The sequence below is a fragment of the Vanessa atalanta genome, chromosome 11 (genome assembly GCF_905147765.1).
Source record: "Vanessa atalanta chromosome 11, ilVanAtal1.2, whole genome shotgun sequence".
Lineage (NCBI taxonomy): Eukaryota > Metazoa > Arthropoda > Insecta > Lepidoptera > Nymphalidae > Vanessa > Vanessa atalanta.
Window position 1 is genome coordinate 12,640,229 of NC_061881.1, and position 72,089 is coordinate 12,712,317.

Sequence of the window (72,089 nt, forward strand, 5' to 3'; positions counted from 1 at the left end):
TTATAGCTTCAAAGATATTTATCTGATTGTCCGTGCCTTTGGTTTATTTTAAGCTTTATTTTGTATTTGTTATTTTAATGTTTGTTTAGTGTCCTCGCATATTTCCATTGTCAAGTGATTTAATTATTTAAATTCAATACATACCCAGAGTTAACACAATTTCCAAAATAATATCTTACGCACGACTAGAATCTAGTCCAGTAACGGAACTAATTTAAGAACATGGCAACACCGATTAAATCCCTGTTGTCTTGTTACTTTCGATGTAACCATTTGCATTTTTAATTAAATAAGATTGTGTCACGCGACTGCCGCGCTGCGTAGGCGCATGCTTTATTAGGAAGCCTATCTTTGATCCGCCTTTACTTAGCGAGGCTCTATGGCTCGACCTAGAAATCAATAGGACAAGATTTAAATAAAAGATCTTTATACTTAAAAAATACAAGTGTCTTCTTTGTGTTGAAATATATTTAATTGAGAATTTGTATGAACGTCTACAAGGCCTCTTTAAACTTTGTTCTGAATAATCCGTCGCATCCGTCGTTCGCCGTTTTAGATTTTTACTACGATATCTGCGTTATTATATGTCAGTGGATCAGCGATCTTGTTAGAATATCACATATATTTTTTGTTAATTTAATGTAGGAAAGCAGTCTGGCATTTGGGCCACCTGATGGTGGAAATGACGCTGTTAGAAATATTCCAACCCTTACATCGCCAATGCAAAAACGAGCTGTTATATCCCTTGTGCTAGTACACTGGTTTATGCATCCTTCAAATCGGAACAAAATAATACTAAGTATTGCTGTTTGGAAGTAGAACATATTGCAAGTCTCAACATATAAGGAGGTTTATTCTCTCTACAGACATCAATTAACTTCGTTTGGTCACTAAGTAGGAGTAGATCTAACACTATGATTGCTACTATGTAAATGTAACGGATATTTGTTAGGGATATTAACATTTATTTAAATCAATCGATACGACACAACAAAACATTTACTTACTAACCCAACAGATATTATCTTAATTAACGCCCGATGGTCAGAGGTTCATTGACATTTTGTAGCGGGCTGGTAATTAAAAGATCGTGTGCTCCTTGCCTAACGAGCACCGAGGAGATTGGGGACAAATGCACCTTATAAGTCATTGATAACATTATTATGTTAATGCCGAGACGACTTAATGTACAGAATATATAAATCTTATATCTTGGCTCTGAGTTCGAATCCGTGCAATGATCAAATTTTCTATTCGCTTAATTTGTGCGTAAATTTCATATATAATTGATAACGAATGATACGGATAATTTCATAAGGAAACCTACATGTGTCAAATGAAATTTAGGCACGCGCATCAACCCACCAACCTTACGCAATACCAACCGTAATGACATTACTTAGGTATGTATTTTTAGAAATTTTATAAGAACTCGCCGTACTTCACGTGATAGCTCCTTTAGCCATCTGCTATATCATTCTCCATAAGACCGATATAAGAAAGTATCAACTGTAACATAAGTCATTATTAAATTAAAGTATTAATTAAATAACTTCAGTATGGTTAGTGTGAGTTTTACGAAATGACTCATATAACTTCACCACCGCGTTAACGTAAATTGTCACTTTTAAAATTTTCAAAATTGGCCCCCTATCTCTCTTCTGAATACTAGTCGATGTTCGATGATCAGTAACGAAGTAAAAAACACAAACCCATAAATTGTTTTTCAAATTCTTGTCACTAGACGGAGCCGTTTTGATTCCATAGGAAAACAAAAATCAACGCTATCGAATAAGAAAAAAATATTCGCACTAGGAACATTGAAGGGTTAGTGAGCCAGTGCACACTACAGGCACAGGGGACATAAGGTCGTAGTTTTAAAGTTGGTGGCGCATTGGCGATTTAAGAAATGGTTAACATCTCTTACATTATCTATTAGCGTTGGTGATTACTTCCCACCAGGTGAGTCCGCCAAAAAAAGAAAACAATTAAATTACTATTTATCCTGCAAAAAAGCAAAGGATGCTACCTCCACGCTTTTAATCATCAATATAATTTATTATCATGAGTATAAAATTTATCGGCGAAGTTAAAATTGGAATAGCTTCAGTTAATAACCTCCAAGTAATATTTCTCCCACTATTGTTGCTCATAGCAATTTTCTTATTGAAAAATTCATATACTTATCTAATTTGCAATGAATTTAATATATTTTAAAGTAACCTTATATAATCAACAAGAAAAAATCAGTTTTGTAAAATTATTTCTTCTTGTAATTAGCTGAAAAAGGCAAAGCTTTCTTGAGAATAAGTGAAACAAATTTAACTAAGTAACGTGTGATCAGTGAACCCACTTCACAGCGACTTCTAAGGCACGCTCTCTATCTAATTAAAACATTCTGCCGCAGTCATTTTAATATTTAATTGCAATTGGATTGAATTAAACACATAAACGTTACATTCTCCCCACTCCCCTCCCAGGTCACTCGCATGAACAAAGCTAGGATTTTAAATAAACTCTTTAAGAAATACTCGGAGAACTAAATTGTGATAACATTTTAAACTTTTAATTAGTTATGGTTCTAAGTATCTTATAAAATATAAGTATCTTATCTATTAAAGTAAAAATAACTAAGGGATAGATGGCCCAGGGGTGAAGATGGCGGATTCAAACCTACCGAAACGTCATAGAATGTTACATTTGCTTGATTTTTCTTCATAACCTTCACATCTCGTTCTTGCATAAAGTGCATGTAACAAAAAAAACTAACGATACATTTTGTAGAAACTTAAACTAGTTTACTATTAGAAATGGGAATATTCATATTATTAATTTATAAACGGCTTCACTGACAAAATAACCTCATATAAATAATTATTTTAGGCAATTTCGAATTCATTAGAATATAAAATGTTATTTTATTGCGTCAAAGCAAAACGTTTCAAGTGAACCCTAGAATCGAATAACACACAAAGTGCATGACAATATTTCTCGCCTAAAGCCTTTATAGAGTACATTTTTCACGAGCGCTACAGACATAAGTAGCGATACATTTTGTGTTATATTAGCCTCGGCGCTCCCGGGTCTTTGGGGCCTAAGAGTTTCACTTAACTTAGCGCTGAGTAGAATAACTTTTCCGCTACATTACCTTAAATGGCACTATTTGACGAGAGCATCTCGATAACGCTGTCCCACTTTACGTTCCACACTAAAATCCGGAAAAATCCGGTCGTGTCCGACTCGGACCGTTCGGAACTAGTTATTTCCTGCTCTCAGATTAGAAATCGTCTATCTTATTTCAACTTGAAGTGTCACGTGGGTAAGAAAGAGATAGGAAAGGATTATTTCATGATAGATTTCGTTACGAAAAATGTTGGTTGCGGGTAGACCATCAACACTCAACTCTGATTAAATGGCGGTCTGGTCGTTAAGGCCCCACGGAAATTTGTTTCGCTCCGCCTTTTCCCGATCTGCAAGTAAATAGTGCCGGTAGCGGACTCGGGCTATCAAGGGCTAGCTCTGATACGTAGAAGATCTCGCTTTGTGTTTTGTGAAATCGACACATACTTTTTTTATTTGGCCGTAAATCGATTCTTTGTGATTGGGATTTCAAACGTTTTGACAATTTTGTGTTTTCTCTTCCTCGGCAAACTTGTAATGTTGTTAGTATTGCGCCTGAAAATTTTCCGATCGCTTCGCAATTGTCTTTCTATCAGATTATGAGAGTATACTAGGGAGTTCACTTGAGTTTACCCTGCGCAGTTTTTATTGTCACTTAAGAATGTCTTTTGTGGCTGTGAGTCCCCCAATATCATACTCATTTTCATTAGCTATTAAATTAAAAGGGGTATATATTTGTGACTTCTGATTACAAATTGATTCTGGCAAACAAATAAAAATTTCTAAATAAATCTTTCAAATAAGTTATGGATATGCACTTTAGTTAGTTAGGTCACATTATTGAATATAGATGTAACACAGACCATAATTATTTTAATAATAAGCTGATTTACTCAACAAGTCTATTAGGTCGGATCTAGAGCAGTTCAAGATATTAAATCACATCTGAAATACTAATAAACTAAATGTTCAGCTATCAACTTGATATCTTCGCTCAAATAAGAAATATAGTATTAAAAAAATGATTTCTTTTACAAATAATTAAACAGCTCCCATTGGTTACCTTAACAGACTTACACCCACGGACATTAAAATTTTATTACGTAGATAATCTTCACTTAAGCATTTATCGGGCTCAAATTTTATAGCATCAATAAAAATAACCTCAGTTTTAATCGTTGCTTTACCGAGACGAACCGTTTTTATTATCTTTGAGTAACATTAGATTATACGTATTAAATGTAATTACTCAAGTCAATATACGTTTGTTTTAAATATCCTAGTGGCATTATTGTGACATTTATTGGCGTGTACATAATCGTATATCGTATAGTAGATTTCTATTGTCGTCTTTATACATTTCAATTCAACGACCTTCGTGGTCGAATAGTGTGTCCACCGGTCTTTACGGGTACGCCAGAAAAAGTTTTCTATGTTGTCTTGGGTCTGGGTATTTGTGGTACCGTCGTTACTTCTGATTTTCCATAACACAAATGCTTTAGCTACTTACATTGGGATCAGAGTAATGTATGTGATATTGTCTAATATTTATTATTTATTTATACAATGTCTTGGAGTTCAAGAAAGATATATCTTCATCACTTAAAACTTGTCATGTTATATAAATATTTTCCAATAATTTAACCATATTAGCACGAAATTTAAAAACAAAAGAATCAGAGTTCTTTTATTAAGTTTCCAAACCTGCAAAAACAATCTCAACCTCATAATGTTGTCTTAGATTTTCGCGATTATTACACATTGAAATAAAACTAGTTTTTAACGGATTTAATCGCGTATATTAATTATTTTAACATCCCGACGTTTCGAGCACTTTGCAGTGTTCGTGGTCACGGGCAGACCAGTCTGCCCGTGACCACGTACACTGCAAAGTGTTCCGGGAGTGAACCGGGATGTTAAAATAATTAATATACGCGATTAAATCCGTTAAAAACTAGTTTTATTTCAATCTCAACCTCCTTTCCAGCAACAATAAATTGAGGCGAAAGAATTGCAGAAAGGCAAAATCATTTTTTTAATAAACAAATAAATGCAATACAAACGTCGTTTAGCGTTAAAATATCGTACAATTCCCGAGTGGTATGGCATTATACACGAATAAAATTGGTAAACACTGGCGTAATTTACACGTATTTATATTTAATAACGATTAAGGCATGTTTGTCGCCATAAATAAACGGCACGTGCACGCAAATTTGTATGTCCCTCTTGATTTATAAATTTGAACGCTGTCCTGCCGGACCGTCCGCCGTGCATGGGTGGCACGGGGTAACTGACAATATATTTTAATGACTATTTTTTTTTAAACAAACAATATAGATAAGTCACTTATCGTTGTTTAATTATATTTACAACTATGCACAAAACGCTACGACCAAGTAAAATATTAAGAATAACACCCATTTAATCCGTGACAAAATACTAAATATTATTTTTTACCGGTAGAATATGTGATGATAAGAATACCTTTTTTTTTTTTTTTGTTTAACGAGGAGGAAATGCATTTACGCATGCCGACCGGTCGGGGGACCGGGACGGGTATGTGGGACTCAACCGGGAACTAATGCCCCGTGCCAGGGCACGCTAGTGCTAATGCCCTGTCCTACCCACTAAAACCATCCTCGGGTTTCCACCATGCCGCCGAGTGGTGAGGCCACGGGATCGCCAAGGGCATGCAACCGCGACCCCACCAGCGGCAGCCGCCGTAAGGCGGCTGAATATACATGGAAAGCGCGCCTAGTGCGCGCCTTCCTCCTCATCCTCCACGCGGGAATGTGGCGAACTCCCCCGAGTCCGCCACTGGAGGCTGGGCGTCAACGAAGCTGACGCCCTGCGGCGGATAAGATGGTAGGCTCCGCCGCAAACCGCCGGTGTAAAACACCTGGGAGGCTCGAGCAGCGAGCCCTCCCACTCCCTCCTAGCCAACGAGGCCACTCACATGGTCCGCCCCGACGCCGATCAGGGACGCACCAGGAGCAGCCCCGCGGCATCCCTCCCGCCAGTCTTAGCCGTGGCCGACGAGCAAGCTCAAGCCGGCCCCGTTGCCCAGGGTACACCACGAGGAGGTGACTGACATGTACCCCATGATAAGAATACCTACCGTAAGTTAACCGTGGGATGTGTTGGCACAAATATCCACAGCCAAATGAAAATTTTGCAATTAGTAATGCCATTTCCATTCAAAACTATATAATATTGCTTTGAAATTAGATGAAATAATATCCCACTTTAATCGTTACCATTAGATGCGACTTAATCATTATTAATATTATAAAATATTCAAACGTAGTATTTATTTTACCTCTTACTCAGGTACCACTTACGCATTGATTATGAGTGATCCGGTTAGCCAGTTAACCAGAGTTATTTTATATTCTAGATTTAAAAATAATAAATTTCATGATTGGCAAAGCATTGACGACCAAATAACGAGTAGTTTTTTTTAGTGTCAATGTATATAAGAGAACAACACAATTGTTTTATTTCCATTAAAACAATAAAAAAAAAAATGTTACTATTATAATGGAAAATATTAAATGTCATTTACTCCGTTTTAAATACAGTCGGTCACCTGCGGCGCGAATCGGTCGCACGGCGGTTAAAAACATAATTTCGATAGAATCAATGAAACTCAGGGTCGAAGCCTGAAATTTGTATTTTATTATTCTTATTGAATAACAAAATCTAATTATCGATACAATTCATATCAAACGATATATGAAACACTTTTTTGTGTTCAATAATATTCATAGGTAAAAAGCGAATATGTCTTTTCTAGGACAGACCTAAAACTAGGCTTGGCTAAAACCCAGAAAATATTTTAAAAATTTTTACAACAATACTACACTACTATATAATATATTAAATGATATGCAACTGTCAAACAGGGCTAGAACTTGTTTAAGAAGATTTAAGAAGAAGGAAGAAGGAAGGAGGCTTTTATTTTACAATCTAAGTATAAACTAATTAAAGAGATTTATATTGTGTTAGTATAATAAAAAATAACTAATTCATTATTTAATACATCTAAATTTAAAAAAAAATAACCTTTGAGTTCCTTACTGGTTTTACTGAATAAATTTACATTTCGAATCAGTAGCATTTTTACATTTGTGAACATCACATGACAATTCAAAAGCGATCATAGACTAAGAAACTTATTGCATATATTATTACTTGGCAATCCTTTTAACAAATGTTTTCAAATATTTTCCTCCACATAATTCTTTTTATTTATTTTTTTAACGAATGTTTACGTAATGCTGCGGTATATAATCAATTATCTTTGCGACTGACAACCCTAACTCGATGTCAGTATCGACAATACCGGAATTACCGGAGCATCGTTTAGACGAGTGTTATTTATATTCGTATGTGTGCTTTTAATTTGAGTGTTGTCGGAATGTTTGATTGCGTTCGTTATAACACCTCGGTGGACGAATTTATGGAGAGATTTGTCACTGGAGCGCGAGAAAATGTTTTTCTTTTTTTTATGTCCGGTTCAATTGTAAACATTTTTGCACAACGTTTATTGCTTGCGGCCGTTTCTATTTTCGTTTAAAAACGAATGCAAAATGTTCGGTTTTTATGTCTAAATAAGGAAATGTTGTGACATATGATTGAATTCAACTAATATATTAAGGAAAGCCTATACTAAAATACCCGAGAAGAGAGAGAAATAAAGAGCCGAGATGGCCCAGTGACAGATGGCTCTGTGGCAGAGATTAAGGTTCATCATTATAATCATGACATCTGGTAGACATACATCCTTGAACAAATATGACAAATCCCATGACCCTTTACTAGTTAGTCGGTCCACCTTTTAGGGGGTCTGCTCACATTGAGTCTTCCGGGTCTTGGTCAACATTTGAGAATCTTTCAGCCTCACCTGTATAATTAATGTTTTTTTATGTACTCTATATTAACAATGAATTTTGGTTGTAGGCTTTTTACTAGCTATTCTTGGTAGGTACCACCCACTCATAAGAATCCCATATATCCTGGTTCTCCAATAGGGTACCTTTCTGAAGGTTGACACTACGTACAACAAAACAATAAAAGGTACAACCACTCATGAAATAATCTATCACCAATCATCATCCATCACTAATCAGTTAATATCTCTTACAGCTCTAAGGTCTACCTGTGATGGTGACCACTTACCATGAGATGGCCCATACGCCCACTTCCCTACCTATTTAGTACATAAAAATTCTAATTGTAGAATTAAATGAAATGAAAGGCCACCAGTTGGAAACTAGATTCTACTGAGATGAACTCGGCCGAGACCGCCTTTTATAGCAACTACAGTAATATAGTAAAATACTAATATTTTTTACGAATACATCGCTAAAAATATGATATAGAAACCAAATGTCGTCAAATGAAACTTCCGATCGAACTCCTTTAGGGGGTCGTTTAAGAAAATCAAGCGTAGTCTCTGGGGATGGTCCTAATTTGATGCCGTGGATCGGGTGCTCTTATGGCGGATTTATGGCGTGGAAGGGACGGGTATATACTGAATTACGCGCATCATTTGATTCAGTGCAATTAATTCTATGTCCATTTAAATTGGAAATAAGCCTCAATATAATACAGGAATCTTGTTTCAATATGCGAACATATTAAAAAAATAATTTAAATATGTACCAATTTGTGTGTGGGTTAGTATATTATTATACATATGCTTTTAAATAGATAAAATAAATCTGTAAATAGATTGATAATAAATGATTTGAATGAATGAATGAATGAATTAAATCAAAATAATATAATAAGGCATATGTCATAAACAGTTGTCTCGCTGTGTGTGCTTTTTATTTTGATAAAACACACCAAAATATGTGTTGTAACTTTTTTTTTAATTTTGTAACATAAATTAAATCCTCATACACACACACGTTCAGTAAACGTCTATAGTACAACCAACGTATCCACTAGGGATAATAAGGGTGGGGGTAACGTAATATTTTCGCATTACGGGCCCTCCGTAATCAGAATACTTTGGGGCCGACCCACTCGATACTAAGCGAAATTGCTAAAAATATATTAAGCTAGCTATCCGCCGTGACTTTGCACGGATACAATTAAGGCTCTTATATGGATTTGAACAAACAAATAAAGCTTATCTCTGTATAATTTAGATTAAAATATCAATTAAATTCAATCAGCGACATTAAACACGGTGCTTTGATAGTTAAAATGAAACTACTACTGGATTGGAAAACAAATTACCTACGAACATCTAGAACCTGAAATTTAGCGCTTTTTTTTATAATAAATCAGAATAACATTACCTTACTTAAATAAGAAATGGCTTTTGTTTACAACAATAAGTATAGCCTTGGATTGAATACTAAATAAATAATGTATGTATATAATGTGAGCTTTAGGAATGATGTATTTTTTCTTGTTTTATGAAAAAGAAAACATTTCGTACACTACTGGACTATATGGTCTACTGATGAAGGCGATGTTTAATACTTTAACACGCTGTCTCACTGTCTCTTTCATCAATGCACTGCCTTAACTATCAGATATGAAGATTTATTGAAATATAAAGTACACCTTTGTTGCGTAAAACCGTAGACGAGTAACGATATTTTATAAAATTTTAGCTCTGCACTATTCTTTAAGTACACTAAAACTAATAAATATAATTAAATACGTTTACAAGATTTAAATAAATCATTAAAATATTTTAACATTTTTTTTATTTTTTTTTAATCACGCCTGCAAAGCCACGACTGGTTTATGCCAGGATGACATATGAATTAATTTCAACCCACACTTCGTACTTACACTTCCTAAAACATTATTAAATGGAATAACAAATAAAATAAAAATTAATTTCATTGCGTTACGATAAATATAGACTTTTTAGAATTTCTCTCGACACGAGCAGGTTTAACAATATTTTCCTTCGCCTCCGAGTATGAGATGAATTGTTAACACGTATTGAATACTTTAAAAAGTCTTTCGATGGAATGTGGTTTCTACCGAGAATAACCGATAAGAAATTCAGCATTGTTCCAGCGTTGAGGTAGCATCATCAATATCGAGCGTCATTTAATTTTCTCGCGACACATTACTTGGCTAAATTAAGTATTTATAATAATTTTGGTTAAAAAATCATCGAACACAAGTTGGGTATATAAATGTAGTGTGATTAAGGGCCTTATTAAAGGAAGTAAGTCTTTAAGAATAGTATTGATGCTCACCCAGGGTATCAACGACGTTTATTTATTAAGAATAAAGATAACATTTGATGGTAGGGCTTTGTGCAAACCCCACTGGGTACAGCGGTACTCAGTATTGTTGTGTTCCGGTTCGAAGGGAAATGAGTCAGTGTAACAGGCACAAGGAACACTGCATAAAAGCACACAGGAATAATGCATAAACTACGCTACGGTACACTTACGTTACGATTCCAGCATTGAGCATCATACGCTGGAAGCTGCTGCCGAGAATTATAATGTATTAATGAGAGTCGAACTTATATATTTTGTATTCACACCATATATTGTTTTAAGAATTTTGACAAACGAAACTTTCGTGTAATCTTATTAGACTTTAAAATAACTAATTATGCAACGCAATTTATACACGCGTTGCGCACGAATTGAGTTTACGAGATTAAGGCAAAATGGTATAAGTCTAAAACATTACTCAGTTGTAATTAAATGCGAAGTACAAATTTGCTTATCTCTGCTATACCGCCATATTTCAAAGCGAGGGACAGATGTAGTCGTAGGTAGGGCACCGAAGCTTAGTGTTGATCGATATCAGTGACGTAAAGTATATTGAGTTTAGCCATTTTCGTGTACATTTTAATATGACTGTCGGCTAATGTGGTGAAATTTAATTATTTTAAATTAAATTTATTACAAATGGGTACGATTTCAACTTCTATGTAAATAAGGTAATGATCACCTAACATCGAACTATTCGCTGTATAAATCTACAGTTCATAGCTGTAGTTCACGCAATACCAATACTGATATATTTCATGCGACTTTACTCTGCGGAAACTACAAATTATATAATCATTATTTTTGACATGTACAGTCAGACACTGAATTAAATACATTTACAGCAATAAACAATAAAAAACCCTAGTATATATCTTGAATTTGTAACCACCCAAGTCACAATATTCGAGATTGACTGTACAAATCAATGACACCTCAATCAGCGTATTTATTACATCACTCGCAAGTCGTTAAACAAATCGCAATATCGATTCCACAGATATGAATAAACAAAATACTCGTAACTTATTCGGAATATAAAATTATTGGAGTTGTCCCCATTAATATTAACGACATTTCGCCTCAGGGCATAGGAAATATAGTGAAATTTGCTTGTTACAATTATTTCAACGTCAAGCTCCATTAGTTGTATTTGTTGGTGATTTTCTTAGTGCGGAATGTAAGGCCAATGTATTTAGAACGATATATAAATCAATTCGTATTGGACCTCTGTCGGCTCCGACGGTTGATTTATTTCCAGGATTATTAGTGAATGTTGATTACGTGGACAAAACTTTATTTCTATAAAAGGAATGTATGTACTTTATTTTATCGAGTCTTGCAATGATTGAGTTTTCTATATTCTTTTGTTGTTCTATATTATACTATAAAGTTCTCTCTAGTCATTATTTTACGTTTAATAAAGTAATTAGTAACACGAAAGTCGACTATAACTATAAAATACAATACACTTTCAATGTGTACATTTTAAAATGAATTTTATTTTCAAGTTGGTAATATATTGGAAAATTGGGTTAAGTCACTTTCGTTGACGACGCGAGTCGCAACACACGTACCGTCTCAAAGTAGTGAGACGATTTGCTCAAATAAATTAAAAGATCACATGGCACGGTGTTCTTGGAGACTATTCGCTTTGAATAACACATGAGGCAATTATTCGAGACCATCTCCAGACACTCGCATAAACAGAGCTACTGTGAACTTTACCAAGTTTTAAGCCCTATATTCGTAGATATCGTGCTCGGTATAAAATTATTTCCCGTTCCATATCCTATCAAAGTAATAGCGGTTGATACAATTATCTGAATGTTTATTTAAAACAAGTACACAGACGCCCATACATATTGGGACTGTAAGAAATATTAAGTGTACCGTACAGCGCCAATGCGCCACCAATCTTGGTACTAAGATGTTGTGTTCCTTGTGCCTGTAGTAACATTGGCTAACACACGTTAGGTGACGTAGAAGTGTATAAAACGTCCAGAAAGAGAAGGTATATAGATTTAATAAAAAAGTAGTTGAGATTTCATTTTTATTTATTTACATTAGCAGCCTGTAAATTTTCCCACTGCTGGGCTAAAGGCCTCCTCTCCCTTTGAGGAGAAGGTTTGGAGCATATTCCACCACGCTGCTCCAATGCGGGTTGGCGGAATACACATGTGGCAGAATTTCGTTGAAATTAGACACATGCAGGTTTCCTCACGATGTTTTCCTTCACCGCCGAGCACGAGATGAATTATAAACACAAATTAAGCACATGAAAATTCAGTGGTGCCTGCCTGGGTTTGAACCCGAAATCATCGGTTAAGATGCACGCATCCTCACCAAAATGGTCAAACAAATCAAACAAAAATAATGATTGAGTGAAACTGAATTCGCATACTCAGTGCTGGTCAAACAATCAATCAATTAAAAATAGTTTAATTTTATTTGGTTGTAGTATAGTAGAAATTAAATATAACCTTGATTTTTTTTACTCATCCAGATTTTCTAGGGGTAAAATCAATGTAAAATTTTAACTCCAATTTCCCCCTTAAATCCTTATCGAGGTAATGCTTATCTCATAAAATAAACCTTTGTTCTACATTTAGTAGTTTTAGTTGGGCTTTGTAATAAGTTAAGATTTTAAAAGGGTTTTACAAGCACTTTTGAATAGTCATTAAATGTAAAGCAGCGCCCCGGAATGTAGACCGATCCATCGATGAGAACTGACAAAGAACTAAGTAGCTAAATTCCAGCAATCATAACATACACGGATATATTATAGTCCATCAGCGCTCAGGAAATTACCTCGTATACTGCGACTTGGTTTTCTTAATTGTTCAAGTAGTAAGTAACGAATCGCCTCGAATCATTCAAGTACTACGTAAAGAATTACCGTGAATCATTCAAGTGTTGGAACTGGAGCAGCGGTCCTAATTGAGATGTAATGGTCTTGTTAACAAGTCATTATCTAGATATCAATACGGCTTGAAGATAAATGACTTGTGCAATGATTGATAAGCCGTTTCCTATACAATATCAGATCTAACACCAATTCCCACTGGTACATAGGTGTCTAGACGCCTAGGTTATTTATCATCTCTCAATGGCTGAATATTCTGTAGGTTTATCGCGAGATCATTTATCAGTCTCGCCTTTGTTTAGGAATCGTGGATGGCTGAGTTGAATCGTAAATATGGAAAGGCTAGCTAACCCTAACGATATCGTTAGTTCATTTAAATAATAGGCTCTAAAATTTCAGTTAAGTCTTCGTCTGTTGTGGGTTTTTGGGAGTTAGTTTAATAGTGTCTCTTATGGGGCACATATTTACTAGTATTATTCATTGTTGAAAAGGGATACTTAATATTTTTATGATTTAATTTTTAATGGGTACATATTTTGATATATACTAATATTATAAATGCAAGAGTAAATCTGACTGTTTGTTTGTCCATCTGTTACGCTTTCACGTTCAAACCACTACCCGAACCGAATCTGATGAAATTTAGTATAAGAATTGAAAGCCAATTATAGATTTTTTTTTAACTAAATATTGATGACTAACCTGTAAAAGATAAGCGAAGCCGCGGACGACAACTAGTTATTAAAAAGATCAATTCAATTCATTTACACATCCCTCCAATTTAAAAGCATGGGTCAGCACTAATAAACAACCAACAATCGATTGTTATTAAAACCGTAGCATGAAAATTGCTTATCAAAAAGTTGCCACTAGTTTGGAAATACATACAGACACTTGAGAAGAATCGTTAAAGAAAATGTTGAGATATTAATGTCATCAAATGTTTGCTCGTTCCATTGTTAATCGATCAAAGAATGAAAGCAAAAAGTTATGTGGCATTTGTATAAACAGAATTTGGCAGAGGGAACTTCCCAAGATTTCTATTCAGAACAATACGAGACAAGCGACGTTCGAAGTTCGTTAAGTGTGAGTTGTAAACTCGAAGAATTTTACCTGTCTTCTCGTTCAGCAGAGTGATCTCCACATATGCCACAATAGTTTAACTTCGCAAATGGAAACTTAAAATACTTCTTAACTTTTACGAACGAAGTTCACTAAAATTTCGCCGACAATATTGTGACGTATACGCATTTCATGCAGTTCGATTTCCGTTTGCTTAGTAAACGTTCGGGTACTGTAAAACCATAAACTATTTAAATAATACATCTCTGAATGAGGTCGATTTCCATAAAAAATAAATTATTATTAGTTATTAAATAAAAAAAAACACTGTAAATACAATTAAGTACTGTTTAGAGATAAATTCATCTTATTGGTAGGGATTTGTACAAGCCCGTCTGGTTAGGTGCCTCCTACTCATCAGATATTTGAAGAGTATCAGTAACGTAACATCAGCATTGAGGTGTTCCGGTTTGAAGAGTGAATGAACCAGTGTAACTAAAGGTAATTTAACATCTTAATTTCCAAGTATTACATTATATTATACTTTTACAGGCCCCTTTGCTTGCCGTCTATTTATAACAAAAAAATATATTGTAAGAGTTCCACTGTTTTCATTTCGTTCACTCCGTTTCAATTGTTTCTCTCCGAAGGATTTTTTTCTTTTAATTAAAAGAAAAAAAAAACTACGTTGAAATATCCGTATTTATTTTTTATTAACATATAAATAAAATATACAAATAAATTTAAAAAGGAGCTTACGAATTGTTCTTTGTAATACCACAGATGCTTTATTTGAGTTCATCATATTACCCGCATGTATGGATTGTAGCATAAATCTTCACTATGAGAGTATCATGGTGGTTCAAATTCGAACCTTCTTAATAGTCATACATATAATACAATTGGAGTGTCTGTTTGTAATATTAAAATAACCGCTTTGTACTAAATGCATATGTATGTATACAGGGTACATAAACCAAAATAGCATTTTTTATTAATTTTTGTCTGACTGTCTGTTTATTCCGGCTAATCTCTGAAACGGCTGGACCGATTTTCACAAGCCTTTACTTGCAGATAGCTGATGTTATGAAGAGTAACTTAGGCTACAATAATAACTTTTTATTAAATTCAAACGCGCTCGAAGTCGTGGGCACAGCTAGTTATAAAATATAATTATATCAGTTTAAGCAAACATTCCACCTATTACTACCATTTAGTAGAAGAATCTTAGCTTTAAATTTAATTCAACACTCTAACACGATGATTCAAAAGAGCTTTTATGAACCTACTTGAATTAAGAATGTTTCGATTTTGAATCCTGTGACAGAAGGAAGGACGACTTCCTGTGTCACATTTTTTTACAAATATAAATACGAATTTATTAATACGATTTTATCTATTATTATTTTCGATTTCTTTTAAGATTACATACAATACGCAACATTCAATGAAGTGAGGTGTGTGTGTGGGTGTGAGTCTGTATGTTTAAATAACCTATTAATTTTACTAAATGCGAGTATTATAACACTTTCCAAGATACCCTTGGATTTTTAATAGGTCCTTTAACCAGATAGATATGCTAGAATCAGCGACAAACATTGTTTAAATACGAGAAGTAAAGATATTTCTTAGTTTCTGACTCCGAGAAGTCGATACATCCTTGTTGGGACTCACAATTCAATTATATAATAAGATTCCGCTGACAATTTAAAGTTCCAAAATTAATACCATTTTAATATAATATAAAATTGATATAATGAGTCTAACTTCAAAAAATACAATATCGAAGATAAAAAAATGTGGAGTAAGTATGCGTCGATTTTCATGGCGGATAAATGAGTAGTATTTTGTTGTGTTTAATTAACGTACATAACTATAAAATTTAACTGGTGGAAAAGAGCAACTACTGAGTATCTTGTCAATACATATATAATTTGTATTCCGATGTGGTGCTGGCTTTACATTTAATTAAATTAGGTGGTGGTGTGGAGAAAATCCCGTCTGAGTAAGTACCACCTACTCATCTTATTTTCTAAATATAATTGGTATTATTGTATTTCGGTTTAAAATTTTATGAGTATAACTACAGACATAAAGGACATAAAAACTTTCTGGCCAAGGTTGGTGGCATATTGGCAATGCAAGGGATGTTTAATATCGCTTACAGTGCCAAATGTATAGGCAGTGGTGACGACTTACCATCAGGCAGTCTATTTGCCAAACCACTAACCAATTTAAAAATATCCTACAGCATGACGATTTGAAACTGCTTATAAGAGCCAACGTGAATATATAATAATTTGATTTCGATATTTTAAAATAAAATAGACAAAAAATTCGTAACAAAATAATAAAAAAATTTACGTTAAACACTTAATAGTATTTATTATTAAGTCAAGAGATAAAAGAGTAATGTCGTGAAAACAATTATACTGATGTATGGATGTAATTACAGTCATCAAAAAGCAATCTTGGGCGCGCTGCATGAAAGCAAACGAATTTGAATATAAATGGCGTCACGGGCTACGTGCTTGTAATGCATGAATATATTTTTATATATCTCGATGCGTATGAAATCGATATAATTTATATTCGAATAAAACGTGTCAATATTTTAAAGTAGATGGTTAAATATTGGTCGTAGATTTTTGAGAATATTTCGGGTGATATATATTTATGATATTTTCTGACCGATTTTAACCACAGCGACCATTCTAATAGAGAAATTTCTGAGTGATTACATTATGATAACCTTACTATAATCACAGCTTATAAAATTGTAACGTTTGGACTGGGCTGTCCTTCACACGCCGAAGAGATTTGATGTAGACATATATAATTGGAGCAGATTTTCAACCAATACATGCAGGTTTCCTCAACAAATCACCCTATTTTATTCAAGTAAGTTTAGCTTAAAGCATTTTTGAATCGCCAATATTTCAACTCTACCACCGTTTCAGTAAGCAGGCTCCAGCGAGAAGAAACGGCATTTAAAGCGCACAGTTACTGTTTCCAAATAACCAGATTTACAATGATGTTAGTATTCATAATTATTGTTCATAATAAATCTTGCGTTGGAATCCGAGCCTAATTCCAGGCTCGGATTCCATCATATAAACACAAATTAAGCATAATACGAAAAATCAGCCCCAAGCTCCGTTAAAAAATCACAAATGTCCCTCACTAACTCACTAACTCAAATATAATTTATATACTTCAAAGATACAATGAAGTATTTTTATAATACAAATTCCAACATCATCCCGGTGTCATTATTAATTATTATCCTGGAGCATTTTTTTATCTTAAAACTGTAATTGTAAAAAGTGCTTGGCGCCGGTGATATTAGGGAAGGAGGGGGGTTAAAGGGGGGTTTGCTAACAAAGGTAATTAAAGACGTTTATCTGCTGCAGGTGTTGTGAGCGCTAATTCCTGAGAGATATGGCCCGGCTCCAACGGAGATAAAAAATTAGTTTGCTAAAATGCTAACGCTTGAAAATTCGAATTACCTGAAAATTTTACGTTTTATTTTTCTAAAATATACAGGAGATATTTTATATCCGGAATCAACAGAAAATACGAGCTAAAAAACTGTACCTACGAAGCCACGGCCGTTATTAAAAAAAATCTATTTAAATACTTACAGGCAGGCCAAATTTAAACTAGCGATAGCATATGTGAGTGTCTAGAGTTAGTTCCTTTCAAAATTTCAATCGACGTAGTATAGGCAAAAACAAAGATAAAAATATGTATAAAATTAACCATAATAATGTAAGTGTGTGCACGCTTGTGTGAGTAAATTGTGTGTGTGAGTATATATTGTACGTGCCATATTGTATACGTCATTATTGAGGGATAGTACAATAAAATAAGATATACAACAATTATTATGAATCTTTATTTAACGTCTTAGTTATGTCATAACTAATGTACATGTAGTGGATAAAATATTGAATACCTATTGTATTCAATATTTTATCCATTTCGCGATTGCAGGGTAATAGCAGTTTGATTAAGGTTTTTGAGTATAAGTCAACCCAACTTTCAAATTTCAAACTTTATTCGATAATGTTCTGTTTAACGCTTATTGATTCCAAAAAAAGGTCGTTTAGAAATAGAAATTGAACGAGATCGCTTTAATCTAATTATACAATATGAACAAAAAAATATATTCCTGTTTGGATAACACGTAAAAAGTATTTTAGAATATTATGTGTTAAATTGAACTCTAAAATAAAATATCACGTTTTTGTGATTAATATTGACTGACTGCGCTTATCTGTGGAGGCTTGGATACATTCTTAATCCAAGTTTCCATTATTGTGGTATTCAGGGCATTCGGTATTTAGGAGAAACTACATATTCATAAGTCTTATCGAGAACTGTTTTAGGGCTTAGCTCAATGCAAGAACAGTGATACAGAAAGTCAGTAATTTCAAATTTAGAACACCACCTCGTCACGCCGCGTTCGAGGTGTACAATTATTGTGGCTCTTGTAGGGCTACTCTATACGATAATCGTAAAATGAGATCGTTAAATGTCAGAAAGTTATATATACACGTGGGATTTTATTAAATAAAATCATAATGATTATCTTCTACAATATTTCCTGAGCATTACGGTAGGAGTGAATAGGCACCTCCTAGACGAGCGCGATCCATCAAAGACGTCATCAGTTCTTACGATCAGTTATTATTGTGGAAAAGCGTAATCCCATTGTCAATAAAAAAAAAACTACAATATTATGAGATATATTATTTTCTAGTAAAATAAATATTTTTCAACATATTATTATTTTATCATTGTATTTATTCTACTACAGTGACCCTTTGTACTTCCGTATTTTAACTTTTACTTTTTAAGAGCGCGCGTTGAGGCGAAATAATTTTATTTACTATCTGGACAAAGTTGATAATAATAAACACAAAATTAATGAAAAACTAAATACAAAGAATTAAATTATAGTGACCGTACATCAAGTATTGACAAGGACAACTGCCGTCTGCGAAAACTTGCCTATGAAATATAATGTACTTTTAGCCGCCCGCTACTTTGCCCGCGTTTAAGGGGTCAGTTGACAGATGTTGTTATATAAAAGTAGCCTATGTCCCTGCTTGGGGATTAAGCTTGCTTTATACCAGATTTCATCAAATTCGGTTTAGTCGTTTGGCTGTGAAAGCACGACAGACAGACAGATAGCCAAACAGAGTTAGTTTCGCATAATAGTATATATTAAATACGAATCAGACTTAATATGCAAACGACGCGCCACCGTTTATTTAATTAAAATTTCAATACGAGTTTCTGCGTGGAAATTTTGATGTATCTATTCCATATTGACTCCGAACTAACTTTCTCCTAATAAAACATCGTTCAATAACGACTTTATCACATATTATACATAATATATAAGTCCTCCCGCCGCGTCACTACGTAATAAACTCAAAACTACCAAACGGATTTTATACGAGTTTCACTAATGGACAGATTTATGAAGATGGTACAAATGTTACATTGAGATATGTGAATAAAAAAAATTACTGACATATAGAGATATATATATCATAGTATATATGTTTTATATAGACCTTATTCTATCCGCACGAACCATACCCGGCTGGTTGGTAATTTTAAATAAAATTAAATAAAAGGGAATACATGTATATATCGATGAAAAGTGGTAACCACTGAATCATTTATAGAATCTATATACCAAAACCTGTGGTAGCTTCAAATCCATCAAATGATCAAGTCTCAATAGTGAATTTGAAAAAAATATAATTTTGATTTTTGCGATTATTTTAAATTCAAATTCAAAACAACACTCTCTAGAGATATCGCAAGGGGATAAGTTGCTGCAGTTCTGTATATATTGGAAAAGAAAAGCAATGGTTTTTTAAACTTCAGCAGTTTGAATTCTTAACTCGAAATTGTTTCGAGTCTGTTTGCTGTAAAAATGAAACGAGAATTACTTTGTGCTATATTTTATTCTTTGAATGGGGAATTAATGGTTCTTACTGTATTTGAATTTCAATAAAGAGCGGCTCATTGCTCACTTTGTCTTCGCCATTTATTTGATCACTAAATTAAAATTTTATTCATTGATATAAAACATTTTACATACTTAATGTAGAAGTAATAATTATAAATGGTTTAAAAAACTAAAAAAACACGCTTTTAGTACGCACTAAAAATTACAAAAGCAAACCCTTTCACTTAATACCCATATCATGGGGTGCATTTCAAATAGCCAATCCGCCATCTTGGATGTCCACCATGTTGGATTTAAGTTACAGCAAACACTTTCATTTGATATCCATATCATGGGGGTGGATTTGTAATGACGTTTCTTAGCTAGTCATGTATAATTGTCATCAGAACTCAGAGCGTGTGCAAAATTTCATCCTCATCGAAGACCGGGAAGTGAGTCAAATTAAGATTCCAAGATTTTCTTACATACATATTTACAAGTGAAGCTAATATAAGCGTGTTAATAAATAAGATTAATCCGTGTCTAGACTTATTTTTCAGTCAATCTTCTTTATAATGTTCCTGGACAAACATGGAAACATTTCTAGTGCAATTTTTGTACGGTCAAAGGTTACGTTCAATTAAATTCGCGTCTGGATAAAACTTCAGTACTTCCAAATAAGTATAAGCACCATATCTCAAGAACATGTTTATAGTTTTTAAAAGCAAATATTATTACCAATTATCACTAATCATCGATAAAACAAACTTGTCTTGTCTGCGAAACTTGAGAAAAAACAGGTTATTTTTATCGGTAGCCGTTTCACTCTAAGTGTCTATACTGGCATTGTTGTACATGGCGTATCTAGCACCACCTGGATAGATAAAAGACCTTAATTACGCCCCGGGGACGCTTCGTTAGCGCGGATAACGACAAAGATTGCATTACATTGGACTAAGAGCAGTTATAATGGAAGACTTTTGTAATAGAACTGTCTTGTACGTTTGTATTCGATTATCGCCGAAGAAAAAACTCAGGTATTTTTTCAACAAACATCATTTGAATTAAAAATTAAAACATATTGAATTACTAAAAAAATGCATATAATTGAAAAAAAAAAAAAAATTGGTAATCTTTGATTATTTTTTCCATTGACTTGTGCTCATAAATATTATTTCCGATGTTGCATTTATCAATCCGAAGAAACTCGCTACTAGGCAGCTCGTTCTGAGCACAATTTACCATCTAGCTACAAACTACTGTTCTATGTTTATCCGACTATCTCTGTAATAATTAGCAAGAAAGCTCGACCAATACACTGAACAAGGCAGTCTAGAAAACTACAAATTTTAGTTTAAATTCATTGGTGTCTATTATCAACACGATAAAGGTCATTTTTGTTTAAAAAAATCGTTACTAACTACCTTTAGCGTCTGCTACGGTGAAGTAACCTATGGCTTAATTAAATGTGTTTTTACTGTTTTGCTCCTAAACGTCTGTTACTACACTAGACGGTATTGTGAACAGCAATGTTATCAAAGAGCTGGAAATACCAACCAAGTTTAACCAGTTTAACCAAGTCTAAGTTTAAGCAAATATAATATAGATAGGTAGTTAAAATCTAAAACTAAATTTTCTTTATTCAAGCACGCTTATAAATACACTTTTAAGTCGTTATGTTACAGTATTGAATTAAATTTTAACCATCGATTTGGAATGTAGATTCCACTAAGAAGAATCACCAAGAATCTAAGTTAATATTTTAATTACAGATTTTAAAAACACTGACAATTAACTAAAATTTAATTTCCGATGCGTCAATAGCGCAATTTAGGTTTAAAGGCTGCCTAGCGATGTAAATAGTCGTGGAATTGATCCTGACCCCTCGCGCTAATGTCGTCCTCACGCCCAACACAAGTTTTAATTCCATATATTGGGGCACTGTTAATATTCTCTATAAAATAATTACATATACACTGTCTGGAAATCTACAAAAAATAATTTTACGCTTTTTAATAAGTATCAAGTAATATGCCTTATTTATCTTTTTTTTTATATGATATTTAAATTCATGAGCCAAGTTACATATTTGTATAATAACAGCCATTGTATAATAAAATTTCTACAGAAATGTGTAATGATAGATGATTGGTGGATTTTTTTATAGAATTGTTATCATATTAATTTGAATAAAATTATTGTAAAATAATTTTTATTTATCACGCATAACTAAACACAGTGAAAGCAATAGAATAGAATCGAATTTTATGTATGAGCAGACAGCAAAAGTAGATAGTACTAGTTAAGCTGTATTAAAAATCTTGCTCAAGTTCAGCGGTGAAGGAAAACATGTGTGTGTGTCTAATTTCAATGACTTTTGAAATGGTGGTTGATTAGCTCCAAAACCGTCTCCTCAAAGGAAGATGAGGCCTTATCCCGCGGGGCATTTACAGAATGTTACTCTATATTAAAAAAAAAACACCTTGACCTGTAATGAGGACGATGGAGCGTCGATGTATTTAACATATCTTCTGCCGATTTTAGTTACCATATTTATACTTACGTAAAAAATATCTTAGATTTTCACCGCCTTCTTTGGAAGAATACGTTTAAAAAAAATTAAAGAAACACGTCCGGGGAGAGTATTTGAGAGGACATTCGCTAAGAATTTTACAAAACTTCAACCCTAAGGGGGTAAAAAGGGAGTTGGAAGTTTGTGTTTTATAAATTTCGAGCGGTCTTTTTTCAAATGTTGTCTTAGGAAATCGTTACATTTTTATTTGCTTAACCCTAATATACTCATACGAAAATGTATATTCTTTTCAAATCCACCGAGCCGCACATTTACCGTGACTTCGTTAACCCTTCGACACAACCTGTATCTCTTACAGGTCATTAGATCCCGTTCGCGCGGTATCGCTGGAACGTATTTTTTGTGCAATTTTGTTCCTCATCATTTTACATTTAAAAATAATATCTGAATAACAAACTTATATTGTCAATTTGTGTTCAATAAATTGACAAGTAATAAATAATTTAGGCTGGAAGATACATAATCATCTAACTAAAAATTTTGTTTTTATTTTTTAATATTATGTAAATTGTATAAAGTCCAAAATTTCGTAATATTATGTCAATCAATTTAGAAGTTATCTTAAAAAAAAATTACAAAACTGTTATTATATTAATCACTAAGAACTAGATAAAAATGCGTACCAACGTAGATTGAATAGCAGGTTTTTCTTATTTATATTTCTAATAATTATTTTGAAACTTAATTACAAATAAATAATGTCACGTACACACCATATAATTATTGCGAAACACAAAACTCCTATTTAGGTAAGTTAATATTCTTACATAAATAATAATCCAACAAGGTTTATTTTTGAAACATATCAAAGGGAATAAAGCTTTTGTTTTAAATTTTATTATAAGGGATGAAACAGTTTTCCATTCTAATTTACGTAACGCCTGCGGCGAGCGCGTCGCGCGTCCTTATTGAATCTAGTTGAAATATTTATAACAAGTATTATACTGACTAATATTTTTAATGAGATGTACTTTATTTGAGTGAACTTATGTATATTATGATGTACACATGATGGTAAGTGGTCACGAGTGCCCAATATTAAGTGTACCTTACATTGGCGATGCGCTAGCAACATGAGAGCTAAGGTGTGGTATCCCTTGTGTCAGTAGTTAAACTGGATCCCTCAACCCTCAAAACCAATCTCTGATGACTGCGTGGTATATACCCAGACCCCGATCTAGGTCTAGGAGTATTTGTTTCGACAAGCTAACAGCAAAATATGAAATATTTCTTCTTGGTGGTAGGGTTTTGCCCGTCTGGGTAGGTCTGGCCAAGGGTATGTACTTATTTATGTTGTGTTCCGGTTGGAAGGATGAGTGAGCCGTTATTACTGCAGGCACAGTGGACATATCCTCTTATCTCCTGAGATTAATGTTTCTTACAGCGCTAATGTCTATGACAGTGGTGAGCAGTGACAGTCAGGTGGCCTATTTGCCAATCAGCCCACCTATACCATAAAAAAAATAACTTCTTAAACTAAATCCTATCTACATTACATAGATATGCTCATAAAAAATAATATTATTGACACTTATTAATATGATGAGGATTAATGTGCTATAAGTTTCTTCTTCAAACAAAAGACGTGTTTCATTGAACATGTCGAGTTTATGAAGTAGAGTATTCGGTCTCAAAGAAAGTAATATATTTTTCATTGAAGTAAATCTGCTAATAGAAGTCTTCTTGAATGATTTTACAGAAGATATTATAGGATACATACACAACACAACACAACGGCGACAAAGAAACAAACACAAACTCATTCAACAAACACAACGATACTAAGTATTGCTGTTAAGCGATAAAGTATTTGAAGTATGAACGGGCATAAATGCATTAAATCGTTTCTTTTCTTTCATATAAATAAGATTTTTTTTTTGTTTGTGGTAAGCATTTCATATTCATAAACAATTATCATTTTATCAATTAACAACGCAAGTTTATCATGATTTCATACAACAATATAGCAAATATATCATTCGCCAAAGATACTGTACATCCATCAACCTTGCTACAGCCATAAGCGAATATGTTTTGAATAAACACGTTTTACGGAAGGGTATCGGTATTTTCAGCCCATTGATTGTATTATTTTCCCGTTTACCCCGAAGAATTGTGGGGTTAACTCATAGGTACATTATTTAAAAATGAATATATTTATAAATATGTAGGTATTATTTAAAAAAAAAGGAATTAACACATTTGAAACTCACAAATCCAAAAAAATATATGTGTAAATGGCAACCAATTCCATTTGCAATTGTGTTGACTGTCGTAAGTAATTTCATATGATAACGTTTAACATTGTTCTCCTAGAAGTGTCTTGTTATCTTATTTTTAAAAGGGAATAAATTCAAATTCGAAAATCAATAAATTATAAAATAGCCTGGGCTAATGCCTCGTCTTCTTGAGAGAATGAAGAGCGTATTCCACGACGCTGTTCCAATGCGATTTGGTGGACAGGAGACAACGTTCTAAACAAATTTTAAATTTGAATTGGATATTTTATTTTTGTTTAGTAGAGCAAAATAATAAAAAATCTAACTCAAATATGTACTTGTTGTATCGTAAGAAATAACAAGCGATTGCTTACGGTTCAGAAACTTCCACTTTTCCAACTTTTTTCATATGTGGCAGTTCACCCTTCTATCCCTAATCATCGACATGGCCTCGGACCTCGCAAAGACATTTATCAAGACCTTTCCGGGGGTTATTTCGTTAGTTTCGATTCGATTTTCATTTTATGCAAAATACGATCCAATTTCGCGCGGGTAACGGGGACGAAGGCAAAGCCTGGCTACGGGACAGGGGCAGGGGGCAAAGCCAGAGTACAGAATAGGGGACAGGGGGCCATCAAATGGGATAATGCTATAGAAGAATGATCTAAATTGAATTCGTTGAACTTGGGCCTCTTCTATACTTCGGTCTACGGAATGCCTTCGCATAAGGAAAACTACACACGAAGGTTATATTTAAGCTCAAAAAAATATTACTTAATCTATAGAAATATAACATTGCTTGACGAACTCCGTGGTCGAGTAGTGTGTACACCGGTTTTCATGGGTACGCCACTCCGAGGTCCCGGGTTCGATTCCCGACTGAGTCGATGTAGAAAAAGTTGATTGTCTAAGTTGTCTTGGGTCTGGGTGTTTGTGGTACCGACGTTACTTCTGATTTTCCATAATAAAGTGCTTTAGCTACTTACATTTGGATCAGAGATCATAATGTATGTGATGTTGTCCAATTAATTATTTATTTATTTTATTGCTTTCCATTAAAAAAATACCCCAAAATTAAATATAAAATAGATACTCGTTATACAATTTCAACTCAAAATAATTTACAAACGCGAGCATAATAATAATAATTCTGTTTCGCAATTTAACCTGAGAGCCTTGAAAGCTATAATAAAATAATATTCCAGTACCTTTTACAATATTATCTCTATTGTATTGAATACGGTTTTAATTTTGTGTATATTTTACAATTAACTGAGCCACATTTAATTAAAGAACGTCTATATTTTGCATCAACTGTACGCACCAATGGGTCAATTAGTCCCTGACTCACTGAGTCAAAAGCAAGGAGATATATAAAACCTCGAGACCTGTACTCAGCTTGACCGAAGGCCAAGCTGGAAGAATTTCTCACTCTCTATCGAACTGGATAAGTTACAGAAATAGAGAAGGTTGAAATATATTCAGTCTATAATCCAATTCAGTCAAACATGTAGTGTTTAAAATATGATAATGTTCAACAACATAGAGAGTAAGTATAAGCCTGTATGTCCTAGTATTAACTCTTGAATATTTAGGCCTTAGGGCCTCCGTCCTGCTCCTCATCGGGCTTGGAGTTTCTCCACTACGCAGCAACAACGTGGGTTGGTGATTCACGTGGCAAATCCATATTCATCCACGATGTGAAGTTCTGTATACTGTTTTACAAATAAATACTTCTATTTATTCGAAAGTCCGCTGAATGTTATTTAAGTATTCACATACAAAGTATTTGGTTTGATACACTTCACCGAATACCGAATGCAGCTAATATGATAGCTAGTATAATAATTAAATATTAAGTCAGTCTTGTAGTTCGTGTGCGTTTGCCCTTAAAGGGCCGCGACTCGGCGAAATGATTGCCGCTTGGTTACGTTTTTTATTAAATTTTTCCGTGATATCCCGCGTGAGAGGACACAAACGATGCGTGGACACGCGTTTTTTATTTTTATTTTTACAACATTTTTAGTTTTTAATTAATTGTAGTGTTCAAGTCATAAAATGTTTTTCTATTAAACTGTTGAAGTTTCAGTCGCAAAAGATATCACAAAAAAACAAACATACTCGTATAATAGTGTTTTTTAGTAATTAAAAATACTCTTTTTTTATTCATCACTTATTAATCTGTGGCATTTGACATCTAAAGCAACATCTCGACATAAAAATGTTTTATTTCACCTATACGAAGTCGGGAAAGGCTTCTTGTAAAGAATGTTTTAGTTTCACATCTAAATGAACGCATAAATTCTCTTTACAAACTTTACTACGTGTATGTCAGCCTTCCGTCCTATCTTCAGTAGGTCTACCGACGGACATCAATGCTGATTTTTTATTGTACCATACTAGAGACATAACTTTGAAGATATCGCTGTCTGGGGTGCATTGTTTACGTTATGAATTAATTATTATTACAGAAGCAAACGATCACTATTTATTTTCTGATTCATGCAGTCTACCTTCCTCATATATATTAATAAAGAAATATTATCTTCCTGTTTAAGATTAACGGGAAATTTAAATGATTTAAAAACAAGATAGCGTGTTCCAATTTATTCACAGATAAGGAAAATAATGAGAGCCAAGATTGCCCAGTGTTTAGAACGCGTGCATCTTAACTGATGATTTCGTGTTCAAACCCCTGAATTTTCATGTGCTTAATTTGTATTTATAATTCATCTCGTGCTCGGTGGTGAAGGAAAACATCGTGAGGAAACCTGCATGTGTGCCTAATTTCAACGAAATTCTGCCACATGTGTATTCCACGAACCCGCATTGGAGCAGCGTGTTGGAATATGCTGCAAAGTCAAAGTCAAAAGTCAAAGTCAAAAATCTTTATTCAATATAGAAGTGTTTGCACTTGCTTATTGATTGTCAAAAATCTACCACCGGTTCGGAATTTAGCACCTCAGACCTGAGAAGAACCGGCGAAAGAAACTCAGCGGGATATATATTTTTTATTTTTTTTAACCATTTTCCATGTAGGTACAATGATAAGTATATTTTAGTTGTTTGAAACAGCCTGGAGGCGATCATTTCATTCCCAAGGTGTGCAGTCAACTAAAAAGTCATTAGTGTTGTAATATCCTTTAGCACACAAACGCTCTTTAACGACTCTTTTGAATTTTATAATTGAATAATTTTGAACGTTTTCTGGGATCCTGTTGTAAAAACGTATACATTGCCCCAAAAAAGAGTTACTAACCCTGTGTAATCGGGTACTTGGAGTAACAAGTTTATTCTTGTTCCTAGTGTTAATAGAATGTACGTCACAATTTCTGGGAAAATCATTTATGTTTTTGCGTACATACATAACATTATCAAAAACAAATTGAGAAGCGACAGTCATTATTTTAATTTCTTTAAATTTACCTCTTAACGAATCTTTTGGGACCAGGTTATAAATTGCACGAATAGCCCTCTTCTGCAGTACAAAAATAGTATTAATGTCAAACCTTGTCCTCAAAGGTAGAGGAGGCCTTAGCCCAGCAGTGGGAAATTTACAGGCTGCTAATGTTAATGTCAAAATGTCAAGAAAAATAATTACGAATTTTTATATACGACTCAAGTCACAATATTTTCTATATAAAATAAAATGAATCGCTTTTATACTTCGACGTTAATATGATTACGATTTTTTCTCATTACGGATTTGTGTCTTATGCGATCAGTAATCGTGAATTGGCAGTAAGCGTCTTACGCAGATAGCTCAAATCGCATTAATACGATTATGACTCCAAAGTCACCCGGGCTCTTGAGAAAATGACAAGTTGCGTTAAGTTAAGCTTATGTTATAAACATTATATTGAATTATAGCTAACTTCACTTGTACTTACTAATAATGCAAATCGTATTATTGAATATATTTTTCTAATTGCGGATATTTGTACTAATGTTATAAATTCGAAAGTAAGTCTGTCTGTTTCTCTACACGCTTAAACCGCTGAACCGATTTACATGAAACTTGGTATGAGGATAGTTTGTGTCACATATGCTACTTTTTTTAATGCACATCTCAGGGGATATTAGGTAGGTTTGTGTGCGTGCGTGAGTGTGTGTGTGTGTGTGTATGTGTGTGTGTGTGTGTGTATGTGTGTGTGTGTGTATGTGTTGTGTGTGTGTGTGTGAAATTTCGCGCAGGTTCAGCTAGTAGCTTTATAAAACAAATGAATCTGTCCATAATTATATGGACAGATTCATTTGTTTTATAAAGCTACTTCATAATTGAAGCTGAGTGAGTATTATATTCTAGGAAGGTAAACGAGAGCATGACTCACTTGTATTGTGGGGTATTTACCCAGGTCCATATATATTAGCACTGTTAAATATATAAATGATTTCTTAAGCTCGTGTGCCGTGAATGTTTACTCAGCCACGGGATTGTTACATACCCCTTGAGCCTATAATTACTCCGTCCCCTCGCCATTAAAACCGGGGCACATCAATTATACTATTTGGACGGTAGAATGATGACCGAGTGAAGTGAGTGCGCTATCTCACTGTGCAGTTTCATAACCCGATGAGTTGGCATTCAAACACGTTCGAATAGGGATTAGGTGCAGGACCAACGACTGAAAGCCCTTTCAGGGGTTAGATCTAAAACTCTGCGTCATCACAAGTTAGCCAGTAGAAAATGGAGACGGAAGGATAAAATAATGGCCTCACCATTTGGTTACATCAAGGAATAACACCTAAAAGCTGTGTCAGGTTATGTACTGTTATATCAAACTATCTGTATGTTTGCTTTGGGATTTCTCGGTCTTCATACTGTAAAAAAGAACTGTCCAGTCTATTTATAATATTGGAGATTGAGACTCCCTTTAGGACGTTTTTCATAAAGTGAATTAATTTGGTATACTTACAGTTGCTTCACAGTATGTTTACAATTTCTTAATATTTATTTAGATCTATTGTGTGGACACGAGAAGAAAAGGTAAACTAATAACACCTAGTTTCTTACTTTGCAAAGTTAGTATATCCTTCCTGGGGTACGGTATTCGTTTTTATATTAAGATTCCATTGTTATTTTTAACTTTAAAGATTGTGTCAAAAAAAAATAAACAAATAAGGCATACTAGTCAATACAAAATTATATTAAAGATAAAAAGCTTGAACTTAGTATTTATTGACTTCTAGGCAGAATAATAAAAATGGAATTGTATTTTAGATCGCGGATTCAAATTTCGGAAGAAAAGCTACCGACTTTTGAGTTTTGGGTAATCAGTCCGAAATTCATCCCATTATATTATGGTGTACATTTAGATTGATTTATTCTATAGATAGTAAAAGTAGGGAACAAATGAAACATAATCGTGATAGATGTTTTATATCGTCCGAGATCACTGACCGCGATGCATTAGCTAGGTAATCTGATCCATCTCCTGTCGCTGGCTATCTTTCTTCGTGTATTTACATTTGGACATCCATCGCTTTTCTAAAATCCAAAAATACAACGATCTAAACTAAGCTAGTTATCGTTTCATGCAATCACAATTATTAGCCTGTGAACGATTAGTTTTCGAATGCGATTTCGCTCGCGATTAAGGGGTTGGTTGTCAGGTATTATTCACACAATATCTTTTACGATATATTAATCATAACTCATTGATGATTTGGATACAGTTTGTATTCTATCAATGTTTTATTACAAGCGTACACTCGTCACATTCCTCGAACCAGCCATGGACACAACCTGCTAAAAGTAACCTTTAATAAAGACTTCAAAAGAATAATATGAAGTTTCGAGACTGTAAAAATGTGCTCAGAGTACCTACATAATTTCATCAAGATCAAAAATGATACACACCACTGCCATCTAGACCTTTTACAGATAAACATATATACCTATAATAAATAAACATAAACACTTATTTATACACACAAATGTAAAGTGAATAAAAAACTCGTAAAACTATTTTTTTTAAAGGGGCCTCATTCAGCTTTGCCACCCCGGGCCTCTGGCGGGCTTAGTCCGTCACTGGATTTCACTAATGTCTTATACTGATTTTTGATGTAATTTTTTTCAGGTATGTCCTTTTCTGCTGTGTCAATGAGTAAGTAGCAATGCATGGTTTATTTTACAATTTTAGCAGTAAAAATATATCATTCCTTTCGTTCAATGAATGTGACAACCTTTTCTTATTAAAAAAACAGCTTATGTAGAAAATATAAAGGTTTTACAAAAGCGATTTTTAAATTCAAAAATGTTTTTAATCTCCATGAAACTTTATTGGACAGATTTTTTTATGGCATTTTTGTGTCGGTATTATGTTTTAATATGATTTCGGGCACGTGGTCGCCGTAGCTTGCGTATACGTGGTGTAATCTGGAGCTCCTATTTTCAGGTAGGCCTTGTGTATTACACAATATACGATAATATGACAAAAGTATATTTTGATTTCCATAAATAAATATATTGAATTTCTTTATATTTTACAACTGACTATTTTGTCGGTTCTTCTCGGTGGAATATATATTCGGATAATGTAATTAAAAATAACCAATTTAAATAAAATAAGTAAACAAATACAGTATGTGCCTGTACTTACTTTGGTTTTTTTTTAATTATTTTTTTTTATTTTAAGTTTTGTGCAATATTTCGAGAATTATGAAATAATTAACCTTAAAAATTATATTCCGGTATACATTAAACTAATATCAGAAGATTCACTACGTTTTAGATTAGGTTTACACATTGTAATTATTATTAGAACGATAACTATCTGACTGAGTTTCATTCGTATTTCGTACTGTTTTATCAATAAGTCATAATATGTTTTCTTATTAAAGAACATAAAACAACGAATTATAAAATATATAAAAAAAAATCTTTAATTTTCTGAAATAAATTGTTGTAACGAAATTTTTAAACGCCTTTGAAGTTAAGCCGGGCGAATTTATTTATTTAAATTCCCGTCTCTTGTTTTGGGGCAATTTATCGTTTTACATTTTATCTCGACTCATTGAATATAAGAGGATAAATATAAAAAAATAGATACCGAAAATATTATTTCATGATACACAGAAGTCGCTTCACGAACAATTTAACTTGCTTTGATGTTCGATGCGATGTGAACGATCGAATAAGAAGTCTACGGCTTTTGTGTGGAACGGAACGTATTAGGTATATCCACAGCAGTAAGACAGCCTTACCAAATACGAGCGATCCGTATCAGCTTAGTAGCATATTTTTTCTGGTATTTTGTTAATCTTATTTACTGATGCAATTGTAGTATTGAATTAAAGGTTGGTGACGCAGTACTGATGTAAAAAATATTTCATTCAGTGCCAACTTAATGCCAAGTTATATTTATTACATGACAATCGATGGATGGTTGATGGTAATTGAAATCCTAAATTATATTATAAATCCGATTGTTTTAATTTGTTTTGGTTCTGTTTTGACGAGATATATTTTTAATAATAGTAATACAATGTAATACATACCTACCTTGGCAATGAAACGATCGCCTCCTGGCTGTTTCTACTCATATACAATTATGTATATAATTAATTTGACGTAAAAAAGAAAAAAAAAGTCCCGCTGAGTTTCTTTCGCCGGTTCTTCTCAGGTTAGGGTGTTTTCTTTTTCCGAACCGGTGGTAGTGTTTAATTTGACCATCAATAAGAAAGTGTAATACTTCTATATTGAATAAAGGAATTTGAGTTGATACATATATAACAATGTAGTTTATACTATACGCTTAAACACACAAAGGAGTAGTAAAGAGAAAGAGCGAAGAGGTGGTATCACGGCATAAGAGACTGCCATGCCGTTTATCGTCACGGCGTACGAGTCGGTTTTACCCCCAAGGGCGTCAATAGATGTTTAACATAAAAAATACAAGCACAATAAGCTACTTCATTCCCTGTAGTTGGCTACTAAGCTACAGAATGTATGGTAGAAATGATTAATACAACTTTTAATGACATAATTTATCAATGTATGTAGTTTAGCCCACGACTTGACACGACGACTTTTTCATTGGCTATGTTAACAGGGTTAAACATGATCGAGAGTTAAAAAGTATAAATCATCAGTGGAAAGGAAAATAAGATATAAAATTTGGACTTAAAATATCTTTTCCTAAACAAATCATTTCGGCGCTTTAGTTCTTCTTTCTTTCCACTAACGAAATGTATTTTTAATTTTTGAAATACGAGCCGAGTTAGTGTACGTGAATCTCAAACGATGAGTGATGATGATGAGTTTTAGTGCTATAATTCTCAAGAAAAATATAATAAGGAGACCTGCATGTCTCAAATAAAAATCTGCCAAATGTTATTACACCAACCCATTGAAACATCTTTGCGGTACAAGGTCCAAAACCTTCTCACACATTAGTGGTACAGTGGGACATTTACAGGCTTTTAATTTACTCGGTTTTAAATATCATATATAATATAAATTTTTTTTTTGATTATTTGTCTTTGTATATATTAAACTAGTTAATGATCTTTAAGGTCGGGTTAGTGAATTTATCTATATTAAGATCTACATGGCGTCGCCTGCGGCTTTCAAGCTTAGTCCATGTTAGTTTCCAAATCTAATTCAAATCTTAATTACGTGAACTAGGTATCTTATCTCGCTATTATCAAAATAATATTTATTTACAAAACAATACAATATTTATATTAAAAGATGGAAAAATATTTCTTTTTAGATTAAGCCTTATTGTATAACGATTAATAATTTAAAATCATTAGAATAATAAAACAATTATACGCTTAAAATTTCAGTAATATAATATTTCAAATAATATAATTACACGCATCATAAATTTTAATTTATAGAAACGCCAAATTTGAATTTAAATTCAAAATTTAATTTTAAATAAGCTTTCTCGTTGGCTGTACAAGTAATATCCTGGTCTTTGAACGCGACCGAGTTAAGTAAATATTATCTGTAATAATTTCCCGCCATCGTCGCCACAGATAATATTCGCCGGCTGTCAAAACACGCGCCATTACAAAACGTATTGCTTTGATGTAACGTTCAGAATCATATGAACGATAAATATCAATTCTTACATATTTGCTCAAAGCCGAGATTGCTTAGAAACGTGACAGTGATATTAATTAACCTAATCAAGGTCACTAGTAATTATAACAATTTCACGATAACTTACCGATAGTTACTGATATATGAATAATCAAAACATTTTTACACAATACTCTATTTGTATTACTTAATTATATAATACTTAATAATACAACAAAATTATACAATATATGTAATATTGTATAATTTTGTTATTATATTTTGCAACGGATCGCAAACGTCATTAGGAAAACTGTCTGATTCTAAATATATTTCTGGGTCTATTTTCGCCGATCTGGTAGTAAGGCTTTGTGCAAGTCCGTTTCGGTAGGTACCACCTACTCATCATAGATCCTACCTATTGTAAAGTCAAATATTTTCTCTTGCGGCACCAATGGTTACTGGTTATGGTATCTATCAGGTGGTACAGTTGCTCGTCTATTTATTTTAAAAAACAAAGTACTATAAACATCATGTAGGTAGCTATCATACGTGTTAAATATCAACTTTGTTTTGTTATGAAATTATGTGTCAGGTCTGATGTATGATCTATGTAGTAAAACTGGTTCCATTCGAGTAACCAAGTAGGTAGAGTAGTCGAAACATCACAAGCGTAGGTCTCATTCAGTCAAGATATTTTAAGTTATAACTGAAATAACGCTTCCCATTAGTGACACGACAAAGCGACTACTGGCGTCATGAGTCAGTAAATCACAGCACATTCATGGCTCATGAATGGCCACAATAGCGTCTTGCTGCGATTGTCCTCACATCAGCTTGATTTACGTTCAGCGCGGCTTAGTGCCTCTTCACACTACCCTTTTAATACTATTCATAATATTATACTAATAAAATCATTGAATTGTTCAGCTCATCATTTTTTTTGTTGCTTATCGTGATGCAAAAATAAATATTCCTGTTTTGAATATTTTAGCTGTATGTTTACACGACGCAAGCAGAATAAATATGAAGTTGTAAATATATTTTTGGTATTTTTATGCATATTAATCGTTTTATGTAAAGTCTCGTTGACAAATGTAATATTTTCCTATAACTAATATAGTCATAATATAGTTTTTTTTTTTTTTTATGAAATTTAATTTACATTTGATATACGTTTATTAAAATGTTGTAATAATAGTTTGAACATAAACTATGATTCATTACATAGTAAAAAAAGTCGCTTACCGCTGTCCCTATATATGATTAGATCTTTAAAATTACAAAACGGATTTTGATGCAGTTTTTTTTAAATAGATAGATTGATTCAAGAGGACGGTTTATTTGTTTAATACTAAAGCTGATAAAATTTTAGAGATTTTTGAAGTGATGTCGTAAATAAACACATTTTTTGCGCTTATATTGTAAACACTGGCCGAACCCTACGAGATAATATCAAAAAAAATGTAGTACAGTATTGTACACCTTAAAAAGGTGTTCAAAAAAGTCTCTTAGATCTTCAAAAACGTCCGCGATGGTATATGTCTTTCTCTTAGGGATAACCTACTATAACGATTTTTTTTCTTTTACTTTATACGAGAAATAATGGCTTATTGTCATTTTTATAATAATTACATTTAAATTATTTTTGAATTGTATTGATAACATTGATACTAAATAAGAGGGTACTTTGACTTTTCTGTTCAATTTAAGCACACTTTACTCTTTACACTTTCCTGGAGCAGCAAGGTGTTAACATTTAAGGTATGATATAATTTTGTTATAAATTATAATTGTTATTGCTTGTTAAATTATTGATGAATATATGAATTGTGTTTTTTTGCAATTATTAAGATACAAAGTTAGTATTAATGGTAAGAATAACGTAAATATTAATTAATACAATATTACGATTACTACAGCTATTATAATGGGTAAATAAATATTAGTGTTTCATAAAAAAAAATTAATACCCTAGTTCTCCTTATAAATTTTAACTTAAAATCTCCGTCCTCGCAATTTTCGTAAAAAGTAATCTCTCCAAGTATTAATATGTCAAGTATATAGATTTCGAAGATTAACATTGTTGTGTATGTATGCTTAAATAATATATAATTGTACATAATTTTGTTTTATCATTCTACACAAATCGCTCATTTAATACATTTAAAAACTCTTGTAAAATCGCTACGTGTTCCCTCAGCCTTCTCCAAAACAAGTAATAAAAAAATGCCCAGTGAACTAGACATTTTTAAAAGCGAAATCAGACAGCTCTGAAAATTTTCAATAATGTTTATCTAAACCTTGAAAAAAAATTAAACAAGATGTAAAGTAACAACAAATGAATAAGACTGAACCAGATAAGAAGTCCCTGCAATTTCCGATCACTCAGTCCCTCTTGACCGAGACTAGACAACCATGCAGGACACATTAACAAAGAAAATTATATTTTATAAATATAATTAATACATATAGCACTCATGAATAATGTTCTGACTCTTAATGACTCTGTTGTTTAGTTTCTGGAGTAACCTCTTACATGCAAACGAACACATTTGTAATTTTTAAAGGTTGGTATAGAATATTATTATTTTCTGGAAAATCTTTTTCTTACTTTCCGTACCAGGGTAGTGTATTATTCTTAACTCTTTAAAAAACAAACTCAATGATTTTCTCACTCCGTATTCGAAGCCGGTGCTTACCTCAGGATCCGTATAAGCTAGCTGCTAGACGAGGTAGTTTAAATGTGTGGTTCTATTTGCATATTGCAAATAAGAGCATCAAGGAACTTACTAGAATAACTGAATCGTGTCGTATTATTTTACCGAACGTTCGTAATATTCGCAGAGTTCGGAATAATCTTGCAAATTTATTCAAATTTGCAAAAGTTCTTAATTAAGTATAATATTCATAGTTCAAATATTATCATAGTGATTAATTTTAAAATTACCTACATTCATTATATATTCTTACTTAGTATAATATGTTATTATTATTGTGGAAATTTGTAAGCAAAAAAATTCAATTCTGAAGATGACTTCTGCAAATACGATGAGAGTTTAGATGAGACCAACTGCTTTACGTGCTTCCTGAGACACGGAATAGTCAACATCCAAAATCTACTGATCGCGAGAATTTTTTGACGAAAATATCCAATAACATTTTACTAACCAGACCTCTAGTACCTCGAGATTTTTCGACCTTAGAGCCACTAACTAACAAGGCAGTCAAATTTAAATTCTACAATGATATTATTAAAGCACCGATTAATAAAAATATATATATATATATACATTTTTCCGATTCATATTAATAATTTAAAGAATAACAATATGAATTCTTAAAATAGATCTTGTTCAAGACAAACTAGCAAGTGCAAAAATATTATGCAATATATAAAATACGCCGCAACAAATGGCGACGTGACCAAGTCGGTATAAAATACTCCGCTACAACGCGACCGGCAACTGCGCGGCGTTGCCAAACCGCTGTGTCGAGCAGCGCTTTACGTCACACTCGCTCAGCACCAGCCGCCATTTTGGCCACGCATCTATTTCCACAACCAGTCGGCCACCAGTCGCGATATTGGACGCGTTAAAACGTTTTATAATTCGCGAAACAAATATTTTTTTACTGAAATATGGATAATTTCGATACGGAAAGATTTATAGAAGAAATAGAAAACAGACCACCTCTATGGGATAATACTTTAGAAGAATATTCTAAGAGAGAACTGAAAAAGCAATGTTGGGATGACATTGTTGATATATTCGGCGGCAAGTCCTTGACAGCTACGGAGCGGAGAAATGCCGGTAAGTGACAATGACATTTTAATCGTTTTATTATAATGATAACAAACTTATTTTTATTTAAATTTTTTATTCATTACAATATTATTGTACTTTATGAACGTTTATTGAATTAGTTATCTATTGCGGTACATACTTAATGCAATGACAATTGTTTTGATAAATTATTTCATTTCATTATCGTGACGTAAAAACATAATTAACCGTATTAATTATATTATACGTATAGAAATGACCTCGATAATATTATTATTTTTTTATATTTTTCTAAAATATGCATACTCATCAAATCTATTTATAACTTGTAGAAATTATTATTTGTATAAGATAAGATATATTTGTCTAATTCAATGAAATATTCGATCAATTTGTAATTAACTAATTCCAGAAATAACGCTACAAAAAAAATGGAAAGGTATTCGAGGCTGTTTCACACGTGAGCTCAAAAGACAGGAGAAGCTAAAGGCTGGAGATTTTCCAGGGCCAAGGAAGTCTGAATACACGCATTTTCAACAACTACAATTTCTTCGTAAAGTCGTTATATCAAGAGACTCCGATGAAGCGCCAGACTATATTTACTACGAAGTCCCAGATTTTACAGACATTAAGAAAGAAGATGACGACGATGACCCTTTGCAAGAGGACAGGTACAGACGAGCAAAAAAAGCGAAGTACGAAGACGATGATGAAGACAAATTATTTCTCTTGTCGATGCTAAGTACGTTGCAGAGTATACCTGTGTCTAAGAAGATAACTACTAAAATCAAACTGTTGACTGTTCTAGAAGAAGCGACGAGAAACACAGACGATTAGGAATGTTTAGGACAACGCAACGAGTTCCGATTTCCTAATCCCGAGTTCCTTCAATTACAGTGGATGTTTTGAATACGGAACTGACGGGGACGTGGTCTCACTCGCACAACTGCATGGGATATTATGATGCCTCTGATGACGAGACGGACTGAAGTGGAATTACGATAACGTACGATTATGATGTGAAAAAAAAACATTCGTTCAAAGATAAAAGAAGTCATAGTTTTATAATAAATATCTGTTTATTTCAATTTCGTCGTGTTATCGTCTATTTTATATTAATAACATGCGTAATAATTGTTGTGATTAAGATAACGTATTGTTATTAATAAATTTGTTTATGTTTCGTTTAATTAATTTCATGATATACTATCTAAAGCCAGGAGTTACTTTGTTTGTATCTTTAAAAACTTTTTCTTGATGACGTTTATCCTATTAAACTCCTTCGCTACCCACTGATGATACTATGTCAGAAACAAGTGCCAACAATAAAGTACCAAGCTGCAAATCAATCTTATTTGTTGACACTATATATATAAACCAATATTTAATTGTACTATTTAATGAAAAAGAATAATAATAATTTCTTACCGGCTCTTTGCTTCATCTATCGTTTCGAATCAGAAGTAGCTTTAAATATAATGTATCTTGTATAATGACGATTTCATATTTTTGATTTTGAATCGGATGAACGATGATACAAATCATATATCACGAATTTAGTCATACTTGTTCTCTTTGGAGTGATGACCTTAGTTGAGAAGTTTAATTATTAAATTTTATATTTATTTGTCTTTATTAAATAAAAATATTTTTTTAAATAATTGATTTCATTTATTGATTTAAAGAGATCAATTATAATAGGCGCAATTTTTTATATTTTATTATATTCTTATAATAATAAATTAATGTATTAGGAAATGTAATAACGTAAGTTGAAAAGCTACTTTTTCATATTTGCCCAAGTATCTAATCAGTATGTAACGATATAAAAATAATTATTATTTATAATATTTCAGTTCACGGGCAACTGTGAGCCAAGGGATGTTGTAAAATTAAAAAATTAAAAAAATAGTTCCTCATTATCAACAAGTTTTTTTAAAGTATTCATTTCATTGGGAGTTTTCTTTTTATATGATATATATTGATAGCTTAGGTCTCTGCTAATGTCGGGCCACGGGAACGTGCGGCGCGATGGACGAAGTAGCAGTTCGTGAGACGTCTATTTATCGAAGTAGGCTAATAGCCAAATATAAAACACAATCGTCCTTAGTTCCTTACCTTAGTTAAGTATCTCTGTCTCTCTCTCTGTCTTTTTGACAGCCACAACCACCAAACCGAATTTGATGAAATTTGTTAAGCAATCTTAAGCCCCGATGAAGGACATAGGCTGATGCCTAAAACCTGACGACTAGCCCCTAGACGCGAACGAAGCCTCGGACGACAGTTAGGCGATTGTTCAACCTTTATTCTAAAGTCGCTTTTACCTCCAAAAATAAAACATACGGAATTCCAAGAAGTTAGCGTTTCGTACCGCAATGCGAATTCCTTGTTTGATTAAAGTTCGCTCGTATTTGTTCCCAATTCCCTGTCCGTGTACAAACCACATCAAATATGCAATAGTCGGAAAATAACCAACGTTACCAAAACGTACAAGATTTTAAGAACATTATTGAAGTTCTTTTGTTTAAGAGAATTTTTAGTTCCCAAGTGAGGACTCTGTTTATTTTTTATTTATTTTCGAGGACATTGACCTCGTGATGGTAAGTAAGCCTTTGCCACGAGCAGAACAAGAAGATATTAAAAATCCTTGCACTGCAAAACAATCAGCTGCTAAATATGGAGTCTAAGATTTTCTTATCCAACAGGTAATAGAATCAAATAATTTTAAACCAAATTATGCACTAAATTACATTTTAAAGAATCTCAAAATAGTAATAACCGTAATATAAATAAATAATTATAAATGCAATGGTAAACGGTATTTTTATTATTGATCCAAGTAACATATATTTTTGTGGCATCAGTAGACGGTCATTTTTTTGCCACCTGATGGAAAATGGTCACCAATACCCATAACCATTGCGCCAGCAACCTAGGAAACTGAAATATTATGTCTCTTGTGCCTGTAGTTACACTGGCTTACTCTCTTTTCAAACCGGAACACAACAATACGAAATAAAATATATGATCTATGTGTGGTACATACCCAAAGGGTTTGGCACAAAGCTTATATTATTTATGACTATTACAGCTAAATATTTAATAAATATGTCTTTACTCTGATTAAATTTCAACGAAGATCTTATTCGCAATACATTTATTATTATCATACAATTATAACCTTTATTTCAAGAGCGTTTAGGTTTAAATATTAACTTTACATTATATCCAAACATAATTCATCAAAGTTCGATTGAGTAAACTGCAATATTCGACGTGGGTCAAGCGTTGTTTTTGTTACAATATGACCTTTATTCAGAGCAGTATAAGAGCCATATGCCGAGATCAATTTATTCATTGAGTAGTGGCCACGAAAGATATACGGGACGATATCGTCCGCGTATGAAACATCGATTTCTGAAGACGTTGTGAATGTGCTCGTTCATAAAACGACTACTTATGTTTAGATAATGGTGAAATATTTTTTTTTTCTTGAGGATTTTTCTTAGATATATTAAATATTTAAAGCATATGTGAGCGAAAAGTCGAATGGGCCAAATGATAGTAAGTAGTCACCACCACCCTTAGATATTGACGCTGTAAGAAATTTGAATAATTCCTTGCTTCACCAATGCGCCACCAATTTTCTGGAACAGGCTCACTCACTCTTCAAATTGGAAAACAACAATACTAAGTATTGCTGTATGGCGGTAGAATATATGATGAGTGGGTGGTACCTACCAGACTTCACAAAGTTCAACCACCAAGTTAAAAGTGAAATGAATGTGGTTTGGATTCATTCAGACCTTCACAAATAGAACAGCCGTAGTCCACCTAAAGTATCCCATTTGTACAAGGAAGTCGTTTATTTTGTTAATAGTCTAGAATAAGTATAATTATTGAATTTAAAATGTATTCTTTTTCGTCCTTTCAAAGATATTGCAACAGGTAAAGCCCCTTTTATTTAGTAGGTGATGTTTAAAAGTAAAATCTAAATTAATGGACTACTAAACTTTTGATATATTATTCAATTCAACGACTGTATGTTAAAAGTAAATTAATTATAAGCAACAGCTCATATAGGGAAGTTTAAATTAAACACAGATAAGACATTTTGTTTTTAAATTTCTAGTTGATATATTATATGTTCTTGGAGGACGTTTAATCAGCGCATTATTCATTGAGAAGTAAAAGTGAAGAGTAATTCTAAATGTCCCACTGTTGGGCTTCCTTTCCATTTCGAACACCACGCGGCTCCAATGCCGGTTAGTGGCTTTAGATAGTAAGATTGATTTATCAACAAACCGAAACAATCAAATAGAATAAGCTGTTCAATCGTCGTAGTCTGAACGCGATCGTAAAAGGCGTTCCAGTGTGGATTTATGGCGTTCGAAGGCTCCCGGGAGGTTTCTTGTTACTCAGTTCAATACTCAGTTTAACGTTGTTGTATTGATGAGCTGTGTACTGTGCTCGGTGCCCGCTACTCCGTTTGCGTGGAATTAAATTTGAGATAAAGTTATTTAACTGACAGTGTCCATTACTCAACACTGTTTATTCTAAGTCGATTTATTTAAATTTTTATTACTAAATCTATGTTTATATAGAATTGACTTGCACACATACGATATATGCTTGTTTAAATCAATCGTTAGATTTGTTTTTATTAGGTCTTCTGGTATAATATACCATATTTATAATAGCAAGAATTACTTGGTGAATATAAAAAGTCGATTTTATTATTTATATTGACGCATTACACTGGTTCATTGATGGTTAAAAATCGTCTTTTTCTATTACTCTCTAGTTAAAATTACCGAGAGTACTGAAGTAGTGCAGGTACAATTTTTATTACTCTGCATGTAGCTACGGAATTAACAAATAATGTATTATGTACAACAAACACTGTTATTTTTTTATTATAACTTCAGGATTTAAGATTTTCATGCATCTTTAATTTTCCGCCATTATCAACTATTGCGTCGTTTAATTTTTGTACTTATAAGGGCAAGAAGTACACAATATAAAAAAAACCATTACCACCACATATAAATATTGTAAAATAATGATATTATCATATAAAGAAATATTATATCACATTCAGAGCGATCTATCCGACTCCTTAAAGTATTGGTCAATTTTCTTTTACTGAAACTATAATAAATCTGTTACATAGCGCTACTATGAATAAAGTTTTTATGCAATAAATTAATAATAAAATGAAATTTTCAACGCCTGTTCATAATTACATTCTCTATTAATAGTAAATGTATGCAATTTTATTCAGTCGATAAATTAACTAAAATTACTAATAACTTAACTTTCATGAATATCATATTATCTAAGCTCGCATAAATAATGTTGGAGAGGAACAGTGCAAAGGTACCGAGTGTCCTTTATTATTTTCGCGTTGCGCCTAATTGCTTGCTGGCCCCTATTAATCAGCGGACTACACGCGTGGGCCAAGCTATGGACTTAGCACTCATGTTTGATATTAAATGTTCATTGAATCTATCCGCTGTTATTAATTATTTGTGATGTGAATCGCAATTTTATTTTATACCAGTAATAGAACACTCCAATATTAAAAATTAATAAGAGAACAGTGCTTATATATATATTTATTTACCGATGAACTGCATTCGTTACAAAGCATTTGGTAATTTGGATTATAAGCTCTATATTTGAGCTCAAATATATGCTTACCATTTCGTGGCGATTGAAGTCGATGTACTGCATCTCTATCAAGAGGCTAGTTACAACAAAGAGCTTGGCATAAAAATCTTCTCCATGATAAAAATGCGCCAACTTTCGTGGTAGTCGGTCAAACTTACTAATATAAAGTTAATGTATGCATGTAAATTTGTAATGTAATCGTACGATGTTTATGATTACCTGTACTTTCAAACCAAGTATGGGCAGAGTAATAAATATTTTATTTTATGACCTTTTTATGTGTTGTGTAAAGTTATCAAATATTATAGTAAAGTATTAACCTTTAACAGTCCTATTTCTGGACAAAAGTCTCTTTTCCTGTGATTATAAGATAAGTATTCGGTTCAATTACATACACAAATGAATCACACGAAAAAAACATATTTGAAAGTTACCTTTCGTAAACTTCCACGCGCTCTCTCAACGGGGTCACTGGTTATTAAGCTATAGCAGAAATATTATTAAATATAATTGTATATTCATTGGGCCATATTTTTAGCGCAATCCCGAACGAACACAATAATGTCATAAGCCGGCTAATTACTCGAATATTAATCGAAGCGAACTCGATTACGCCGGCTTAAGTGTTTGTGAAAGTGTAGTCGAATTTTGTTAAATACTTCAGTTTAGTAGAGTCAAAGAATGTTGAGTTTGTAATAATAATATCGGATAAATATAACAAACTTTCAAAGGAATTTTATTGGTCTATAAGATATGATAATCGTATATTATAAAATTTAATATATATTTTAAAACTTGTCTTATTCGTATTTTTATAATTAATATTTTTGTAATATTAATTTTCACTTTTATTTAATATTATATTTTACGAATAGTTTATCAATATTTCAAATACAATAATAAATGTACACAAATGCGAACGCAATATAAAAGATAATCAAAATAAATAAGTATCCGTGAGTTCCGTAGAAACTTAATTAATGTACTCACTCACTCAGTGTTCCTTGCACAATCGTACGTCTCCTGGAAGATTAATAGCAATGTAAAAGTTACTATGAGATCCACCTCGGGTATTTACTGAAGCCCTAGTGTCAGTTCCGCTGATCAATACCCTCGACGGACGTTTATTTCAGTCGCCACCCGTGTGTGTATGCTTTTCAAATATTTACTCGCCGCGAGAATCAGTCCTGCTGTGTTTTGAGCCATTAAATGAGCGATTAAGCCTTCCTTGTAAATTTTAAAATACATTTATTATTAAAACACTACCCTAAAAAGAGTGTAAAGTTTTTAGAGGTCACGTACGTTTGTTTGTAACCCCCATTATTTTTGTCTGTTTCGTTTTACGCCTAAGCCAAATTTGACGAGATTAGGTATGAAACAAGTTTAAACCCCAAGTAAGGTGAGATTAGTCTGTGGCATTTAGGTCACTATTCTGTTCCAATGCTTATTTATTTATGTTTTACACAAATTTTGTTTACAATTTTAGCTTGAGCTGTGTTTTGGAAATCTGTTCGTACCCAGATTTTAGGTACATAATTGTTTCTTTTATTATATTTAACAAATAATAATAATAATCAAAAACACAAAAGAAGACACTATTTTTTTTACCAATGAAAGTAATGTATTAAAAAAAAACAAAGTTTTATGTTAGCACGTATGTCTGTATAGGCGTATGTCTGTATATCTGTATATGTGTGTAATGATAATTTTCCTTATAATCAAGGTCCCTAAGCCATCCTTTCCTCGTGTGAATCATCAATTCATTTTTGTACTACAAAAACAACGTAAAAAGTCGTTATAAAACTAAGCCTCGATGCCGGCCGTCAATACTTATATTTATACAGGCGTTTTCATTGATTTGCTTGACTGTCTCTCTTCGTTAAAAACATTGGTGGAAATAAAATCTCTCGTCATACGACGGAAAACAAAAAGACGCGGCCGCTGTCTCGACCACGATCGGATACAAATGCCGCTCGGCTGACTCGCTATTTTAATGGGTGCACTGCAAATGTGACTCAAGTTTATTCGTAATCGGGGGCGCGTAACTTAACAATTAATAGCAAACAACGACGGTTTTACAACTTAAATGCTACCTTTGTATTTATCTTATACACATTTATACAACGCCAGTATTCAATTTCTATTCGAATCAAATTAAATCAACATTTACGCGATTCCAGTGGGTCTTACGAGCAATTTTGAATGTCACTTTCGAAGATTAAAGTAAATTTATAGTTAGCAACATTTTAAGATTGATTATATTGATAGAATAAGTGACAAATCATTGCATAAACACGGAAAGTAAATGTAAGCTTATGACACCGAGTTACCGACTCCGCAAAGTCAATTAACCCTTCCTGGGGCACAGTGTAAATTTATTTAATAAGGTTCCGCAAATATTTAATAGTAGTCAATAAATTAATATTTTGTTGAAAACTTAATCACATGGATATTCCATTTAAAATTACTATTGGTAAAAGAAGTTACTACTTGCTTGTAAATGTATAAATACCACGTTTGCTACAAGCATATTCTATGCATATAGGTTTTTGTTGCATCTTTCTTAAAACAGTGGAATATAAAATAAAATGTTATTTTAATTAAATAAAATTAAATATGTATCATATAATATAGGGTGATTAATTTATTAGAACATAAAAATGTTCAAAATCAATGTAGACTCGTGTGTAGACAATGTATTCGTTTCTATAATTCAATGCCGCAAATGTTTTTAATTTTTAAAATTCAAGGGTTTAAATTTTTTTTTACAAAACAGTAGAATAAGGGTAACTGTTGATTTTCTTGCCGGTTCTCTCGGAAGATTCTAAATTCGGAACCGATAGGAACTTTTCCCTACCTTCAATAAATAATAACCTTATAAAATGCATTTTTTACGCACATTTGGCCATCTCATTGTAAGTAGTTACCACCGCCCATAGACATCAGCGCTATAAGAAATATTAACCATTCCCGATATCGCTATTGTGCCACCAACTTTGGAAGCTAAGATGTTATGTCCCATGTGCCTGTAACTACATCGGCTTACTCACCCTTTAAACGGGAACATAACAATGCTAAGTGTTGCTGTTTGGCGGTCGAATATATGATTGGTGGTACCTAACCGGGCTTGCACAAAACGTTACCACCAAGGTTTTAATGTTTATTATTGAAATAAGCAGAAGCAATACACTTTATTCTACAAAATGTGGCTTCGAAAGCAAGTCTCGTCTATAATTACAGCAAGTCGAAAGATTGCATGGCTATTGCAAGTGTACCGATGCAAAGGTCGTGGAGTGATTGTTATTTATACGTATGCTAACTGAAGTCTGAATGGACGTTTAAGTAATTAAAGCGCGGGCGGAGAGATATGCCCTACTGACTCCCCGCTGGAATGTATTTGAGGAATATTTCATGTCCAGTCGTGACTATTAAAATTTTGTTTATATTTAGCGCAATTTATGAACACTAGAGGAAACTTCGCGTTTGTTCAAAAGTTTTTTTTTTTTTTGGAATCTCGAAACTGCATGACACTCATCTACATTTGGCGCCAAAATTATGAAACTTTATGGAATTAACTTTTTAATGTCAAATAGTATACATTAGTTCAGTTAGAAATGGAGTTTTTTCGAAAACAATTTCCTTAAATTTTGGTTACGTTAGTCATTTTTTATTCTTACAGTCGTAGTATTTTTTCCGCTCTTAAAATAATATAGTAAATAGCATCGAGAATCCTCTTTATTTTTTGCACATCTCTGGCCGGAAACTTTCAAAATGAGACCATAGCCGTTTTTTATGTTGCACCGTCGCATAATCACTGGGACAAAAATCGGCTTACGCTATTAATATATAAGATTCTAACCAAAAGAAAACTAAATCATTTTATATTATTTTTAAAATTAATGATATTATTTTTGTTTCGTTGTCATTAAGTATGAGTCGTCTTCGTCACACACATGAAATAAAAGATGACAGATCTATTCACCCACGAAGGCGCGCCACTCCATATTCAATTATCGTTTAATTATTATAAACTAGTTTCCGCCCGTGGTTTTAAATGAAAATTCAGTGGTGCTTGCCTGGGTTTAAACCCACAATCATCGGTTAAGATGCACGCGTTTTAACCACTGGACCATCTAGGCTTTATGCCAAATTTTATTCAAATCCATCCAAACTTTCGCATTTATACTATTAGTATGATATAATTATTTTTTGTGTTGTAGGCGGACGGTCAAATGGGCAACCTGATAGTAAGTGGTTACCACCGCCCATAAACAATGGCGCTGTAACAAGTATTAACCATTCTTTCCATCGCCAATGCGCTACCAACCTTAGGAACTAAGATGTATCTTGTGCCTATAGGTACACTTTCTTACTCACCATTCATCCCGGAACACAACAATGAGTACTGTTGTTTGGCGGTAGAATATCTGATGAGTGGGTGGTACCTACACAGACAAACTTGCACAAAGCCCTACCACCCACCACCAACTTAATTTGTATTTCTTTTGCTTGACCTATTCAAGAAAGGCCTAGTCTCAACTGCGGGGTGCAGGATTCACTCGAAATAAATTATGACCTCGATATAAAAAAATAATTAAATGGTATATGATAAATGTCCAAAAATATTTTTTCCCGATATGGACACTACTCGAAAGAGAGGCGGTGACCGGCCCGTCACATGCGAATACGGCTTGCGTGGGCGTCGCACTAACCTTATTGAAGGCGTCGTACAGTGCACTTGTATTGCTTAAGGAAACACACCTTTCGGAAACAATAATTGTATTTAAAATAGATGATTAGGTTTGTGATTGCCGTTTATATAACGCAAATACATTTACAATGTAAAAATATAACGAACGTGTTTTCATTTTGAAATTCAAACACTCTACACAATCAAATATTCAAATTCCATGCAATATTCATAAAATAATAATGGAGTGTAGCATCGAACGATAGGATATTTACAACGATGATGATGTTCTCTTGAGTTTGTCAAGCTCACCTACCAAACCCTGCGCTGCTGCTGTGATTTTAGCACCTTAGTGTATTGTGCACTGGTAGCACTGGTTACGTTAAGATAGGTCAATAATCCTAACAGTGCCAATGTCTAAACATTTTAGAATTTCATTCGATTTATGAGTTTTCGTTTTTTTAAATAAACATTTCGATGATGACTTTCAATTTAATCTCGCTTATACGACAATGTCTTGTAGTTTGTCTCAGCTTCGATTCGGAAGACTCAGAACGTGTCACATCGTTCTGACGTTTATTACGAAATTTCCTGAAGTTTTTCACATTTCCGACCACACTGAATATTTTACAGTTCCCCTTTGTTTACTCTGTCGCCAGTTTTGTTGCAAAGCGCTCATTTCCTGTTAGGAATACTTCGAAACTTTGTACTACAATATGAAATTAGTTTCAAGGATTTTGACAAATGGAATCACTTTTGTAATCAGCACTTTGGACTTTATTTCCATAATATTTTATTCCAAAATTCTTTGTCGTCCATCCCTAGTTTTCATAATGAAATCAAGATTTTGTTAAAGGACTTGTTTATTAAAGAAGGTTCCGTCTAAGTGAATGAGACAATGACTACAAAATTTACATACGAACACTTCATAAATCTCAAAATCACCTTCGGGCTTAGCCCACACGCTGATCCTGTTCCCAATTAATTCAAATTCGGATGTTATTTTAAACATACTACAGTTTATAATCCTTCGACGTGTTAGGAAAGTAAACTCGCAGAAGTGTTCTTGAAAAACAAACGTATGTTTACAATTGGAAAAGTGATATACCACTCAAATATTACCTTTATCGCTTTGTGATAACATTGACAATTGACTGCACGCTGCGCTTGTTGAATGTAAATAATAAGTTTGTTTGTGTGTATGAGTGAAATAGTCAGTGTTGCCAGTGGAGTGCAGTGTAAATTTGCGGCGGTCGTTGTGTGGCGCTCGTTTATGGCGTGCTCTCGTGCTCTATATACGGCCTTTGTGATTTATACCATTACTTGTCATTGCTTAGCCGCCTCCATCGTCTCTGCTCTGTTTGTTCTTTTTCTTTGCGTGAGATTCTACGTTAATGCTAATAGAACCTTTGTATGTTGTTAATTAGGTTCTTACATTTTGGTAGCTTAGCTTTTCATCTTCTTGTTTACATCCCTCAAAGCAATGTTATATACCTCATAAACGTATACTAGCTTTATTTATTGTCGTTTTTTTTTAAATAATACCATTAATGATATTTCTTTGTAACCAATAAGCGTTAGGCATGTTTTAAAAATAATTACGATTATAGTTAGTTTTAATGGCTCAAAGTTTTATCGTTTCATATAAAATAATTATTAGAATTATTCATACTTCATAAGTTAAGTCGGAACTACTTCTTAGATGAATTTACTTAACGTTAGATATAAAGACATGTACGAGTCATCCAAAGTCAGACTTAATAATATAAAGGTATCTAATCAAGTTGCACTTACATACATGTCAGCCGAAGGACGTCCACTGCTGGACATAGGCCTCCCCCAAAGATCGCCACAACGACCGGTCCTGTGCAGCCCGCAAACAGCGGCTTCCCGCGACCTTCACCAGGTCGTCGGACCACCTTGTGGGGGGCCTACCCACGCTGCGTCTTCCGGTCCATGGTCGCCATTCGAGAACTCGTCGGCCCCAAGATGAGATGAGATACATTTTAGGCTATCTTCATGCAAAGTTGCACTTGTTGTGCTAAAAAGAATGACTTCGAAGCAGTACTCCATTTAAATTCGTCTTACTGTGCCTCCATATTGCGCAACAACTTATCCAAGTTTATAGGTGTTATAGCTTATCGTTCTATTGTGTATAGATAATCCTCGTCCAGTACAGTATCATAATTAAGAACAATTTGTGCAACTGTGTCCGAGTATCAAACATTAGGCCACCAGCAAGCTGATAGCTCTTAAAACGATAAAGTTATGTTAGCCAAAGCTAAACGCTAATGGTAATAAACGGTTAACAGTAATATCCAATAACTGAGCGATTCGGTTCGAGTCACACGCGAACGGTGTTTTTCTATTAAGTTTGTCAAAATTATTTGCAACATTCACGAGAATGTTTTGTAAAACTCTATACTCTAATGGTAAATACTCGTAGTTCTTAAAAAAAATATAATAAATTAAATTGAAATAAACTTTATCCAATGCTCTGAAGATAAATTTAAATTTAAAGTTACCACCGGGAGTGCACGTATTAAGAACGGTACAGTTAAATAAGATATTTATGGCAATTTAATAATTTTGATTAAGTATTTATTTTTGTTTACATTCAAGAGAGCTTAGTATGATTTCAATGTCAGAGAGACAGAATAATAGATTTAATTCTTATAAGAAAAATACTAATGTTTGTTTTTCGTCTCAGGCGCAAAGCTTGTGGTAGATTACAATAGGTAAGGCAGGGGGTCACGATCTGCGACTTTCACATTACGGCCCGTGTATCGTTGACCTATTGGCGCTCATAATATCTATGCTATAATCGTAAAATAAAAGATCAAATTACTAAATACTACTACTCCACTCTAGTCTGATCTCTTCCGGTACTCTGTAAAAAAAATGTATCTAAATTGAATATAGGTTTACCTTGTTTGTGTCAGCTCAGTGAACGAATATTAGGGCTTTCTGTCAATTTAATTTTTTTTAATACTCCGAAACAGTCCTTATTTCAATGGTTTTTAATGATTTTTGGTTAAAAACTTCTCGTCGTGTAAGATTTTTCTTTCCATCGGAATATGAAATTGAGGCAAAAGAAGATGAAACTTTAGATTAAAGGATTACATTAAAAGTAAACCGTGACACAATCTATATAAATTCTTAAATCTTTAAGTAAGTCACGTAGAAACGGGGGATAAAGAGATGAATTTACACACAAATTATAAGGCACTTTGATTTCTACTAATCTAATACATACATAATTTATAACGTACTACGGATAAAGAATGTAATCTTCAGATAATTAGTCGATTTTACAATAATTTCGCGTCTCTCCTTCCTTAGGGCGTAGGCTGCATTGGCACAAACACTAACTATCGCATTACGGAAGTGCTATAAACCCTGTTAACAACTGCTATCGTGTGTAAATGCGCGTTCGATTCCAGCCTAAATAAATTGACACATTAGACCAGCTATGAACCCTGGCTTAATAGTGCACTCAGAACTAACACCGTTCAACACTATGGACCTTAATAACTAACTATTGGCGTTTTGGGTTACGCATATGAGATACATTTTAGGCTATCTTCATACAAATAATTTCATAAAACTGATAACTTTTACTGCTGCGAAATCAATATATTCTCTCAAATTAAATACATTATCAAACGTAATGTTGTGGTCAATATAAGCATCACGGGGTCTAGACCGAAAGGGCGACAAAAGACGAGATTGATAGATGTGGTCAAGAGGACGTGTCTTAAGTCTTCGAAGAAAACACGTCCAACAGAGCAAAGTGTAGGAAAAACATCAGAAAGGCAGATCCCACCACCAGATCAGATGGGATCAATAAAACCCACGAAGAGAGAATCAGAACTAAGTTTATATGTTCTGAAAGGAAATCAACAAATACTTACTCCATGGTTTATTTATAATGTGTATTTAAATTTTCAGTCAAAGATATAAATATCTGTGGAATCTTATTGCAGACAAATATACCAACCTTACGCCACGGAGGACGTATTGAGTTTGCGAAACCGGAAACTTGGTGTTATAAATTTACCTCCACTTACAATAAGATTTCCACTTATTCTGCATAAAATCGCTATTGTGTTCCTAGTTTTGAAAATCATTCCGATGAAAGCTTCAGGTTTTAAATAGACTAGGCGGTACATTTTTTCGTAGTTTTTGTAGCTACCAATGGAAACATTTTTAGAATTGTTTCATTAGTTAAGGAGATCACATAGATACATACAAACATTTTATCCTGATGGTAAGTGGTCACTGCACTGGTGTATTAAATTATGTTAATTTGTTAAATAACCACTGCGCTACCACCTCGGGAACTGCTTCGTTGTATCCCTTGTGCTTACACAGACTGTCCTGCTCAAAGACCTAAGTCATCATCATAATCCTCGTGCCCTTATCCCAATTTTACTTGGGGTCGGCGCAGCTAAAAGACCTAAGTATAGATAAAAAAATGAATTATTATAGCAGCGTTATAAATGTTAACGAGAAATCAATCTAACAAGACTGACAATACAATTGCTAGTGTGGGACTTCGCCAGTGGTTCGTTTCCTTTGTTTGTGCATTGCTGAATTATAGAAATAGCCCTTACTATCTTTATCCAACTATAAAATTTAAATAAACTCCTAGTAATAAATACCCTTTTAAAGGATAAAAATTTCAATATTTCTATTTTAATAAATATTAGTAAGTACTCTGCTGTAGAAATAATTTCCACGCAAAATTAAATCACGGCTGTTTCAACTTGTATCCACAGAAATGCATGGAGCCGAATTTGTCTAGACTTCATTCATTATAGTACATATTAGAACAAGCTTGTATTGATGCCACTAATTAGTTCCCTTATCGCCAATCATTAACGATTATTCCCGAAGATAATGTCCCGAGCAACGTTGGATACCAAAGATGGCTCATTTGTTATCGTCTATTTTGTTCTATAAATAATAAAAAAAAAACTAATTTATTGGATGGATACTTTAATTTAAACTATCCTAGATAACTCATAGTAAGGGCCTTCCGTGCAATATCGTCATGAAACTTGATAACCCTTCATTACCGTTATTACATTCTTAAGTTGGGGTGCGTGCGGCCCCGACCGGCCTTTGCTATTTGAAACTGTCAGTAAGGACCCTAATTGACAGTTGCCCTTTTCTGATATACGATATTGTCAAATTATAGTGTTTGATCAGGTGTTAATAGCATTATTGCAATGCGTGGGATTTTTTAATCTGATATTAGTCAGATTACAAGATTAAGATTGCTGATTAGGAGCCGCAATCTTCGACTAACTTTCCCATCAGTGTTTACCGATGACTGTTAATAATGGTCTACTATTGACCTATTTTAAAAAAGAGAATTCTCATGTCATTTGTGTAATTTAAGTTGTACTATATTGATGTACCTTGCATATATCAAGAAATCAGGAATATGTTTTTGGCGGTAGGGCTCTGTGCGAGCCCGTCTGAGTAGGTACCACACACTCATCAGATATTCAAAGGCCAAACAACAGTAGTCAGTATTGTTGTGTGTTGGGACATAACATCTTAGTTCCCAAGATTTGTGGCGCTTTGGCGATCTAAGGAATGGTTATTATTTCTAACAGTTCGATTGTCTATGGGCCGTTGTGACCACTTACCATCAGGTGGCCCATATGCTCGTCCGCCAACCTATACCATAAAAAAAATAGAAGAGTGCTATTGACTTACTTATTGACCACAGAACTTGACAAACGGTACATTATATTATTTAAGCTGTCTTGTACAGGTTATAGTGGTACTTTAGCTATAATTTATTTATTAATTAGATATAGGCACTTCTACAGAACATGATATATTAAACACTTATTAATTCCAAACAATTAAATAACATCCATTTGATACTTGTATCAATAACGGATGCACAACACTTATATCCCTATTCACTGTCTAGCTGCTTGAAAAGTTGTTTTTTTGTTAAAACAAATTGAGTTGGTTTGAATATAACAATAATAATGCAGTTCATATTACGCCTCACTGCATGAGTTTACGCACGTCACGACAACTTATTTCGATTTATTCGACACACAGTATTGTTATTTTAAACGTTTCCTGTCTATTGTTATGCTTAAAACTTTTTTTAATGCAGTTCATAAATTATTTACTCGTGTGTAATTTTTTTTATAGAGCATATTGGTGGAAGGTCGTATGGTCCACCTGATTTCAACACCATCCATAGACATTGGCGCAATAAGAAATATTAATCATCCGAGCCGAGATGGCCCAGTAGTTAGAACGCGTGCATCTTAACCGATGATTTCGGGTTCAAGTCTAGGCAGGCACCACTGAATTTTCATGTGCTTAATTTATGTTTATCGGCGCATCGGTGCATCTTGTGCTCGGCGGTGAAGAAAAACATCGTGAGGAAACCTGCGTGTGTCTAATTGCAACGAAATTCTGTCACATGTGTATTCCACCAACCCGCATCGGAGCAGCTGGGTGGAATATGCTCCAAACCTTCTCCTCAAAGAGAGAAGAGGCCTTAGCCCAGCAGTGGAAAATTTACAGGCTGCTAATGTAAAAAAAAAATCATTCCTTACACCAACGCACTCCCAAACTTGGATAATGAGATGTTATCCTTGATGAAACCGAAACACAACAAAACAAATTATTGCAGTTTAGCGAAAGAATCTTTGATGAGTGGGTGGCACCTACCCAGACATAAAACCCACCAAGTATAATAGTTATTTTATTCGATGGCTTATAAATTTGATCGTCAACGAATATAAATATTAAATATAGATAATATTTAACATTGTACCAACGTATTTCCTTCCCTAATAAAATAAGCTTGAATAAATACATGATAATGAATCATTCTCGGAGTCGATTATAATAAACCCAATTTTAACTCAAAATAAAGTTACAAATTGATGTTAAACCCAGCTGCGATGTGCGGGTTCATTTCTAAACTCATAAAAGTGCTAACGCAGATTTTAGCTCCTGCCTACATTTTAAGTGTTATACCGGTTCGTTAGTCTAAGTTGCTGAAGATACAATTCCAAGACGTTCGCTTACTAAGAATTGCGCATCGTTGTTCTGTAACACATTAGCGTAAAAGCCTTATACTGCCTCAACTCTGTTAACGTAAAAGGCGAGGGAGTGGTGTATACTCGTACCTTAATCTTTGTTATCCCCCGTGCATTCGTAGCTTCCGTTCCAATCCCGAACATCAGACACGCGTCAGAACTGTCTTAAGACGATAATGCGAGTATTATTCTTTGTATCTTTATTAAAATTATCATTTAATAATATTTATTCTTCAAAAATAACAACGTTTTCACGCCTACACCACTGAAAAGAATTTGAGGAAATTTAGAATGAAGCAAGCATCACCCCAAAGAAAGACAAAGGCTCCTTAAAATCTAAGACCCTCAGGCCAATACGCAAGCAAAACCGTAGGCGAAAACTAGTAGTATTATATAAACGCAATTTGCAGTATACACACCACGTAGACAAGGGAGTAGATGCATAAGAAAACGTCACGCCATACACGTCAGTCTTACCCCCAAAGCGCGCCAATAGCACTTTCACGTCAAAATATTACATAAAATTATAATTAAGACATTCCCTTCGATTGTCGAAGCACGAGTTTAGTTTGAATTTATCCGCAATGATACTGCACCGAATTACAAGTAATCGGATCGACTACGTAATTGTTACCGACATTGTCGTGGTTACACGAACTCCGTTTACAGATAACTTTAGTAATACAGGAAATTGTTTAGGTAATTACAATTGTAATTAAATCAACAAACATTATGAGTCAAATAGATTTGTAAAGTAGTCAGAGAGAGCCCATAAATGCATAAGACAAAAGCATGATAAGGAGTACAATTAGTGGTTAATCACACTGGAGTAGTGTGATGAGTTGGTTTTTTTTTTATGGCATTTGTTGGCGGACGAGCATATGGGCCACCTGTGGGTCACCACCGCCCATAGACAAAGGCGCTGTAAGAAATATTAACCATTCCTTACATCACCTATGCGCCACCAACCTTGGGAACTAAGATGTTATGTCCCTTGTGCCTGTGATTACACTGGCTCACTCACCCTTCTAACCGGAACATAACAATACAGTGTACTGTTATTTGGCGGTAGAATATCTGATGAGTGGGTGGTACCTACCCAGACGGGCTTGCACAAAGCCCTACCACCAAGTAAATGATACATACTGGTTAATATGAGTGAGCATTTTAACTGAGTACTAGTAGTGAGATAAATAATAAAAACAAATTAGACGAATTTGACCGGATTGGAACCCCTAATCTTATTCAGACAAGCTCAGCAATCCAGAGTTCCACATTTGTGTAATTTATCTTTGTCAAAAACTCCACAAAGATATATTTCGAGTCAAAGAAGAATTACGATGAAGACATCGTAGAGTGTAGATTATGATGGTGGGCTATAGATAATATTCCCTGGAAATACCAAGAAGCAGACATGCACATAAAAATACAAAAATCAAATTATAAATAAGAAATAACAATGATACGGACTGTCTATCTGTAGAGATACAATATCGATAAAAAAGAACTCCTTATCTTGCGCTAAGACCCACGTGCTCTATCAACTGGGCTATCCTGCTTATGATCAATAGACATGTTTAGAAGTCTAGTCACATAACTCTATTATAAAAAATATAAGTATAATGAATGCTGTCGTGAACTCGCTCGTATGTGACTAGTGTCTGCACGCGACAGCGTCGTTCAGTACATTTAAGATTTTCATAATTTACTACCTCCTTCGTGTATGAAGTTTTCCAGTCTCATGAGACGTTTGAAATCAGTAACTTTATGTAAAATCTTTGAATTTATTGGTTCTTTTTGAAGTAGCTTTACCCCAAATATCACTAACGTAAGACAAAGTCATTAATTATTTGAAGGTAGTCGTAGAAGTCCCAGGTTTTATAATCCGTCCAATAATAAAGTCCGAACAAGACAGTGACACACATGTTAACTGTTAATGCTTGGAATAAACATTAATTGTTACTTTTTAAATTTAACAATTAAATTAAACAAAGGTGCGACCGATTAGTCTGTAGAGGTTTAATAAAAATGCATATAAAAATGCAACCACAACACACACTTGAAGATAAGTTTGAATTATTGAAAGCTGATATGTTTAGAATCTAAAAAGAAATCAATGAAAGAGTTTTCTCCATACTATACCAAGCATATTTTGACTTTAATATTGAAATAAATCTCAAAATCTTTCTCGTCCTTCGTTTAGATGTAGCAGACATATTTTGTATCTTATATAAAAATAATATCTTTCTTCAAGACTCGTAGATACTGTGAGCATAATTTTATTAAAGTATCATATGGCGATAATGCCAAATATATTATAATCTTATCAGCTCGAGCGTATTATATAACCTACAAATAAACACACACAAATATAATATTAATATCGTAAATAAAATATTCCAGTCCAACTACTCTTATTCAATCAAATCATGAATCAATCAAATCTCTTCAATCTCAATTTAAACTTATATTTTACTAATGACCTGCCCTGGCTCCGCACGTGTGCAATTGGCTTATAAAGAAAATTATATTATCTATATATATGTGTGTATATATAATTTATACCCTACAACACTCAAGAGTACTGTAGCTTTTTACCAGTGAATTTTTCTTTTGAATCGGGTCATTAATCCCGGAGATTACCCCTTATAACTGTTATTATATTAGTATATATATGTAAAAAAACGTTGTTGATATAGCAGAATTTGATCCATGCGTATTTCCTACTGTGAAAATACAAAAAACTAATTAAACCCATAAAAGCTCCGTAGTGTTTACCCAGCTTTATTGTGTTTATAATCGTATTAATTCTGTTGTTTTCTCTCACTTAAATAACTTAGCCTCGTGGCCTTTCAACAATGTATTCGATTAAACATTTAAATGTGATTTGTAACACCATTGTTTCACCGCTAACTAATAATTACGGACGACTGTGTAGGCCGGATTGGTAACAATAACTTGAGGCTTTCTTGTTGTCTTGATATTTTGGCTTCTATTTACAATAACAAATACTGTTTGTTGATAAAGAAAATTTATCGTACCGAATGGGATTTGTAATGTACTTATTACTTTATTTAAATTATTGCAAACAAGATCAAAACATTAATCAATATACTCGTATATTTACATTAAATAAAGTTTATAGGAACAATATTGTATGAGATTATTATGATTATATCGAATGAATTACTTTTGAATACAATCTACCTAATCATACTTTAGCTTAACATAGCATTGGTATATAACGAATCCACTAGTTTGTATATAATGAAATAAAAATGGAGTTATTTATTTAATATTTTTTAAACGTACCTATGTATATCAACTACAATATAACAAGTACGTTAATGACCATTGAATCTTAAAATATATCCTTTTATACCTAATACTTGTCTAGACTTACACAGCAATTCGCTTCTAATGGAAGGATTCCATTATAAAGAGACTAAATGGCGGGGTATCGCCGGACGCCGGCGATGGGCTGCGGGCTAGGAAGCCATTACTGTTGTGTGATTCGTCTTAATAGCGGTCAAGCGTTGTTTGCCTTTCAATTTGTGCTGTTTACTTGTTAATGCCCGTAACCGATACATCTTCTGTCTATACAAATAGAGTCTTACCTTTAATCGCTGGACCGAAGATTTTCTCTTCACCAACAATGCGTGTGCGGTGGCACAGTTAATTATTTCGTATAAATATGGCATATGGCATACTGCATAGTATGCCATATGCCATATTTATATATGGCAGTTAAGTCTAACTCATGACAATATTTTTAAATTAACTACGTTTACGTACTTTTGCAAATTAACTACGTTTTGTGGCAATAAAAAAATTGATCGGATCAACGATCGCATTTTAAGTTTTCACTGAAACTCTATGATAACAAACAACCAAAATCATTGAGACGATTTATTTTAATAAATATTTTATCCCATTTTTATTATTCATGTACAAAACATTTAATTCAATTGTTATATAATGTTAAATTATCGAATAGGATTTAATTTAAATAAGTAAATTATTTTGAAAGCACAACTAAGTATTTATAAAATATGTCGATGTTTTTGTGAAAATTTCGAAGTTTCCGTGTGTAGCGTTCCTGCGTGATTGCTTACGTAGTATAAAAATAACCACTATTCCTGAAACGAGAATGGGGATCGCGGTGTATTCATGCATATCACGATATATGTTCGGGTTGGAAAAGAATAGTGTTTAGGACAAGGCGATCTTAAGGGGCTAAAATTCGAAACAAAAACAGTTAGATTATAGAACTTGTTACGTACAATTATTTGGTAGACCGTTACATCACCTTGTAATCGTGATATTACAAATTAAATAAAAAATAAAGTTAAGAAAGTTACTTATTTTATTAAAAATATATATATTATATAGAAATAAAAATGCAGCGTAATATGGTTGTACTTTTTAGTAGACATATACATTTATAAACATATACAATTTATTGTCTAATCCTGTATAAAATCAACGAATACTAGCTCTCGAATTCTTGTAATATTTAGATAATATTGTACAGAATGGTGTTTTAATTCAACTTATTTTTTTTAATGATGAGCTTTATACGTTATCTTTTGGTAAATATAAATTTGCAATCACAACGCCCTGGGGATTAGCGTTGTCGAATAAGTAGCGGAAAAACCTGCACAACAGAACTTTTGCCCAACCATCGGTCACTAACTTGCTGTTATTATTTACTACAAACATTTTGCAAAACATCAATTCGTTTGGATAAGATTCGTTTGGCGTATTTTTTTTTTTTTTGTATATGCCAATAATTTGTCAGATATGACTTGACTTTTTTTAAATTTTAAATGTCAAATACTTTTGATTTCTTAAAGTGCTTCGCATGTATTTTTTCTTTTTAGCATATTTATGCATAATATTCTCCTGAGTGAAAAAAAGAGGGTTTACTATGAATATAGTTTTAAATAAAATCAGTTTGCTACACTTTGTTTGATGTATAGCCTACACAGAATTTGTTATATTTGCCTAGTTATTTAGCTATCTTATATTTACAGAGATTTTTGTTCTCAGCTGGTCATGTAAATTACTATCAGTTATCATAATGCGAAGTTTCTTTATATCCACGAAGCGAATGTTCCCAATGCATATACAAGATTTAAGAAGTTTATTCTGTCAATATAGTAATTGTGTAAATTCAAAGCTTTACAAAAAAAGATTTTAATAATCTTACTATTTGATTTACACGCATGTATCGCAACTTAAATCAAATCAAAATATACTCAATTCTCGTCTCTATTTTGAAATGTCATTTTACAATTCTGTTGCGAGAGATGCAAATAGACAATTTTCAATATAGAATGATTTAGTATTAAAATTATTTAAGCTTCGCCATAGCTGTTCTTTAGTCCACAAAATTAACTAGGATTCCAGTAACTCAAATCGTTTTCACGTTCAATTAAAGCGTCATTATTTCTTGGCTTCATTTGATATAGTGCCGTCCTAACTGTAGGAATTCAAAGATAAAGATTTACTGGATATGCTATTAGGTTTCATTTAATATTTTTGTATAAATTTCGTATATCTGTTGTTTACGGGAAGCCTAGCGATGTTAAAATTCACACGTTCTATTTTTACCCCATGGGCTATTGTCGTCTCCGTTCCTAGTAAAAGCTTTAAGCTTAATTAGTAAATAGTATATTAGTAGTTCCTTAAAATGGTGCATTGCTAGTATTCATTAAAAAAAATGGGATATTGAAAGTCAGCGCATGGTATTTCGATCGAGGAGCAGATGAAACATGTTTTACATCTATGTCTTGTTGTTTTATGTATTTTATTTAAATGATATCCGCGATGACTGAATATTAACCGAAGATTTCGGAATACTTGAGGCACTTCTGGGTCCAAGTTTGAGCATTACTAGTCATCTTGTGAAGAAAAACAATGTTATGAACCTACATGTATCGTATAGAGTTCTGCCTCGCGACCTGAAAAGCTAAGAAGAGACTAGGCCCAACAGTGGGACTGAAACTTGTAAATCTTAGCTAGTTAAAAATATTATAGTTTAATTCTTAGAGTATCTTGAAAGTAAATATTGCAACATTGTTTTTATTTTTCTCTTTAACTAAGCGTAAAACCATTTATGACCTTTGACTTCGGATTATCGAACAAGCGACTTTCACATCGCAAAACGGCCTGTATATCTTTGAACTATCGAGGCATATTAATAATTATCACATGACTTCAACTTCCTTAAAAGAAACATGTGAATATATTTCTCCTTTATGGCACATCTAGTAAAGCAAACATCCCAGTTTCCATCCCATCCGGTACGGGCGAAGTTCCGGGAGGCGAGGATCGCGGAACGTTACGATGAATGAACTCAACCGATCTCTCCCAATATAAACCAATTGAATGTGCTTATTCATGGATTCAAACAGATAAAACTTGTTGATAGACTCGTACTAGACTTATTGTGCTTATCACGGGCACCGGTCTTTATTTGCAGATTTGCTTTAGAAAGGCATCGCTGCCGTGCTTTCCTTTGGTATATCCTTTCTTTATTACCAGCCTATCTATTACCCTATTCGGGGCTTAGGATGATAACGCCTTCCCTGACAGCGTAAGAGTTATTAGGCTCGGTATAGATAATCCCAATGAGGTCCAATTGTGTTACGTGCTAACTTTCTTTGAAATGTCAGATTCAAATTTAGAATGAAACTTTTTCAGTGAAATTATAATGAAGATTTTAAAGGTCGATATGAGATGCAACTTTTCCATACATAAAGTTATACTTCTTAAATTATTCGTATATTTGAATTATATATAAGGTCTACGGATTAACTGTTTCGTTGGTTTAATCGATTACCTTACAAGGTCTACCGAACCTAAAGTCATGTTATTAAATATTTCTTGCGGTATTAAATAAGAAATCCTCAGTCTTCTTTTAAAGTATGTAAATCCGTTGGTCGTGCGCTTAAATGCTTTCCGGCCGTGTCGGATTTCCGTCCCATTAAATTACGAGAGCAAAGGAATTAGAAGTAAAATGAACTACATTTTTACTAATTATTCATATATTTTATATGCATGAGCTATTGTTGCTTTTGTTGTATGTTCTGAATAAATAAAGCGTGTCCCATATATTTGCGCACACACATTGCGTTACTTTTACTTATAAAATTATTACACACTATAACGCACACACCTGTTTCTATTCTAGCAGTCTTATAATCCGATTTGACGACAATCTTATACTACTGGAGTGGAATTTATGTATATCCGAGGTATGGGTGCAATACCGGATTAAGTCTAGGGTAAAAAAGCTCAACATTGTTCCATAGGGCTGACTCCGTATGATAAATAAACATACTACATACATTACATTAGCAGCCTGTAAATTTCCCACTGCTGGGCTACGGCCTCCTCCTTTGAGGAGAAAGTTTGGAGCATATTCCACCACGCTGCTCCAATGCGGGTTGGTGGAAAGAAAATAAATATTAACAGACATATACATAATATTAACATTTAAATTGATCCATAGTAATAATATCAAACTAACATTTCTCTTTACATATGCTACCAAATGCAAAAAGGTTTTCATTTTCATTCATTTGTTCCAGAGATAAGTGCAGTCTAACAATTAAAAAAAAACTTTACCTTTATACAATTTTAGTTTAAGATATCTACAACATAATTAAAGCCACATAAAGTAACAGAACGACTTATCACAGTAACAAAACAATATCTTAAACATTAGTAAATGTCTCTCCTTATTAACAAAACCTTTTGACTACAAACATGTCATTTTTGTGAAATTTCCCGCTTAAATAGATGCAACTTGCCTTTTATTGGAAGAAGAATGAAATTTATCATCCATTAAATCTTCCAAGAACATAAACAATGAAAGCTTTAAATAAAAAATCCTAAAGATCTACGTTGAAGGCGGAGATTAAACGGTCTTTTTAACTATACCATCCGTCTTGTTAATCCGTCCTTGTGACTAATGACATCTAGCGGGAAAGAGGTGGAAATAGATTCCTATGTTTATAGTACTAAGTATTATTAGATTAATCGTGGTATCACTCTCTTGTGTTGGCGTCTGCTGACACGGAGGGGTACGTGTACGCCGTAATAGTATACGAGACTAACTTACACTTTAATTTATATTGTCATGATAGTAGTTTATTGGGTGGGTAACGTAAGATCGTTTGTGGGGTGACTCATTTCTTGGTTTGCCTTCCTAATACCCATTGATTAAAGCAAATATTTTATTGCTAGGCTAATGTCTCCTTTCCAATTAAGGAAAATATTGGAAATTATTTTATCCATCGTCCTACGTCCAACATCCAACGTCCAACGACCAACGTCCAACTTCCAACGCTTTGGAGAAGAAGTTAAACGTTTGTTAAATATGAATTATAAAATCAAATTCAGGATATTCAATTTAGAAATGAAACATTCCGAAGAGCGATTGACCTCGGTTTGGCTGCAAATCGGTGCAGACATTATTTTTGTAGATATAAGATAGTGTGCAAAACGATTTTTTGCGCATTCAAATATTTTACGAGAAATCGTTTCGATGAGAATCGGTTTGTCGCCCAATATTCGCTTGAATTTCACGTGAGGTAATTGAATATACTGATCATTATTATCTTTCATTTTAAATTAAATTTTTAATAAAATCTACCACTAGATAATTTTTAGAATACATTCAGTTAGTTCAGCGTAGTGAGTTAGGTACACCAATGTTGGTTGAAATTACTACGCTTTTCAATTGAAACCATTTCCCATAAAAGTCTAAATTAAACAAGCCATAAAAATTTATTTGATTCAGTTACAGCGAATTTAAAAGAATCATAAAATCTAACCGTGTAATCGAACAGAGCTGTATTTCAGGGGTGGTGATAAAAAATTTAAATCTAACTCTGAAACGCTCCGACTGGCGGCAAATATTTGCGAACGCATTACGCCGTCTGGTTGAGATGTGAGATGTGAGCTATGCAACTGTACTTAGTGACGTTTGCATCTGTTTTCAGAGTTATGAGCGCGTACTTTAAATTTAAAATATATAATGATTTTCAAGTGATAATATCCATTTAAAATTGAATAATACTTTAAAAATAAAACTAAGGCTTATCCATAATGATATTAAACGCACTAATATCAAGAACTAACCGTCCAATTTGAAAATGAATGAATGTTTTAGGATGTAGGTATAACGTTACGCTATGACTCAAGGGGGCTATATGGATATTGGATTAAAAATCAAAGATCAGTTGTCCAGCTTTGAAGTATTGTTGAAAATGTTCGGTTAGGTTGTTTTTTTTAAATGCATAATGGGCCATCTGATGTTATGTGGTTACCAGTGCCTATAGACGTTGGCGCTTTAAGAAATATTACTTTTTTAAAATACTAATGCACCACCAACCTTGGGTGCTAAGATGTTATGTTCTTTGCGCATGGAATTACACTGGCACACTCATTCTTCAAACCGGAACAACACTAAGTAATGCTGTTTGATAGTAGAATATAATTATGATAAATGATACCTACCCAGACCTAGCGCCAAATAAACTTATTCATATATCTATATTACTAGTTATAGCCCGCGGCTTCGCTCACATTTTAGGAGTTGATCGTCCGGTGTTAGATATGTAGCCTATGTTCTTCTTGGAGTCGGTGCTTGCTTCGTATCAAATTATATTCATCAAGTGCTATTCAGTGGTTTGTCCGTAAACAAGCAACAGACAGACAGACTGTCCATGTATGTTACTTTCCCATTAACAATATTAGTATAGATGTCAAACGTTTATTGTTTTAACTTTCCTTATGTGTATATAATGCTTAAGGATATTTTCCTTCATAGATTAACTGTTTACTTCTAGTACGAATAGTCAATAGTTATAAATTAAACAGTCAAAGTTCACGCTCGCTATGTGTACCCTACGATCCCGGAAATGAGTTACTCCCTTCGGCACCTGAGGTCCTTATTTAATAAACAGATTATTCGCCCTAACGTTATCATAATAAGATTCAAAATGTATTGGCATTTTGTAACGGAAGACATTCCTATTTCCACATATGAAAGATATGGAGCAGGGTTGAACATGATCTGTAATCATAATATATTTATAAAAACGTCTATCGGTATGTCTTTTCCCTGTTGTAACTTGATTTACTTCGGTTATATGATCACGTTTTGCAAATATTTTAGTATACATCATAAATTTAGCTTTACAACAGCTTAGAGCACAATCGTGAGGTCATGGTGACATTTAAACTCTGAGTCTAATATCTTAAAGGGCGCAAAATGTATACAATTAATTATTCTACAGGTCTAAGAACGTTTAGCTGGAATCACGGTCTTAATACCTCACACGCACTTTTAATGGGCCTCTCTGGTCCTAAGATACAGGAGTCCCATTCAACCCCAAGTCGAACCACTAAAAGTGATTGGGTCAAGAAATTCTCAATTTTTAATTTTATAGGTACCATTGGTGACCAGGAAAATGGACTATCTGATTACCATATGATGGTAGGTTGTCACCAACACCCATAGATTTTGATATTGAAAGCAAAAATAAATATAACTATTTCTAACTAATGCGCCACCCACCTTGGGAACTAAGATATTAAGTCTCTTGTGCCTGTGTGTGTAATTACACTGACTCACTCACCCTTCCAACCGAAACATAGCAATAGTAAGTATTGCTGTTAGACCTGAGATAGCGATGCTACTTCCGTTAGGCTGCAAAGCGACCTCCCCAGACCGATTGTCCTGCTACAGGTGTGAAACAGCCGTATAAGATACTGCGCACACACTTGTGTTATCTGTAGTCATTGATATTAACGGCTTGTTAACCTACTGTTCTAAACTATTCGAAAGAAGAAGGCATCTATGTTAAACGCTAAATAAATCAATTACGTAAAAAATATCGTATGCTTTTATTACAATTTGCGTAACTTTAAATTGATATATTTTTTTTTAATTCTTATAAAGTAAATCAGACTGACGAATGAAATTAAAGTGATTAAGTCGGTAATCGATCGCTCGACGTTTACTTCCCAGTATAAAAAAAAAAATCTAAAACAAACTGCGAAGCGATCAAAACGACAGCATCCGAAGCATCTCGGAGAATCTCTTGTTTCCCCGAGAGAGTAAGCCGTTCAAAAAACTCGAGATAAAAATTATTTATGACCAAGGAAGAGACATTAAAGCAATATTAATTCGTTTTAGTGCCGCCGTCGCTCCCGACAGCGATGCTATCTTACACGCGTCTTGTTTAAAAATTATTCTTAACTAGCGAGAACCGGGACTTCGTCCGCTTAAACTTTTTAATGCAGTTTATTGAGAAGCTTTTAGGAACCCTCATATTTTCCGGTATTAAATATATAGTATATTTTATCTTGGAATATAAGTAATGTTAATTGTCATTATTATTATTATTATTTTTTAAATAAATTGATATTTATACATTTGTTTCCGCTGATAATAATTAAACTTTTATGAATAATATTTATATATTTAATATTTTTTGGCACAATACAAAATATACATCATTCATAAGTGGGGTTTAATGATAATTATCTACCAAACAAACTTATAAATACAGATAAGGACGTTTGTTGGAGTTCTAAGTAATAGTAAAAAATAAATAATTAACTCAAACAAATACACACAAGAATAATGTTATACGTACAGATATGACCATTTAAACAACATAACATACATGTATTAATTTGTTTTATGATGGCATTTGTCTGTCACACAAATCGCGATTGCGTATTAGATTATTTATGAGGCGTTTGTCACCAGTAATGAAGAAAAAATGAGGGTTTTCCTCGCAGTAAAATATGAGATACTGCGAAATTACCTGAGGCAATTGGTTTATAAAAACAATCATTTGATAACTAAGACATTAATTATGATATAATGTTTTTATTTATTTCATCTCGATGCTCACCGAGTGCCTTATCATAAATTTTTCAATCCAGTGCTTTATGTATAAATATTTATATATATCACAGAAGCCGAGCTAGACTTAAATATTTGAAGATTTGATAGTTGGATTATTTTCCTTCTGAAGGACTAAGAAATCTGTCAACTAAAGAAGATTAAAGTTTTGTTAAAATATGGGACGCAATTTTACACGTGGTACGATTTTTCGCAGTATCGTTTGGGTACCAATCATGTGTCAGTTATCCTACCCAAAATCCAATACTGTATTGTTGTGTTCGGAATCGGATGCTACATGAGCCGGTATAATTTCAGTTACAAAGAATACATCACCTTTGTTCCCGTAGTTCAAGGAGTTTTGATGTATAAGCAGTAGCTTCTATTTTATACTGCACCTGTGTCTTCGGGAATTTCGCGCGCCTGTAAGATTTTATATTCCTTAGTATTTACAGCTCGTTAACCGAGGGGTAACCAAGTATATAATAATAATAATTTAGTCGTTTATGCTTTTATCGTCTATTAAAGTGTGTTTTTTTTGTACGGCTGCAGTATTTTTATAATCCATTAAAAATAAATGAGCAACAACCCTAAAATATACGGCATATGAATGTGGAAGTGACAGTTTATTTCGTTAGCCACTTAACAACTGATTGAGGGCCGCTCTCCGCCGTAAAGTTTTACAGGAAACGATCTTGTTAACTCCTATTACTATAACGCGCTCGCTGTCCTAGTAAATAAATATGACGAGTTTATAAATATACAATCGAAAATGCTATGTCTAGGAAGTCACGTGCAGAGACTTATTATTATTTTATTTGGCTACTCAAAATAAGTTTAAGGTTAGTTATTAGTAAGTTAAGTCGGTAAGTTATTTGAATCAATATATTTGCATTTTCATATTAAAATACATCTGTGTAAATCATTATAAATATTTACCTATAGTGCGTATACTTTGCCCTTGACTACAGTCTGGCAAAATGTTTATGTGGTTTATACGTATATTATTTTATACACTGTGAATGATTTTAGTAAGATTAAACAAAAAGGCAACTAAAGACCTCTTTTTCCTCAAAATCCCTTTTGTGCTTAAACTTCCCAGTTTTAGTGTTTATTCCCTGACACTTTTCCACTACGAGTTCTACTCTATCAACATGGCGCACAGTATTATTTAACTCGTCATACATAATATTCTTGACAGTTATTTATTAAGTAACTGAGATAAATTTCAACCATCGCTTAAGAATATCAAAACTGGGTGCTTACTTGGATTAAAACCCGCGATGGCTGATTAAGATCCACACGAGCCATGTCATGAAATAATCTGAAAATACTGCTGAATGTTTTACTAACAAGAGTTGAATTTAATGATTGATATTTTCATAAACCGTTTCAAGAACTATTAGAGAAACAAAAACATTTCAAGATTTGGCGGGAGTCGAGCGGAGGCGTGGAATTTGCATAAATTTGCGTTAAGTAAATGGGGGACCTGACAAGTTTAATCTTGTCTTTACAATTTATTGTCCCTCGACTGCAACCTCTAGCTTTGCACTGGCTGAATAAACATTTGGTCTTAGTTCAGACTCTCGGTTAAATCTTAAGGATGTACTGGAATGACTTGATGCGGAGATATTATTCATTGCTGTTAATCCAACATTTCTTTGAGTTAAATTTGAAAGCTCAATTAAAACTGTAGGTATGTAAAATTTGACCAGTAAACTTAGAAGCATTCATGTCAAGCAAGCAGTCATATTAAAAGAAAATTTACATTACTTAGAAGTAAGACTGTAACCTAAATAAAAAAATTTTTACCTAAAATAAATGGTAAAAGTAACTGATAGTACATAATATAATAAAAATGTATAAACAAGAATGATACGATTCAGCAAAATAAAAAATCCCATTAAGTAACACCAACAGAGAAAATGTAACACAAATATTATCTCATATAGTCCAATTCAAACATGAATATACGAAAAATTACCTACACACGAAAATGTACACAACTTTGTCAATTTACCTCGTTAATTTTATGTATTCGTGCATGAAACTTATTTCTTTATCCAATATTTACATAAAACGCCTACACGAGCAAACCTAATAAGGGAATTTTGACAAAGTTAGCAAGTATTACGCCACATAAATCTAAGAAAATTAAAGTAAAACAACATCCTACAAATATCCCACTACTGGGCTTAAGCCTCCAAGATTATTATACTACCACGCTATTTCAGTATGGTTCGGTGGATATGGGTACACGTATTCCATTCGACATTTTTCTTCGCAAAGTTTTTATTTGCTACGATACGTTACAATACGATATGAATTAAACATACGATTTATGCATATAAAAACTCAGTAATGTATGATCTTCTATGAACTCAACCTTTGGTAAACAATAGCATTTTCCAACCTCTGGATCATCTCACAGACAGACAGACAGACCAATGAAAAGATAAAAGTTAACTTTGACACCGGTCATAAAATGATCATTCACGCGTGGAAAGGTTTTATAATACTTCGATAGAAAATAAGATAAATCAAGTAATCAAGAGAAACTGCACGGCCGAATAAATTCGAAAGTGGTCCTATAAGAGTTTCCCATCAGCAAACATTTCTTCTTATTTTATGTACACAATTATGTATCACTTCACTATTCTAAAGACAATGTCCTTCTAATCACCATCCTTTTTTATTATTCGATTTCCGTTTCGAAATTGACACAAATATTGGTGCAACCTTTCAATAAACAAAGAGACACCAATAAAATATAATCGCATAATTGTCACAAATCAATAAATTTCAACTTCGTTGCGCGGAATTGGGAAATAAGTTCAAGTTAATTTGCAGTAAAATTATATTTAAAACAATATAAATCAAAAGCAGAATGGATAATTTTATTTATAAACAGCTCTGATGCTGTATTTAAGATTTATACATTTTCTGATTTAAGTAAAGTTTAGAAGTTTCTTAAGTTAGTAGAAGTTGAAGTAGTTTAATAAGCAGTTTTATCTCGAACTGAGCTGTTCGTTGCTAACCTGATGAATTTAAAATCTTATGAGATTAAGATTCTCTTGTTTCACTAAATGTCTCTAGCTTTTAGTTAAAACTTGTATTCAAATTCAACGAAATTTCTTAATAGGATTCATAGAAGATTAGATTTTGACTTTATTTTGTTGAATATGATAGTTTTTATTTTATTACTTCCTATTAATTTGTTGAAGTGATATTTTATCTAAGCTAAATTAATAAGTCGTAGTCACATTACTACAATTATCTCCAGACTTAACAAACATTTCCGTTCATCACGTCAAGTCTTTATTAGATGAACATTTTTATCTCCATTGTTTCATTATAATCCCCTAATACATCAATGTAGCTATTAGACACTTTCCCATGTACCACTCGATCTGTTTCATTAATCACATCATTGTGAAAACTATATGCTTATGAGACATATTTGCTAATGTATACTCTATAATTTGGTTGGTAAAGTTCATTTGAGTTTGGCGATCGGTGAGCTTGAAGATCAGAATGTAGTATTTAGTTGGATCTTCTTGATTGATTGGCGTCCTGCGGGTCAGAGATCACTGTGTACACTCTGATTCATTCTTAGATTTTTTATGCCTTATTCTGATCGATTTATTTCCAATTTATATTCTTATTTTTAACTGACTTTAAATAGAAGGAGTTCTTGTATTTTTTTTTTGTTTGTGTGAACCGATTTTGATATTTTTTTTTATGTATATTGAACATTGGTAAGTTTTATATCTTATTGATGTGCTTAGTAAGTATATTTTTTCGAAAATGTGGTAATTTGTGATTCAGACATGACTCAGAGTTAGTTTATGTTATTCAAATATATCTTTCATTAATTTACTTTAAGATAAAATCAATATCACATTACTCGTTTCACTTAGAATCTTCGTTTATAAATTAAACCCAATCTACTTTAACAATTGCGTCTAGACGTTTGGCAAACGTCGAACGAAAAATTTATCCCAAGTAAAGAGATTAAAGATACGATCAATGATATCTTACATTTCGCTAATCGCTGACAATGCTCTTCCCTAATTACCTCTTAGGAATTGAACTAAGCGTGCTAATACAATTTTGAGAGTGCGAAAATACAGATGTCATCAGATGCTGTTATATTAACTTCTATTTCCTAAGTGCTAAAGGCTATTATCGCATATATATTGGTGGCAAGTGTCGGTAAGCGTCTAATTTGCAAATGGAGTCGTGTCGTAGGCCTCACAATTTAGCTTAAGCGAAACTCTTAGCATGCCGTTTTCGAAAGTAATTGAATTTAGTACAAAAATGTTCCCGAAATATGTGTATTGGTTTTCTTTCACTCTACTTTTAGAATATCGATATATATTAAATACCGATATTCTATTGTTGCTTCGGTATCCATTGTTAAGGATTCAGGAAAATTGGGTATCTCGGAATCATAAAGTATAAAATATAATATTACATTTTTTCCGAAATTTCCATCATTCTTTAGTATCTTTCTTTAACAATTAATTAATTTACGTTATGATGTTGAACAGAAAATACTTTACTACGTTACTTAAAAATAATCTTTGATTAAACATGTTTTAATTTAATTTTATACTTACTTTTATTGTTCGGTTTCGGAATTTTAAGGATAAATTGATGTTCTTATATAGATAGCAGTCTTCCTTAGTTATTATATTATGGTCATCTTTAGTCTATTTCCTTTTGAAGAGCAGACTAACAAAGACAGACAATGTATAATATTCACCCATGCATTGAGGGAAA

The 72,089-nt window shown here is 33.2% G+C and overlaps 1 protein-coding gene across 1 annotated transcript; it reads left to right on the plus strand.

Moving 5' to 3' along the window:
• Positions 1-37,682: 37,682 nt before the first annotated feature.
• LOC125067148 lies at positions 37,683-38,912 on the plus strand. Its single transcript, XM_047675527.1, has 2 exons — positions 37,683-37,948; positions 38,334-38,912. The coding sequence occupies exons 1-2, from the start codon at positions 37,777-37,779 to the stop codon at positions 38,756-38,758; spliced, it is 597 nt and encodes a 198-aa protein (XP_047531483.1). The 5' UTR covers positions 37,683-37,776; the 3' UTR covers positions 38,759-38,912.
• The last annotated feature ends 33,177 nt before the right edge of the window (positions 38,913-72,089 follow it).

Excerpts from the sequence above, each read along its gene's own strand:
- LOC125067148 (XM_047675527.1), top strand. The coding sequence starts at position 37,777 with ATGGATAATTTCGATACGGAAAGATTTATAGAAGAAATAGAAAACAGA. Across the intron at positions 37,949-38,333 it reads TACGGAGCGGAGAAATGCCG|AAATAACGCTACAAAAAAAA; the intron begins GTAAGTGACAAT and ends AACTAATTCCAG.